The sequence below is a fragment of the Lithobates pipiens genome, unplaced genomic scaffold (genome assembly GCF_037356315.1).
Source record: "Lithobates pipiens isolate NorthernLeopardFrog02 unplaced genomic scaffold, aLitPip1_a1.2 Scaffold_13, whole genome shotgun sequence".
NCBI classification, from domain to species: domain Eukaryota; kingdom Metazoa; phylum Chordata; class Amphibia; order Anura; family Ranidae; genus Lithobates; species Lithobates pipiens.
Genome location: NW_027507718.1, coordinates 534,070,188 through 534,140,829, shown reverse-complemented (window position 1 = coordinate 534,140,829; position 70,642 = coordinate 534,070,188). Strand labels below are relative to the sequence as shown.

At 47.0% G+C, this 70,642-nt stretch overlaps 3 non-coding genes and 1 pseudogene across 3 annotated transcripts; 3 read left to right on the top strand and 1 right to left on the bottom strand.

Moving 5' to 3' along the window:
* Positions 1-17,334: 17,334 nt before the first annotated feature.
* Positions 17,335-27,132, bottom strand: LOC143975713 (proteinase-activated receptor 1 pseudogene; annotated as a pseudogene).
* A 1,939-nt stretch (positions 27,133-29,071) lies between these two features.
* TRNAP-UGG (transfer RNA proline (anticodon UGG)) lies at positions 29,072-29,143 on the top strand. The gene has a single exon. It is a non-coding gene; the product is annotated as a tRNA-Pro (tRNA).
* Positions 29,144-29,350: 207 nt separating this feature from the next.
* TRNAP-AGG (transfer RNA proline (anticodon AGG)) lies at positions 29,351-29,422 on the top strand. Its single transcript has one exon. It is a non-coding gene; the product is annotated as a tRNA-Pro (tRNA).
* Positions 29,423-29,596: 174 nt separating this feature from the next.
* TRNAP-UGG (transfer RNA proline (anticodon UGG)) lies at positions 29,597-29,668 on the top strand. The gene has a single exon. It is a non-coding gene; the product is annotated as a tRNA-Pro (tRNA).
* The last annotated feature ends 40,974 nt before the right edge of the window (positions 29,669-70,642 follow it).

Sequence of the window (70,642 nt, the reverse complement as noted above, 5' to 3'; positions counted from 1 at the left end):
ACTGTTCCTTTCATTTATATATATTTTTTTATCATTTTTATTGTTATCTCAGGGAATGTAAATATCCCCTATGATTGCAATAGGTAGTGACATGTACTCTTTTTTGAAAAAATTTGGGTCTATCAGACCCTAGATCTCTCCTCTGCCCTCAAAGCATCTGACCACACCAAGATCGGTGTGATAAAATTCTTTCTCAATTTCCCAATGGCGCTGTTTACATCCCCCAAAATCTAAGTCATGAAATGCTCGTAGCTTCCGGTTTCTTAGGCCATAGAGATGATTGGAGCCATTCTGGTCTCTGATCAGCTCTATGGTCAGCTGGTGGAACCACCGGCTGCATTCTCAGGTTCCCTGTTGGGACAGGAGAGCCTGAGAAAACCATGGAAGACGGTGGGGGGGGGGGGGACATTCCCTCCTACTGCTTGTAAAAGTAGTCTAGAGGCTAATTAGACACTAGGATTGCTTTTACATAAAAGCCGACCGCTGGCTGAAAATAATGATACCAAGATGATACCTAAACCTGCAGGCATCATTCTGGTATAAGCACTCAAAGTCCAGCAACATACCAGTATGTTGCTGGAACTGGTTGGGCATATATTGTAATTTATTTTTCATGCAGCCTGTGGGCTGCATGAAAAAAAAATATTGATTGGTGGGTATGCCCACCATTAGATACCTCCCTTCATCCACCCACTTTTAATAGTGGTCATACATGCACCATTTATATATGCCGAAGCATGGGGGCATCCTCCCGCAAAAGTTAGGAGCAAATCGCTCCTCCGCCCCTGCTGTCCCCATGCTTCAGCATATATGCTCTTTTTTTAACTGTGGTGGTGAAATCACCTCTGACAGCGCTGGAGTCACGGCTTTATGTATCGTGGGAGCAAACGCTGTTGCTGTCAAGATAAATAAATCCGTGCTGCAGCTGAATGGCGTACCTGCTAAGCAAATGATGGTTAACAATAGGGGTGAGCTTCGTGTTCGAGTCGAACATATGTTCGACTCGAACATCGGCTGTTTTGCCCGTTCGGCGAATTCCGAATGTTATGGGCCGCTCGTGCCAAATTCGTGTGGCGCTCACGGCCCACAATGCACTGCGATGGCGCAGTGCATTGCTGGCTCATGATTGGCCAAGCATTCACTGTGACCCCGCATGCTTGGCCAATCACAGCGCCGGCAGCGAGGAGAGCCATGATTGGCCACAGGCAGGATGCCTGTGGCCAATCATAGCTCAGGCCGTGTAGTACACGCCCCACACTATATAAGGCCGCCATCGCGGCGGCCTTGTGTAGTGTGTTAGCGTCTGTAGCAGTTAGTGGGTGTTCTGTGTACCTTCAACACAGTATACACCGATCGTTATCGGCCGATTTTTCGTTCTTGCTCTTCTGTAGTGGTTGTTGTCTGTGTGCCCTGACCGCAGTATACACCGCTATATTCACCTCACCTATATAGCTGTTTAACAGGGGCGTTTAACTACAATTTTTGATGCAATGCTTTGCAGCAGGGCTCATTCCTGCACCACAACTAGAGTATATGGAAGAGGTTGCAGTGTGATGGCACCAGTGCCTAAGGCCCAATTTTTCTGCTCCTGTTTAACAGGGACATGTAATTACAATTCTTGATATAATATTTCACAGGAGGGCCCCTTCCTGTGCCCACCCAGAGTAACGGTGAGGACTTATAGTGTTGTGGCACCAGCGCCACAACCACCAAAGGCCCAATTTTTCTACCACTGTTCAACAATGGCATGTAATTACAATTCTTGATATAATCGTTCACAGCAGGGCGCTCCAGCGCCCACCAAGAGTCACTTTGAGGGCTTACAATGTTGTGGCAACACCAACACCTTGTTCCGCCATTTCTGCAGAGCATATAGGGCAGGCCCCTACTTTCAAACATCCAACTTACAAACATCTCCTACTTGCAAACGGAAGGAGACAACAGCAAGTGAGATGAAAAAAGATGGACGACAAAACAAATTATACAGGGGTGATAACCCTTCCCTATGTTTTCCAAAAAGCTTAAAAATAGATTTTTTGACTGGAGATACACTTTAAAAATGTACCAGTTGAAAATTACAAACAGATTCAACTTAACACAACAAACCTACACAGTCCCTGTCTTGTTTGCACCGCCTGTATACTGCTGTTCTGAGTATATAGGGCCTGGGGGCCACACGCATTTCCTTTTTTTAATATGGGTACGGGGTTCCCCTTAATATCCGTACAAGACCCAAAGGGGCTGGTAATGGGCAGGGAGGGCTACCCATGCCATTTTTCTGAATGATTTTCAACCATATTGCAGGAACCAGATATAACATTAAAACCGCAAGCAGTTTTAAATTACGTTATTTCCGTTAAATGTCATTTTGTGCAGGGACTGTTCTAAACACGGGAAACATGTGGCACTTCACAGGCATACTACAGACACCCCCCAGGCACCATATTTAACCACTTGCTTACTGGGCACTTAAACACCCTTCCTGACCAGACCAATTTTCAGCTTTTGGTGCTCTCACACTTTGAATGACAATTACTCAGTCATGCAACTCTGTACCCAAATGAATTTTGTGTCCTTTTTTTCCCACAAATAGAGCTTTCTTTTGGTGGTATTTGATCACCTCTGGGGTTTTTATTTTTTGCGCTATAAATGAAAAAAGACCGAAAATTTTGAAAAAAAACGCATATTTCTTTGTTTCTGTGATAAAATTTTGCAAATTATAATTTTTTTTTCATAAATTTTGGCCACAATTTATACTGCTACATATCTTTGGTAAAAATAACCCAAATTAGTGGATATTATTTGGTCTTTGTGAAAGTTAGAGAGTCTACAAGGTGTGATGCGAATCGCACAAAATTGATCACATCTGATGTACTGGTGGCCGATCTCGCTTCTTGTGACCCGAACAAGTCAGGAAAGTACAAATACCCCCCAAATCACCCCTTTTTTGAAAGTAGACATTCCAAGGTATTTACTAAGATGCATGGTGAGGTTTTTGATGTTGTCATCTTTTTCCCACAATTCTTTTCAAAATGAAGATTTTTTTTTTTTTTTCCTCACAAAATTTTCAATGTAATAGGTTATTTCTCTCACATGGCATGTGTATACCACAAATGACACCCCAAAATACGTTCTGCTACTCCTTCTGAGTATTACGATACCAAATGTGTGAGACTTTTACACAGCCTGGCCACATACAGAGGCCCAATATTGAAGTAGCACCATCAGGCGTTCTAGGAGCATAAATTACACATTTCATTTCTCAACCACCTATTACAGTTTTGAAGGCCCTGGAGCAACAGAACAATGGAATTGCCCACAAAGTGACCCCATTTTGGAAAGCTAACACCCCAACGTATAATCTATGAGGCATAATGAGTCGGTTCATTTTTTTTCCAGAAGTTTTGGGAAAATGTGGAAAAAAATGAAAACGCATTTTTTTTACGCAAAGTTGTCCATTTATAAGATATTTCCAACACATAGCATGTACATAGCAAAAATGACACCCCAAAATACGTTCTACTACTCCTCCTGAGTATAACGATACCAAATGTGTGAGACTTTTACACAGCCTGACCACATACAGAGGCCCAATATTGAAATAGCACCATCAGGCGTTCTAGGAGCATAAATTACACATCTTATTTCTCAACCACCTATTACAGTTTTGAAGGCCCTGGAGCACCAGGACAATGAAAATGCCCACAAAGTGACCCCACGTGGCACTGATGACACGTGGCACTGACAGATGGCACTGGAGGCAGATGGCACTGGAGGCAGATGGCACTGGAGGCAGATGGGGCTGGCAGATGGGGCTGACAGATGGGGCTGGCAGATGGGGCTGGCAGATGGGGTTGGCAGATGTCGCTGGCAGATGGGGCTGGGGCTGGCACTGGGGCTGGCACTGGCAGATGGCACTGGCAGATGGTGCTGGCTATTTGCTCTGGCTAATTGCTCTGGCAAATGGGGCTGGCAGATGGCACTGCGGCTGGCAGATGGCACTGGCGCTGGCAGGTGGCGCTGGCAGGTGGCACTGGCAGGTGGCACTGGGGCTGGCGGCACTGGGGCTGACGGATGGCACTGGGGCTGACGGATGGCACTGGTGCTGGCAGGTGGCACTGGCGCTGGCAGGTGGCACTGGCAGGGGGCACTGGCGCTGGCAGGTGGCACTGGCAGGTGGCACTGGCGCTGGCAGGTGGCACTGGCAGGTGGCACTGGCAGGTGACACTGGCACTGGGGCTGGCGGCACTGGGGCTGACGGCACTGGGGCTGACGGATGGCACTGGCGCTGGCAGGTGGCACTGGCGCTGGCAGGTGGCACTGGCAGGTGGCACTAGCAAGTGGCCCTGGCGGCACTGGCACTGGCGGCACTGGTGGTGGCACTGGCAGGTGGCACTGGCGGCACTGGCGGCACTGGCACTGGGGCTGACGGATGGCACTGGCGCTGGCAGGTGGCACTGGCGCTGGCAGGTGGCACTGGCAGGTGGCACTGGCACTGGTGGCACTGACGGCACTGGGGCTGACGGCACTGGGGCTGACGGATGGCACTGGCAGGTGGCACTGGCAGGTGGCACTGGTGCTGGCAGGTGGCACTGGCAGGTGGCACTGGGGCTGACGGCACTGGCGGCACTGGGGCTGACGGCACTGGCGGCACTGGGGCTGACGGCACTGACGGACGACACTGGGGCTAACGGACGTTACTGGGGCTGACGGGCGGCACTGGGGCTGACGGCACGGGCTGACGGCACTGGGGCTGACGGCACTGGGGCTGACGGCAGGCGCTGGCAGGTGGCACTGGCGGCACTGGCGGCACTGGCACTACTGGCAGATGGCACTGGGCTGACAGATGGCACTGGTCTGACAGATGGCACTGGCACTGGGGCTGACAGATGGCACTGGGGCTGACACTGGCACTGGGGCTGACACAGGCACTGGGGCTGACACAGGCACTGGGCTGACACAGGCACTGGGGCTGAGACTGGCACTGGGGCTGAGACTGGCACTGGGGCTGAGACAGGCACTGGGGCTGACATAGATCGCTCTCCCTCCTCACACGCTGTCTCTGTGTGAGGAGGGAGAGACACGGCAATGGGAGATGATCTCATATGTTTACATATGAGATCATCTCCCATTGGCAGCTGCGATCGCGCCGTGAACGGCCGCTTTGATTGGCCGTTCACGGCGATCTGTATTTGCCTGTCTCCGGGAGACACGGCAAATACAATACTTCCGCGATGCGCGCCCCCGGCGGCGCGCATTGCGGAAGTAAACACCAGGCCGTCCAGGGACGGCCAGGCGAAGGAAGCCGCCCGCTCTAAGGCCGTCATTCGGCCATAGGGCGGGTGGGAAGCGGTTAAAGGAATATTTCACTTTTTTTTCACTTTAATCGTCATTAAAATCAGTGCTCCCGCCAAAACGGACGTTTTTAAAAACATTTTAGGCATTGACCCATGTCCCCTGGGGCAGGACCCGGGTCCCCAAACCCTTTTTAGGACAGTATCTTGCATATTAGCCATTAAAATTAGTACTTTTAATTTCGAACGTTCGAGTCCCATAGACTTCAATGGGGTTCTAAAGTTTGTACGAATTTTGGGTCCGTTCGAAAGTTCTGGTGCAAACCGAACCGAGGGGTGTTCGGCTCATCCCTACTCTGGATATGTATTTGCCATATTAGCAATAGACTTAATCACACTGTTGGGACACAAAGTGTTAGATGCTAATGTCATCAACTCCAGCCACCTGTCTGTAATGAAAATTAGTCTAGTCTGGCTTGAAACAGATTCTAAAGAGTATTTCACCTATTGTTGTTTTGTTGTTTGTGCTAATTAACCTGCAATTGAATTGTTAGTGAGCTAGGAGCCGAAAAGTCTTATCCCTCAGTCAACTAGTCTGAGTGTTGATATAGATAATTAGCTCATGCTAATTGGGTTAGGTTTTAGTCTTCTACTGTATTATAAATACTTGGCATTTTGGTTCTACTAAATCAGTCCATGTTAGCACTAAGCAAGTCTCATCTTGTTTTGTGCTTGTGAGCGGTTGGAATATCTGTTATCTATATTCAGACTCTAACTTTGGGAGTGATTTGGAGTGGCGGTTGGATGAAATCATGGATTACAGAAAAGAGATACTGAACGTCTCGGAAGTGCACTGGGCACTGGAAGATTTGGAGTTTCTGGCTGATCAGGAATGGGAGCTGGAGATCGCCTACAGACGGCTGCTAGACTCTGCTCAGTGCCAGGGCTGGGCTCCCTTTGCCTGGGACTATCAGGAAATACCAGTGGACAACTCTGAAATCCTGGCTGAAGAGTCAGCAATGTGGCAGAGTAACAGTGTGCTTTGCCAACCTACCCCCGCAGCTAAGGACACGGAGGTCTTATGGCAGATGCAGCAAGTGCTGACTGACCTTGATGATCCTCTTTCTGCATGGGATGATCTTGGATGGAGGAATGTGCCTGTCCAGCAGCATGCCTGAGAACCGGCATTGGAAAATCTGGAGATTTCCATCCTCAAAGCTGAAGTGCTGACAACAGGGCAGAGCTCTGCTCAGCACTGATAGCATCTTCTGGGTTCCACGGACAGGAGATGGTGAAACTATATCCCCAGACACCAGTTGCAGAGACAGGGGATTTGATAGACTTTTCTGCTGAGGAAGAAGAACCTGATGAGCCTCCAGCAGAAGAGCTGGTATTAGGGCCAAACTTCACTGTGCTCTGCCCAGCACCAACAGCAGTATCTCTGGAATTACAAGGAACTTCTCCAGCTGAAGCGCTGGTCACCGGACAGAGGGTCCAAGACCTCTGCCCCACGTCTGTGGCAGTTCCGGAGGTTCAGGGTGACAAGATGGTGGTCACTTCCCAGCAGCAGATCAGGATACAGGGGGAGAAGGGAGAGGATGTGTTCGTCGTCCCTCCCCAACAGTTGGCCAGGGTGGAGGAAGCAGTCTTTCCTCTCCAGCAAAGATCTGTGCACCTGGACGACAGTGATAGAGAAATGTCATCCCAGCAGCCAGATGAGGGAATGGAAAAGGAATCAGCCGGCTCACCTCCCCATGGCAGTTACACCATTTGGGAGTGGAGGAAGCCAGCCTCCTGCCACAACAGTTAACCGGAGCGGGGGATGTGGAGTCCCCAGCAGAAGTGCTGGCAACAGGTCAGCAAGCTACCAACCTCTGCCCAGCAATGGCAACTGTGGACTTACAAGAGACTCATCCAGCTGAAGTGCTGGCCACCGGACAGAGGGTCCAAGACCTCTGCCCCACACCTGCAGTAGTTCTAGGGGCTCATGGTGAGAAGGTGACGGTCACTCCCCAACTGTTAGCCAGAGTGGATGATGTGGGGCCCTCAGCTGAGCTGCTAACAGGGCAGAATGCTACTGGCCCAGCGGTATACTGACGGAAGCACTCAATCGGAGTGTGGGATTAGGGATGAGCCGAACACCCCCCCGGTTCGGTTTGCACCAGAACTTGCGAACGACCCCCGCGTTCGTTACGAACGGTCGAACCCCATTGAAGTCTATGGGACTCGAACGTTCGAAATGGAAAGTGCTAATTTTAACGGCTAATATGCAAGATACTGTCCTAAAAAGGGTTTGGGGACCTGGCTCCTGCCCCAGGGGACATGGGTCAATGCAAAAAAAAGTTTTAAAAACTGCAGTTTTGGCGGGAGCAGTGATTTTAATGACGATTAAAGTGAAAAAAAAGTGAAATATTCCTTTAAATATGGTGCCTGGGGGGTGTCTGTAGTATGCCTGTGAAGTGCCACGTGTTTCCCGTGTTTAGAACAGTCCCTGCACAAAATGACATTAAACGGAAATAACACCATTTAAAACTGCTTGCGGTTTTAATGTTATATCTGGTTCCTGCAATATGGATGAAAATCATTGAGAAAAATGGCATGGGTAGCCCTCCCTGCCCATTACCAGCCTATTTGGGTCTTGTACACATATTAAGGGGAACCCCGTACCCATATTAAAAAAAGGAAATGCGTGTGGCCCCCAGGCCCTATATACTCAGAACAGCAGTATACAGGTGGTGCAAACAAGACAGGGACTGTGTAGGTTTGTTGTGTTAAGTTGAATCTGTTTGTAATTTTCAACCGGTACATTTTTAAAGTGTAGCTCCAGTCAAAAAAATATTTTTAAGCTTTTTGGAAAACATAGGGAAGGGTTATCACCCCTGTATAATTTGTTTTGTCGTCCATCTTTTTTCATCTCACTTGCTGCTGTCTCCTTCCGTTTGCAAGTAGGAGATGTTTGTAAGTTGGATGTTTGAAAGTAGGGGCCTGCCCTATATTATAGCGGTATGTACTGGGTACAGAGCACGCAGACAGCACGCACTATCTCCTAACACTACTGACTGCAAGCTCTATTATTAACCACTTGACCACTGGGCACTTAAACACCCTTAATAACCAGACCAATTTTCAGCTTTCGGTGCCCTCACATTTTGAATGACAATTACTCAGTCATGCAACACTGGACCTATAGGAAATGTTTGTCCTTTTTTCACACAAATAGAGCTTTCTTTTGGTGGTATTTAATCACCTCTCAGTTTTTTATTTTTTGTGCTATAAAAGAAAAAAGACCGAAAATTCTGCGAAAAAATTAATTTTTCTTCGTTTCTGTTATAAATTTTAGCAGATTAGTAATTTTTTCTTCATAAATTTTGGCCAAAATTCATACTACTACATATCTTTGGTAAAAATAAGTACAAATTGGTGGATATTATTTGGTCTTTGTGAAAGTTATAGAGTCCACAAGCTGTGGTGCCAATATCTGAAAATTGATCACACCTGAAGTACTGACGGCCTATTTCCTTTTTTTTTTTTTTTCCACAAAATTGTCATATTATATGCATACCAAAAGACCCTGGAGAATACAATGGTGGTCGTTGCAAATTTTTATCTCACACGGTATTTGCACAACAATTTTTCAAACGTGTTTTTTGGGGGGAAAAAACAGTTTTGTGCTTAAAAAACAAACAAAAAAAACAGTAAAGTTAGCCCAATGTTTGCATAATGTGAAAGATGAAGTTATGCTGAGTAAATAGATATCAAACATGTCACTCTTCAAAATTGCACATGCCCGTGGAATGGCGCCAAACGTCGCTACTTAAAAAATCCCCATAGGCGACGCTTACAATTTTTTTTACTGGTTACATGTTTTGAGTTGCAGAGGAGGTCTAGGACTAGAATTATTGCTCTCGCTCTAATGTTCTCGGCGATATCTCACATGTGTGGTTTGAACACCGTTTTCATATGTGGGCGGGGCTTACGCATGCGTTCGCTTCTGCATGCGAGCACATGGGGACATGGACGCTTTAAAAAATTTTTTTTTTTATTGTTCATTTTACTTTATTTATTTTAGTTTGACATTTTTTTCCCCAAAAATATATTTTTGATCACTTTTATTCCTATTACAAGGAATGTAAACATCCCTTGTAATAGGAATATGGGGTGACAGGTCCTCTTTACAGTGAAATCTGGGGGTCAATATGACCCCACATCTCACCTCTAGGCTGGGAAGCCTGAAATAAAAAATAAAAAAATTCTGGCTTTGATCGTACTGGCGAGTTGGTAGAAGCACCGGAGGGCGGTGAGGGGTGGGGGCGTCTATGGCTGGGTATTTCAGGGTATCACCGAGTATGGCTGGGTATCTCCGAGTATGGCTGGGTATGGCAATTTATGGCAGGGTATTGCAGAGTATTGGCGGGGTATTGGCGGGGTACTACAGAGTAATAGCAAGGTACTGCAGAGTATTGGGGGGTACTCCAGAGTAATGGCAGGGTACTGCAGAGTATTGGGGGGTACTGCAGAGTAATGGCAGGGTACTGCACTGCAGAGTAATGGCGGGGTACTGCAGAGTAATGGCGGGTACTGCAGAGTATTGGGGGGTACTGCAGAGTATTGGGGGGTACTGCAGAGTAATGGGGGGTACTGCAGAGTAATGGCAGGGTACTGCAGAGTAATAGGGGGTACTGCAGAGTAATGGCAGGGTACTGCAGAGTAATGGCAGGGTACTGCACTGCAGAGTAATGGTGGGGTACTGCACTGCAGAGTAATGGTGGGGTACTGCAGAGTAATGGCGGGGTACTGCAGAGTAATGGCAGGGTACTGCACTGCAGAGTAATGGCGGGGTACTGCAGAGTAATGGCGGGGTACTGCAGAGTAATGGGGGGTACTGCAGAGTAATGGGGGGTACTGCAGAGTATGCACTGGTATTGCAGAGTATTGGCAGGGAATTGAGGGGTTAAATTCGGTGAGCAGCGATGTGGGCACTGCAGATGCAGCCCACATCGCTGCTGACACCGATCTCTTTCCCCTCCGCTTTACCAATCGGTACAGAGAGGGGAGGGAGGAACCGGCGTCATAACATGACGCCGGTTTGTTTACAAGTGATCACTCCGTCATTTGACGGAGCGATCACGTGGTAAACGGCCGCGACGAGCGGCCGTTTATCGTGATCCGTGATGCGCCGGGTCCTGTGGACCCGGCGGTCACGGATGCTCTCGAGTGCGCGCCCCAGGGGGCGCGCGAGAGCAGAATTCTGGGAGGCCGTTAATTAACGGCCTCTCAGAGTTAAACAACCGCCCTGAAGCCGTTAATCGCCAATGGGCAGTTGTTAAGTGGTTAAAGCTAGATCACTAGCTATATAGGTGAGGTGAATATAGTGGTGTATACTGCAGTCAGGGCACAGACAACAACCACTACACAGCAGCAAGATAGGAAATCAGCCAAAAACGATTGGTGTGTACTGTGTTGAAGGTACACAGAACACCCACTGCTTCAGATGCAAAGTAACACACTACACGAGGCCGCCTCAAAGGCGGCCTTATATAGTGTGGGGCGTGCACTACACAGCCTGAGCTATGATTGGCCACAGGCAGGATGCCTGTGGCCAATCATGGCTCTCCTCGCTGCTGGCGCTACGTTTGGCCAAGCATGCGGGGTCACAGTGCATGCTTGGCCAATCATGAGCCAGCAATGCAATGCACTGCGCATTGTGGTCCGCGCGCGCCACTCGAATTTTGACGCGAACGGCCTAAACGTTCGGAATTCGCTGAACGGCCGAACAGCCAATGTTCGAGTCGAACGTACGTTCGACTCGAACACGAAGCTCATCCCTATGTGGGATCGGTTCCATCACAGGGCTTATCTGAATCTGGAAGCCCCTTTTAAGATGAGGGGTTCCCAGATACCAGGCCCCATGTTAATTAGTAAGGGGTACATTGTACAAGCAGTAATTAATGATCCCACACTTTTTGAGTCCTTTATAAAAATAACTTCAAATAATGTCCCATGATGTACAGTACATCCATCATCATTCACATCATCCAGCAATTCATCAGTCACAATGAATGATCTGCTGATAGAAAACGATCCCGCCCACATTGACATGATCCTCTCCCATGGCTTACTCGCATGGAATGACATGCCGCAGAATCCCATTGCTAAACAAAGGGGCGGGGTCTCTTGAGTGATGTCATTGACCAAACACGACCATGTGGATATACTGGGTCAGTGATGTCAGCACCAGCCATGCTTTTTGTTTACACAGCCGGGGATACCCAGCTTACCTTGTATTTCATTATCCCCAGATACAGAATGTTGGGCCCCCAGAAGCTTCTTACCATAATGTGAAAGTATTCAAATGTGTCCATTATGGAGGACCTACCATCAGAGCAATCCCTTCTAGCACTGGGATGACCACGCTCTCCTCCATAGCCAGCAGGTTAATCTTCTACAGGCCTTCTTCCAGGTTTGGAGTCTTCGGCCATCTTGATTAGCCAGGTTGGGATGACCTCTCATGCGTGTGTATGAATGTACTTCTGCCCAGCACAGAACCGTACCGAGATTGTACACTGAGCCTGTATGATGGAAGAGACAGCCACAGTCTACAGTCATAAACAAGCCTCTGCCCATCAGGACTTTACAACAGACGTCACCTCCTCTTCAATAGTTGTATCTTGTCACTCCTCTATATATCTCTGTGTATAAATATAGGAGTTCCAGAACCATTTCTAGAAGGAATCTGAGGGGTCCCCATAGTTTACGGAAAGCCTTCACACATCCAAATCACTATGTATTATTTCACTCCTCCACCTATTTATTTTTTTGTTTCACTTTTAAGTTGCCCCACCCCCCCCAGCCATTTTTTACTTGGTTATGTATTATGTGCTCAGAGAACTCCTGGGATACGCATGTCATGTATCCCAAGATATTTCAGATTCCATTAATGTGGCTGGAAGTGGGTAGACCCAGCGCCAAGCCATCAGAGGGCTGGCCTGGCTGAACCTGGAGCGCTATGACTTCTTCATTTTAATGCCGGGTACACACAATCGGATTATCCGGTGGACTTGGTCCGCCGGACAATCCGCCCGTGGGTGGGCTCCGGCACACTTTTTCTTCCCAAAAGTCCGGCGGACTTAGAAAGAAGTTTTGACTCAAAATTGTCCGCCGGACTCAGCAGTCCAGTGGACAATCCGCCCATCTATGTGCTAGTCCACCGGACTTTTGAAATGAAAGGACTTGCCCACAAATGGAGAAAAGTCCATTCATTTTGAGCGTGGCTCCTGGTAGACGGAACTAGTGAAGGAAGTGAATGTCGCCGCCTCCATCGGCGATATTGACACCTCGCAAGCCCCGTCACCTGGTATGGATTTAAAGGGGAAGCCCTACGCCGAAAAAAAGGTGTGGGGGTCCCCCCAAAGTCCATAGCAGACCCTTATCTGAGCACGCAGTCCAGCCGGTCAGGAAAGGGGATGGGGACAAGCGAGCGCCCCCCTCCTGAGCCGTACAAGGCCGCATTCCCTCAACATGGAGGGGTGCTTTGTGCCCCCCCACCCTAAAGCACCTTGTCCCCATGTTGATGAGGACAAGGGCCTCTTCCCAATAACCCTGGCCATTGGTTGTCGGGGTCTGCGGGCGGGGGCTTAGCAGAATCCGGGAGCCCCCTTTAACCACTTGCTTACTGGGCACTTAAACCCCCCTCAGTCCCAGACCAATTTTCAGCTTTCAGCGCTGATGCACTTTGAATGACAATTGCGCGGGCATACAACACTGTACCCAAATGAAATTTCTATCATTTTTTTCCCACAAATAGAGCTTTCTTTTGGTGGTATTTAGTTACAGCTCGGAGTTTTATTTTTTGCTAAACAAACAAAAAAAGATGCAAAAAAAAAATCATGTTTTAATAGTTTGTTATAAAATTTTGCAAACGGGTCATTTTTCTCCTTCATTGAAGTGCGCTGATAAGGCGGCACTGATAGGCTGCATTGGTGGGCACTGATGGGCTGCATTGGTGGGCACTGATAGGCTGCATTGGTGGGCACTGATAGGCTGCACTTGTGGGCACTGATAGGCATAGTTAAGGCGGCACTAATAGGCACAGATAAGGCGGCACCGATGGGCACAGATAAGGCGGCACTGATGGGCAAAGATGGGCACAGATAAGATGGCACGGATGGGTGGCACGGATAAGTGGCACGGATGGGTGGCACGGATGGGCACTGATAGGTACCACAGATAGATGGGACTGATGGGCACTGATAGGTGGCACTGATAGGTGGCTCTGATAGGTGGCACTGCTGGGCACTGATGGGCGGCACTGCTGGGCACTGATGGGCGGCACTGCTGGGCACTGATGGGCGGCACTGGGGTGCAGCACCTTTGAGGCAGATTGGGTGGCACTGTGGGTGGCACTGTGGGTGGCACTGTGGGTGGCACTGTGGGGTGGCACTGTGGGGTGGCACTGTGGGTGGCACTGTGGGGTGGCACTGTGGGCATTATGGGCACAGACGGGGGGCACTTACTTTTACTTTGTTATATTTCAGGATGGCACTGCGGGAGGCAGGTGGGCACTGGCAGGTGGCATGTGGTGCCTTTCATTGCTGGCCGTGATCGGGACTGATGTCCCGATCACGGCCGCCGGTGATCGGCTTTTTTTTTTTCTCCTCGCGCTGTCAGCGCGAGGAGGAATAATAGCCGATTACCGGCTCCGTTCTATCACATGATCAGCTGTCATTGGCTGACAGCTGATCACGTGATAAGGGGTCGGGATCGACCCCTTACACGGATCGGTGATCAGGCGAGTCTCACGGACTCGCCGATCACAGAGCGCGCCGCGCGCGCCCCTCAGGGGGCGCGCAGGCCACTCGTAACCAGGACGACGTCAATAGACGTAGTCCTGGAAATCTAGGTCCGCGCTAATGCCGTCATTCGGCAATAGCGCGGTACCCAAGTGGTTAATAAGGGGGCTCCCAACGTGTTGTGCGGCGACTTATATAGAGACTTATATAGAGACAAGGGACGGGGTCACCGGGTGCTATCACATGGTGACCCCGCCCCTTATGATGTCCCAGTCCCAGCATCTGATGGGACTGTGACACCATAAGGGGGCGGGTCACCATGTGACATCACCCGGTGACCCTGCCCCTTGTCCCTGTATAAGTCGTCGCACAACATGTCCCTGCAATTAAGGCTGGAGAGAGCGTTGTGTCAATATCGTAAGAAGGCGGTGGTGGCGGCAACAACGGCGACACCGACAGAAGACCGGGCCAACGCTAGTAAAAGAGCTGTAAGAAGAAAGTGGAGGCCCGGCAAGAAGTACCGAAGAGCGGAACAAGACCCCCGAAGATCAGGACAAGACCCCCGAAGTCGAAAGAAGACCCCCGGATGGCAGTAGCGATGAAGGAGAAAGCCGGGCTCCTCCGCTAGTAATAGAGCTAGTAAAAGAGCAGAAGATAGCGGAGGAGTCCGGCGAGAAGACCCCCGAAGACGGAAGAAGACCCCCGGAGCTGTCTAATAAAATATTTTAAAAACCTGTGTTGTGTTTTTTTTTATGTACACTTTTTTCTCCAGGTGAATGTGTAGGGGTACATCGTACCCCATACTCATTCACATAGGGTAGGGAGCCAGGATCTGGGGGCCCCCTTATTAAAGGGGGCTCCCGGATTCTGATAAGCCCCCTGCCCGCAGACCCCAAAACCAACGGCCAGGGTTGTCGGGAAGAGGCCCTTGTCCTCATCAACAAGGGGACAAGGTGCTTTGGGGTGGGGGGCCGCAGGGCCCCCCTTCCGCAAAGCACCCCCCCATGTTGAAAGCACAGGGCCTGGTACGGCCTCGCTCGTCCCCACCCCCTTTCCTGACCGGCCTGACTGCAAGCTTGGATAAGGGTCTGCTATGGACTTTGGGGGTTCCCCCATGCCGTTTTTTGGCATAGGGCTTCCCCTTTAAATCCATACCAGGTGACAGGGCTCGTGAGGTGTCAATCTCGCTGATAGAGGTGACGAAATTCACTTCCTTCACTAGTTCCGTCTACCTGCAGCCACGTTCAAAATGAACAGACTTTTTCCTCCGTGTGTGGGCAAGTCCGTTTATTTCAAAAGTCCGGCGGACTCCCGCCATAGTCTGCTAGATTGTCCGCCGGAAAAGTCTGATCGTGTGTGGGCAGGTCATCCATTGCCCAGGACAAACATGCCAGATTTTGCCCCCCTTCATTATGTGTGAGCCTATGAGGAGGAGGGAAGAGAGAGCACAGCCTGAACCCCCTCCTGGCTCTCTCCTCTCCTTGCCACTTTTAGTGCTGGACTAACAGAAGTAATGATGCTGTCACTACTCCTCCTAACCTTATAATAGAAGGAACTTGCAGCGCCCCCATCATTACAATGCACACTGCGCCCAGGGCAGTCGTCCCTTCTACCCACTCCTTGTCCCCGCCCTGGGTCAGACATAGAAATATGCCAAGATTTTTAGCTAGCTAGCTGATCAATGTCCATCAGATATCGCTAGCTGATAAACGTCCATCAGATATCGGTAGCTGATCAATGTCCATCAGATATCGGTAGCTGATAAACGTCCATCAGATATCGGTAGCTGATCAATGTCCATCAGATATCGGTAGCTGATCAATGTCCATCAGATATCAGTAGCTGATCAATGTCCATCAGATATCGGTAGCTGATCAATATCCATCAGATATCGGTAGCTGATCAATATCGATTAGATATAGCTATCTGATCAATGTCCATCAGATATGGGTAGCTGATCAATGTCCATCAGATATGGGTAGCTGATCAATGTCCATCAGATATCGGTAGCTGATCAATGTCCATCAGATATCGCTATCTGATCAATGTCCATCAGATATCGCTAGCTGATCCATGTCCATCAGATATCGCTATCTGATCAATGTCCATCAGCTATCGGTAGCTGATCAATGTCCATCAGATATCGCTAGCTGATCAATGTCCATCAGATATCGCTAGCTGATCAATGTCCATCAAATATCACTATCTGACCAATGTCCATCAGATATAGCTAGCTGATCAATGTCCATCAGATATAGATAGCTGATCAATGTCCATCAGATATCGGTAGCTGATCAATGTCCGTCAGATATAGATAGCTGATCAATGTCCATCAGGTATCGCTATCTGATCAATGTCCATCAGATATCGGTAGCTGATTAATGTCCATCAGATATCAGTAACTGATCAATGTCCATCAGATATCGCTATCTGATCAATGTCCATCAGATATTGGTAGCTGATCAATGTCCATCAGATATCGGTAGCTGATCAATGTCCATCAGATATCGGTAGCTGATCAATGTCCATCAGATATCGGTAGCTGATCAATGTCCATCAGATATCGGTAGCTGATCAATGTTCTAAGGTGGGACTACAACCAACTTCCTGTTCAGAATTTCCGACAAGACGGGGAATCAGTTCATCTCCAAAGCAATTTTTTATTATTTTTGGCAATAAAATGACTTATCTCCCCAGAACATTATATATTTTCTGCAAGCAGAGACCCTGTAGAATAAAAAGATAATAGTTGCAAATTGTCACATCACATGATATTTCAGCAAGCGTTTATTAAATGCAGGAATATAATATAATAAAATAGATTTCAGAGCAAAAACACCCAATATAATACCTATTTTTGGTTAAAATATAAAAGAAGTAAATAGATAACAAACATTTCATGTCTTAAAATTGCGCCCGCCATATCGGCAAAAACGATGGTGCCCAAAAAATCACCATAGGGGGCGCTTTAAAAGCCTTACCTAGGAGCTCTGGTGCTAGAATTGTTCTTCTCACTCTGACGTTTGTGGTGACGTGTCACATGTATGGTGCGAACGAGGTTTACAAACGCGTGCCAAATCCCCGGCTTGTGTTTGCAGGTGTGAGGGGCAAAAAGTTACAGCAATTAAAAAAAAAAAAAAATATATATATATATATATATATATATATATATATACACACATATATATATATATATATATATATATATATATATATATTTTTTTTTTTGATTTTTTATTATAATCTTTTTTTTAACTTTTTTGCTTTATTTTTGTATTTCTTTTTACTTGATTACTACCACCGGCGGGTAATAAAGCCTATGTGATGGCATTGGGCAGGTGACAGGGACTCTCTATGGAGACATTTAGGCAGGGCTGCTGATAAGGCAGTAGAACCAGCCCTCCAGTACTGGGCCCAGACCCCCTCAGCTCAAAAGGGGGGCCCAGGCACTTGCTGAGCAGGAGGTCTGGCTGTACTGTCTTATTGCAGACAACAATCCTCTTCTGCCTCCCCCTGCAGCGCTGCTAGCTTCTCCTCTTCTTTCTGCCTCTGGCTGCACTGCAGGGGGATTGGTCCAAGCACATGTATTTTTCCATGTGCTGTCAAGACCCCCCCCACCCTCCCCCGTGTGCCCCTTCCCCCCACAGCACTGCTGGCTTCCCTCCTTTCTTTCCCCACCAGTAGCTGCTATTGGCACATGTGGGGATGTTTCACGGATGGAGAATGAGGGGAAGGGGTCAGTAAATATGTAATTTACTGACCCCTTCCTTTTATAAATAAATACAGTGAGCAATCGATACCAATTACTCCTGCGTCCATTTATCACTGAAGCATAGTACACTGTGTTGTGGGGGTCCAGTCAAGTAGGCTGTATGGGGCCCTGTGATTTCTAACAGCAGCCCTGCATTTAGGGGGTGTAATAGACCCCAATGTCTCTCCTGCCCTTCACACCATCTGACCAATCACATTTCGGCTTGGTTGGATGAGTCTCCTTGCTGTGCTGGCCAGGAAATGGTGCATCTGATCCTGGAAGTGACATGACTTCCGGTTTCATTGCCTGTGAGATGGAGGCATGGATTGGCCTCGGCCTCGCAGCGCTCTCCCTCCCCTAGCTGACAGTTGTGTTCTCGGACTCCGGTAAGAGCGGGAGAGCCTGGGAAGCACGGGAGGAGGACGGGGGGTGGGGGCACCGTTCTGCCAGATCTGTGAAGGTGATTGGCAGATATGGAGCCACCTCATCACTTTCAAGCCAGGAACCGGCTAAACAAAACCCGCTACGGCTGCCATCAGCTCGTGATTAAAGGTTCTCTCTTTGGAAGTACCAAATGTAGTCCATCCAAAGAGCTGAACTGGTTAATATAAGAGATGAAATGGAGGTTTGGGACACGGTGGGATGGTCCTCACAGCAACACATATAACAATGACAAGAGACATTCATTTCTGTTATTTTGGAAGACCCAGACTGTGAAATGCCTCTCTGTACAATATTAGGAGATAAACCGTCTCTCTACAGACTGCCCACCAACATGGTCCAAGGACATTGTAACAACACATTCTAAGGACTGTCATCATGGGCCTCCGCAGAAGTTTTTTCGGGAGGGGGGGCATCATTTTAAGGCCACCCATGCTCCGCCCCTATTTGTCAACATCATGGAGGGGAGGGGCTTGAGTGGGTGGTGCCGGTGCCGCGCCAGCTGGATCTAAATCTCTCTATCTCGCCCCGGTAGGTCATAATTTTAGAATTAAAATTATTGCCCTCATTGTGATGTGTGCAGTGGTATATGTGGAGGGCAAACAACATTTTCCTATCTAGGTGACCTAGCACTTGTGTTTTTGCTCTGCACCCACCCAGGATCAACCTGGCTCCTGAGTGTCCATGTGCGGACACCTTGCTCTGGGGGGGGGGGCACTAGCCCCCCCTTGCCCCTACCTGTGGATGCCCATGAATGTCATGCACTGTTACAATGGACATAGTCCTGTTGAGGACGGGGGTCCATCACAGTTGGGTTCCTCAACCCTCCATGCAGCCTGTGGTCAGAGAGCTCACCCATACAGGCTACAGATGACCTGGTACAAGAAAGCACAGAGACAAGGGTTTTGGAAAACATGGAATACAGGACTCACTGGGATGGAAAGAGTATAGTGTAGCACTGGGGTGCTGGTCTTACAGGCAGGCAGAACACAGAAGACACTTACAGCACTGTAGTGCAGGACTAGTGCAGGACTCACAGGGAGATTATAGCAACACAGAGGTAACAATGCATATGAGGAACACTGAGGTGCACAGGGGTCCCAGGGAATGCAGGTACACAGGATACAGATGAGGTACACAAGGAATCTAGGACAAGACAGATACCTATTGGAACTCAGAAGGGAGAAGCCAGTCTGCCCACATGAACAGCAAAGACGAGGGCCCCAGGAAGGGCTGAGGTGCCGAGTCTAAGGAACCACCTCTGGAGCTCCTTACGGTGGAGAAGTTTGGCCTGTAGATGATTCCTGGGTTTTGGCTTTCTGACTCCCCACAGCAGGCAGCTACTAGGAACCCTGGGCTGATAAGAAGATAAGAATCTCTTACTGCGCTGAGGCTCGGGGATCACAGGACATTAGGGAATAAAGACCAAGCTGGCAGGTGTTCATGGAAACCAAGGCACTGGGAACAGGTGAACAGAGACACACAGGACAGCTAGGAATGAGTAGTAATGCAAAGGGACAACAAGGCAACTTTAAGAGCCTGTAGACAGGTGCAGTTTGTTTTCTCCACTGCAGGGGGCAATGCAGAGAGAGAGGGGAAGCCAAGAGAAACATGGTTCCTCTAAAGTTTCCTGGGTCACTAGAATAGCGATCCGGTTGGATGATGGCCACCTATGTGACTCTTGTAGCCATCTTTGGAGTGGCAAATAGGGATGAGCTTGGTGTTCGAGTCGAACGCATGTTCGACTCAAACACCGGCTGTTCGCCTGTTCGGCAAAGCCAGAACTCTGTGGGCCGTTTGCGGCAAATTTGTGTGGAGCTCACGGCCCACAATGCACTGCGTCATCGCAGTGCATTGTTGGCTCATGATTGGCCAAACATTCACTGTGACCCCGCATGCTTGGCCAATCACAGCGCCGGCAGCGAGGAGAGCCATAATTGGCTACAGGCAGGATGCCTGTGCCCAATTATAGCTCAGGGGGTTTAGTACACGCCCCACACTATATAAGGCTGCCAGCATGGCGGCCTTGTGTAGTGTGTTCCGGCGTGCAGGGAAAGAGCTAGATAGGCAGGGACAATGTGTTCTTTTCTCAGGCATCTGCAGGAGTTAGTGGGTGTTGTGTGCCTCCAGCACAGTATACACCTGTATCTACCCTTTATTTCTGTTGTTCTCTAATACAGCCATCTGCAGGAGTTAGTGGATGTTGTATGCCTCCAGTGCAGTATACACCTGTATCTACCCTTTATTTCTTTTGTTCTCTAATACAGCCATCTGCAGGAGTTAGTGGGTGTTGTGTGCCTCCAGCACAGCACAGTATACACCTGTATCTACCCTTTATTGCTGGTGTTCTATAATAAAGGCATCTGCAGGAGTTAGTGGGTGTTGTGTGCCTCCAGCACAGCACAGTATACACCCGTATCTACCCTTAATTGCTGGTGTTCTCTAATATAGCCATCTGCAGGATTTGGTGGGTGTTGTGTGCCTCCAGCACAGTATACACCTGTATCTACCCTTTATTTCTGGTGTTCTCTAATACAGCCATCAGCAGGAGTTAGTGGGTGTTGTGTGCCTCCAGCACAGCACATTATACACGTGTATCTACCCTTTATTGCTGGTGTTCTATAATAAAGGCATCTGCAGGAGTTAGTGGGCGTTGTGTGCCTCCAGCACAATATACACTAACCAATTGCTAGTTTTCCCATCTCCCTGCAGGCCATTACTATGTCTGGAAGGCCATCAAGGAGATGCAGACAGTCATGAGCTGATAAAAGAGGCCAAACAGGCTCTGTGTCTAGAGACAACAGTGCCGTCATCAGCATGTGGCCATGGGACACGCTTGTCCTTATTTTCGGCAGCTGGACGTGTTGAGCCTCATCATGCCGAAGACTTGGTAGAGTGGATGACCAAGCCCTCTTCATCCTCCTCATCCTCTCTCACCCAGGCTCAGAGTACTAGCAAAGCAGCTGCCAACACATCCTCTTCCCAATGTCATCATCAGTCACTCCTTCCCTAGACCCACCACGTCCTCCTGAGGAGTCCCCCGAACTGTTTGAGCACAGTGTTGGGTACATGCTCCAGGAGGCTGTCCAGCGTTTTGAAGGCTCTGATGATGATACTCAGCTAGAGGAAGGCAGTAGCGTGAGCCCAGAGAGAGGGGATGCTCAAGAAGGACAGCAATCTGGCAGTGATATTCCACCAGCTGCAGCATACTGCCAGGTTTGCTCCAGTGATGAAGAGGGCGGGGATGATGAGGTCACTGACTCCATGTGGGTGCCTGATAGGAGTGAGGAGGCACATCTCCAATGAGGCAGGATGCCCTCCGGGGGGCAGCTTAGGGGCAGCACACCAACTGAATCACACCGCAGAGCTCCGCCTTCGCACCTCTGCTATTTGCAACATATGTCTCAAGCGTATCTCACGTGGCCAAAACATCAGCCACTTGGGCACCACATGCTTGACCAGACATATGTTGACCTGGCATGCAGCTCATTGGCAAGCGTACCTTAAAGACCCACACCAAAGAACAAAGCGGACCTCTCCTTGCTCCTCATCAGCTGAAATCTCCAACCCCACTAGACCGTGCATATTACGGCTGACTCATGGTCCAGCGGACAGGGACATTACCTATCTTTCACGGCCCATTGGGTCACTCTTCTGTCAGTTGAACAAGGTGCAGTAGTGTTGGAGGTTGTTCCACCACCACGCCTACAAAATGCTACTATTGGTTGTGACACACCTCTCTCCTCCACCCCCTCCTCTTCTTCTTCCTCCATGGCCTCTTCCAGTGCTCTGTCCTCGGGAACCAGCGGTGCTCCGTAGGCATTCAAGGGGCTATACAAGTATGCAGGCAAAAAGATGCCATGCTGTGCTTGCGCTGGTTTGTTTGGGGGACAGGAGCCACACTGGGGCAGATATTTTGTCAGCTCTGCAGGGGCAGGCCGAGAGGTGTTTGATGCCACACCAGCTTAAGCCAGGAATGGTGGTTTGCGACAATGGCACCAACCTCCTCTCCGCCCTCCGACAGGAACAACTGACCCATGTGCCCTGTGTGGCTCACGTCCTTAACCTGGTGGTGCATCGGTTCTTGGGCAGGTACCCGGGCTTACAGGATGTCCTGAGGCAAGCCAGGAAAGTCTGTGTGCATTTCCGCCGATCATTTAATGCCAGTGCTCGGCTGGCTGAGCTCCAAAAGGAGTTGAACCTGCCCAAGAACCGCCTTATATGTGACATGCCCACCAGGTGGAACTCAACATTGGCCATGCTGAGGCGGCTGCACATGCAGCAGAGGGCCATCAATGAGTACCTGTGCGACTACAGCACCAGGACAGGGTCAGGGAAGCTCGGTTTTTTCTCACCACGCCAGTGTGGCATGATCAGGGATGCATGCACTGTCCTGTCACTGTTTGAGGAGGCCACAAGGATGGTGAGCAGTGACAGTGCATACATCATTGACACTGTACCTCTTGTCCACCTGTTGGAGCACACACTGCGTGGAATAATGGACAGGGCACTTGAGGCAGAACAGAGGCAGGAAGAGGAGGACTTCCTTGCCTCTCAAGGCCCCCTTTATCCAGACAATGTTCCTGCTGTCCCACCCATCACACAGGAAGAGGAGGAGGAGGAGGATTGTGTCAGCATGGAGGTGAAGCCTGGCACTCAGCAGTAGCAGTTTTTTAGGGATGATTTACAGTCCCATGAAACCCGTGGACTTCTACGTGGCTGGGAGGAGGTGGCTGCGGATCATGTTGTCCTTAGTGACCCAGAAAACCTGCGGAAGGACCCTCGTATTCTTCGGGTCAAGGAGAAGGACCATTACTGGCTGGCCACTCTCCTTGATCCACGGTATAAGGCTAAGGTTGCGGACCTTATCTTGCCATCGCAGAGGGAGCAGAGGATGAGACATCTCCGGGAGGCCTTGCAGAAAGGTCTGTGCAATGCGTTCCCAGAGACTGTGAGGTTACAGACTCCTGGTCCTGGACAACGTGTTGCTGAGGCTTCGGTCAGTCACAGAAGGAGCAGCGGAGAAGGTGGCCGCCTGACCGATGCATTCAGACAATTTTTTAGTCCGCAGCCCCAAGGTATGATCGGTTCCAGCAACCATCGCCAATGTCTGATTTACATAGTGCAGGAATACCTAGGGTTAAGGTCAGACTTGGACACCTTTCCCACCGAAAATCCTCTGGTTTACTGGGTCTTGAGGATGGATCACTGGCCAGAGCTTGCACAGTATGCAATTGAGCTACTGGCCTATCCTGCATCCAGCGTTCTTTCAGAAAGCACCTTCAGTGTTGCTGGAGGCTTTGTAACCGATCACAGGTTGCATGTGTCCACCGACTCAGTTGATCGTCTGACCTTCATAAAGATGAATCAGTCTTGGATCACCACCAGTCACATCCCTTCAAGACTGCCTATGCTGATGCTGAGTGACTGTCCTGTTATGTTGACTGACTATCCTCTTCCTCCTCAATGATCCCGCTGATATCTTGAAAGAACATTTTTGATTTTTCAGCCCCAAATAGAGTATATGGGAGAGGTTGCAGTGCCTAAGGCCCAATTTTTCAGCTCCTGTTTAACAGGGGCGTGTAATTACAATTTTTGATGCAATGTTCTGCAGCAGGGCTCATTCCTGCACTCCAAATAGAGTATATGGTAGAGATTGCAGTGTCGTGGCACCAGCATCAGTACCTAAGGCCCAATTCTTCAGCCCCTGTTAAACAGGGGCGTGTAATTAAAATTTTTGATGCAATGCTTAGCAGCAGGACTCATTCCTGCACTCCAACTAGAGTATCTGGGAGAGGTTGCAGTGTTGTGGCACCAGCAAGCAGTGTCTAAGGCCCAATTTTCCAGTCCCTGTTGGGGGTCCCAGATAGCCCTTACCATCCTGCGGCACAGAGACTCAACCAGAAGATGATTACCCGCAACCTGACTCCTTGGAATACACCGTTGCTTGTCACCCTTTGCGGTCCAAACACAGAAAACTTCCTTCAAGATACTCTGATTAGGTTGCTTGAATTTCTTCCTGTTGTGGCTTTACCATGTTCAATGTGTTGCTCATGTTGTTCTTTATTATGTTATGATTCCAAGGACAGCATCTGTCAATGAGGGGGGTGTGTGGGCAGGTGCCATCTGTTTTCTTCACTGTAGGTGACACTGAAATGCAGCAGCAATGCAAAGGAAGAGGAAGCTGAGACGAGCATAGTTCCTCTATGGTTTTGAGTCACTGGGAAAGCAATCTTGGCACAAGATTGCTGCCCATGTGATGCTGCCAACCATCTACGGCAGGGATGTCAAACTTAATTTAATTGTGGGCCGCATCAGCATTATGATTGTCCTCAAAAGGGCCGGTTGTATCTGTAAGATTAGATGTCCAGTGCATCCCCTCCCCTTACATTAGATGTCAAGAGCCACCCCACCATCAGAAGTTGAGTCCCCTACTCTGCCTAACATCACAGTGCACCCCCTTACCTTATGTTGCTGCCGGGAAGAAGCTGGATGCATCACTTGAAAGAGAAAGTAGGGGTATGGAGGAGGACCAGAGGAGGGCTGAAGCTCTCCTGTAGCCGCAGGAGAGGTGTGAGGGCAAAATGAAATGGCCTGTAGGGCCGGATTCGTCCCACTGGCCTTGTGTTTGACACCTGTGATCTATGGCAGAATCTATTTAAGATCCTGGCTCCATGGTTTGGCACACATTCGCATGTGGGTAGTGTAAGTTCAGGTCAATCATCTGTTAGAGACAGTAGTAATAGCAGGGAGAGGATGAGTAGGGAGGGCTCTGCACTCTCCTCGGACACCTTTCAATGGCCAGGTCCCATTCTGCCCCTCCAGACAGATGCTGTCAGTTCATCTGAAACCTTCTCTGCTACACGCCGTTGGCACCATGAATGTTTCCCAGTTGGGCCTACTTCAACTGGAAGACACTGGGGACAATGGGGATACAGAGATCACATTGGGAGACATTGGGAACACTGGGGGTTTAGAGACCACACTGGGAGACATTGGGAACACTGGGGTACAGAAATCTCACTGGGAGACATTAAGAACACTGGGGGTACAGCGATCACACTGGGAGACATTGGGGTACAGAGATCACACTGGAAGACATTGGAGTACAAAGATCACACTGGGAGACATTGGGGTACAGAGATCACACTGGAAGACATTGAAGTACAAAGATCACACTGGGAGACATTGGGGTACAAAGATCACAGTGGGAGACATTGGGGGTACAGAGATCACACTGGGAGACATTGGGGGTACAGAGATCACACTGGGAGAAATTGGGGGTACAGAGATCACACTGGGAGACATTGTGGCAAAGAGATCACACTGGGAGACATTGGGGGTACAGAGATCACACTAGGAGACATTGGGGGTACAGAGATCACACTAGGAGACATTGGGGGTACAGAGATCACACTAGGAGACATTGGGGGTACAGAGATCACACTAGGAGACATTGGGGGTACAGAGATCACACTGGGAGACCTTACCAACACACAGTAGAAACAAGGTGGATCCGGCTACAGGAACACTAAGAATATTGGGGTTACTAGGAGTCTCTCGGAATGTAGTATGGTGGTGGTGACAAGGTGTTTCTAGCAACACGTCCCAACAACCTTCTAACATGACGATCCAACATCATTCTAACAATATTTTTCTGCAAAGTAATTTCTAGCAAGTGAGCCTATTATATAAAGGAACCCAACATCAGCATATACTGGAAGCGCTTAACACTCTCATACAACCATTAGTAAAGCAGATATGAATTATATTTCTTTATAAAGGGGATCACTTTCTGGAAATGTTTGGCCTCCTCCAGTTATATAATCTGGGAAGTTTCAGTAGAATTGTTGGGAGTTTTCTGTATCTGGTCTTTGTGGAGGAGGACCCGCTGATGGCCTACTGGTGGAGTCTGTCCTCTCTTACATCCCAGCAGGCTGTAGACGTGTCTCTGCCACTCCGAGGACGCATAGTAATAGATCAGAGGATCCAGACAACAACTGACACTGCTCACACTGACACTGATGACGTAGACGACGTACAGGAAGTTACTGGCTTGGTTATAGACCTGCAGGAAATGCATGAACCAAATAACATTGGCTGGGCCAAAGCAGAGGACAAACACACACAACACAACCACAGACAGGAGGACGGCTCGGGATCTCTTCTGGGCGCCCTTCATGGTCGGTGTTCTGAGACTGCGGATGATTCCAATGTAACAGAAGGTTGTAATAATTAAAGGTAAGAAATAGAAAAGTGCCATATAAATGGGGAAAATGTAGTAAATGTAAAACCTTTCAAACAATTTGGCATCCAGAACATCATAACAAGTTGTGATCTTCAGGTCGGGAAATGGTTGGGTTAGTTGTCTTATGAGAATCGGCACGGTGCTGACCATCGATATCACCCAGATGCCGCAACACACCAGCCAGGATCTTCTCACTGTGCGCCAGGGAAGGGACTGGACCGGGTAGACCAGAGCCAGGAACCGGTCCACACTGATACTCGTCATCAGCAGGATGGATCCACACATGTTACTTAAATACATGGCCGTGACTAATCGGCACATCCCTTCCCCCACCATCCAGTTATTTCCTGAGAATCTGTACACGATGTGGAAAGGAAGAATACTGACAAAGAGAACATCAGCAGTGGCTAGGTTCAGCAGGTACACCACTCCCGGCTTCTTCACCTTCACCTTCACCAGGAACACGATGATCGTCATTATATTGAGAGGAAGAGCCACGAGGAGAACCACGGTATAGATGGAGGGCACAAACTTCGTCACCAACCAACTGTTCATATATTCTTTAAATTCATGTAAAAACGATTTGTGCAGTATGTAGACCTTGGTTTGTTTGGTTGAGGTCACCGTAGTTTCATTATCTGAAAATTTCAAAAGATGAGCTGAAGTCTTTGTACGAGAAATATTTTGCAGCATCTTTCATATTACACCAAACAGGAGGACAGTTGGTGATCTCTTCTGTGCTCCCTTAAAGGCACAGGAGATCTCTGGGTATATGATTCAGCTCTAAGCCCTTGTACACACGGTCGGAGTTTCCGACAACCAAATCCGTCGGAGTAATTCCGACGGATTAATTCCGGAAGAGGTCCGGAAGTGATGTTGCATACACACGGTCGGACATAGTTGTCGGAAAATCCGATTGTACATAATGTGATGACGTTATTTCGTTACGATGGGACTACGTTCAGGCTAGTAGCCAATAGCTTTGGTCTAGGAATTTGATCTGAGCATGCGTGGCACTTTGTCCGTTGGAGTAGGCTACACATGATCTGAGTATGTCCGATTGGAGCATTTTGTCGGAAAATTTTACCGGCAAGTTGGAAAAGTTGGTCCGTCGGATATTCCAACTTTTCCAACTTGCCGGTAAAATTTTCCGGCAAAATGCTCCAATCGGACATATTCCGATCATGTGTAGCCTACTCCGACGGACAAAGTGCCACGCATGCTCAGATCAAATTCCTAGACCAAAGCTATTGGCTACTAGCCTGAACGTAGTCCTGTTGTAACGAAATAACGTCATCACGTTATGTACAATCGGATTTTCTGACAACTATGTCCGACCGTGTGTATGCAACATCACTTCCGGACCTCTTCCGGAATTAATCTGTCGGAATTCCTCAGACGGATTTGGTTGTCGGAGTCTCCGACCGTGTGTACAAGGGCTAAGGGGTTGGACATTGGGCCAAATTAAAATTCACAGCATATCTCTGTATACAGTGCCTTGAAAAAGTATTCATACTCTCTCGAAATTTTCCACATTTTCTCATGTTACAAACCAAAAATGTCAATGTATTTTATTGGGATTTTATGTGATGGACCAACACAAAGTGACACATAATTGTGAAGTGGAAGGAAAATGATAAATGGCTTTCAAAATTTGCTTACAAATAAATATGTAAAAAGTGTGGGGGAGGGGCATTTGTATGGCGCCCCCCTGAGTCAAATTTTTTGTAGAACCCCCTTTCTCTACAAGTCTTTTTGGGGGTGTCTCTACCAGCTTTGCACATCTAGAGAGGACATTTCTGCCCCATTCTTCTTCTTTGTAGAATATCTCAAGCTCTGTCAGATTGGATGGAGAGCGTCTGTGATCAGCAATTTTCTCGTTCAAAAGTTTTTATTTTATGTTAAAATAAATCACATGTACAGAATATAAGACAAATTATGTGATACCAGAAATAAAAAGTAGACATATTGAAGTACGAATGATACAAAGCAAAGAAGAATTTCAAGATATTCTCGTGGGAATGACAATAAATGGCCTTATATATTTTAGAATTTGAAAACATTCTTATAGCTGAGTTTTAAACATTTTAATCCCAAGAAAATATAAATATGTCTAAAAGAAAATATATGATTTTAAAGTTTTGACAATAACTTTTAAAGTATGTTTATAGTAAGTATTATATAGTAAGGGAAGAACATAAAAGGTATATAGGAGGGGAAGGGGAGGGAATGATTCTCCGGAGGAGGTTTTATATATCATCTAATGTTGTAATTCTATAAAAAAATCTTAATCACCATAACAATAAAACTCGGTTATCAATATTATCTGACATATAATATTTAATCCAAGTTTTCCATATGATATCAAATTTTGTCATCTGGTTTTTATCTATAGCGTCCATTTTTAGCATGGATGAAAGATTGATTCATTCTACGTTTGGTTTCTGCAATATTCACCATGTCTGTTTTCCACGCATTGGCTATAGTCTGCTTTGCGGCTATCAGGAGTGTAAGAACAAGGAATTATTCAAGGCTTGTTGGCATTCAAGGCTCGTTGGTCTAGGGGTATGATTCTCGCTTTGGGTGCGAGAGGTCCCGGGTTCAAATCCCGGACGAGCCCATGAGGAGTTCTTTTTCCCCCTCTGTGCAACCAACAGAGATGATTTTACCTCATCTGCAAGTCTCCCAGTCCCCTTGACCATAAAAAAGATTTTTTTTAGCAAAATTTGCAGATGCTGTTGTAGGAGGCACTTGGCTTTGGCTATCAAGAGGCACTTGCTGGACTTAAAAAAAAAACAAAAAAAAAAAAACGAGTATGTGCAACCAAGGCTCGTTGGTCTAGGGGTATGATTCTCCCTTAGGGTGCGAGAGGTCCCGGGTTCAAATCCCGGATGAGCCCATTGTTTAGCATTAGACTTGGCATTCTAACTTGAGGCTTTGTTTACATGGTGGATTAATCCAGGCCACTGTGCTCTCCAACGAGTGTGACATTCTTGGCTTGTTGGTCTTGCAGTGCCCTTGTCTACTGCTCAGCCTAGCCTGGGAAACCAGCCAACATAGGCAGGCAGCTTTCGGCTCGTTTGTCTAGGGGTATGATTCTTGCTTTGGGTGCGAGAGGTCCCGGGTTCAAATCCCGGACGAGTCCAAGAGGAGTTCTTTAGGGCAGCACAGTGGTGTAGTGGTTAGCACTCTCACCTAGCAGTAACAAGGGTCACTGGTTCAAATCCGCAACCAGGACACCACCTGCCTGGAGTTTGCATGTTCTCCCTGTGCCTGCGTGGGTTTCCTCCAGGTACCCCGGCTTCCTCCCACAATCCAAAGACATGCAGGGAGGTTAATTGGCTTCTGTCCAAAATTGGCCCTAGTATATGAATGGGGACCTTGGATTGTGGGCTCCTTGAAGGTAGGGACCGATGACTGTGTGCGATGTACAGGGATAGGGGCAATTGTAGACACTTACTCAGGTTGAACTGGATGGACTGGTGTCTTTATTCAACCTTACTAACTATGAAACTAATTTGAATTGTTTCTGATTCAGAAAGGCTGGTTTTAAATTAAGGAGAGCTATAATTGGGTCTGGAAAAATTGGACGATCAAAAAGTTTTGTAATTATCAGAAAGATCTTTTTCCAAAATGATTGTACAATTGGGCAATGCCAGCAGGTATGTATATAGGTACCCTTTTTCTGGACAGCCACGAAAGCAGAGGCCAGTGTTGTCTGTTGAGAATTTGGCGATTCTCGCAGGAACCAAATACCAGCGTGTGAGAACTTTATATGATGATTCAGATGCCAATATATTTATAGAGGAAGGTTTTGTGAAAGACCATATGTTGGACCAAGACCTAGAATCGATCGTACAATCCAAATCTTTTTTTCCCATTTGGCCACATATTTAGGTATAACAGTATTAGAATTAGATATCAATTGTGTATACAATGATGTAATACGACCTTTAGCATGTGGTTCCTTGAGACAAAATCTTTCAAATTGAGAAATATTATGTAAGTTTACATTTAAATTGAGAAGAGGAGTATAAAAATCTTTGATTTGGAGATATCTGAATATTTCTGATTGTGGAAGCTTATATAATTCACATAGATCTGCAAAATATTTTATTGATGTAGTTGAAGTTAAATTATATAGACAAGTGATACCAGCCTTAGACCAAGCTTTAAAGGTTTTGGGATATTTCTAGACATGAGCAAAAGGAAAAAAAATTGTTTAGTTTCGTTTCGTTTTAATTTGTTAATTCATTAATTTAGTTTAGTTATATTCGTTAACTTCCTTAAATTCGTTTTCGGATTTCGTTTAGTTTTCTACCGAATTCGAAAAATCGGCCAAATTCGAAAATATTTCAACCAAATTCGAAATGATTTCAACCGCATTCGAAAATATTTTGTGACCCAAATTTAGGGCCATGTATCTCGGGGTCACTTGGTGCTAGAAACTCCAAATTTGGATATGTGGTAGTGCTAGTACTATTGTGTTTGCATACCAAATTTGGGGTTTCTAGCTATAAGTGACCCCGAGATATATGGCCCCAATTCGGGTCGCAAAATGTCATTCTCTGCTGCAGAAAAGTGCTTGACATATTGCCTATATCTATTGGACTATAAGATTTAGTTTGAGCTGACCTTTTGTTTCATTAGATCTTTAAAGAATTACCGAATTCATTCGAATTCATTTGAATTCATTCGTTATATTTCTTTCGTATTCGTTGTTATTCATTATTTTTTTATTCGGACATTCGGATGCATCCAAATGTCCGAAAGATGCAAAATGCGGCCGAATTTCGATTCGTTACGAAACGAATTGCACAAGCCTAGATATTTCCAGGCTGGGTAAAAAGTCGGATTCTTGTGGAAAGATAATAGCGGATTTTGTGGAGATTGCAGACCATGTGAATTTCTATACCTATCCCATATAGATAGAGAGTGCTTAGAAATGGGCTTATTTCTAGACTTACGATCCGCAGGTTGTAACCATAATATATTGTTTATAGGAAGAGGATCACAGTCTACAGCTTCAATAAGGACCCACAAAGGAATCTCTGTAGAAGAGTGATATTTTGTTCATTGAGATAATTGAGCTGCCTTATAATATATGTTAAAGTCTGGAAATCCCAAACCACCCAAAGCTGTGGGGAGAACAAGTGTTTTTTTTGTGAAGTCTGGGTTTTATTTTCCCCCAAGTAAATTTCGTTACTTTTTTGTTGAATCAGCCTAAGAAAATATGCAGGAATATGAATCGGGAGAGTTCTGAATAAATATAAAAATTTCGGAAGAACAGACATTTTTTATGATATTGATTTTCCCAAACCATGATATCGGCATTGATGACCAATTAGATAACGACCTTGTAATATTTTTTAATAGAGCTGGGTAATTGGCTGCAAATAAATCGGAGGGGTTAGGAGTAAACTGCACACCCAGATATGGGAGGCTATGATCTACCCACTTAACCACTTACAGACCGGACATTTTTGCTGGTCAAAGACCAGACCACTTTTTGCGATTCGGCACTGCGTCGCTTTAACTGACAATTGCGCGGTCGTGCGACGTGGCTCCCAAACAAAATTGACGTCCTTTTTTTCCCACAAATAGAGCTTTCTTTTGGTGGTATTTGATCACCTCTGTGGTTTTTATTTTTTGCGCTATAAACAAAAATAGAGCGACAATTTTGAAAAAAACGCATCATTTTTTACTTTTTGTTATAATAAATATCCCCCAAAAATATATAAAAAAACATTTTTTTCCCTCAGTTTAGGCCGATACGTATTCTTCTACATATTTTTGGTAAAGAAAATCGCAATAAGCGATTATTGATTGGTTTGTGCAAAAGTTATAGCGTTTACAAAATAGGGGATAGTTTTATAGCATTTTTATTAATAATTTTTTATTATTTTGTTTTTTACTAGTAATGGCGGCAATCAGCGATTTTTATTGTGACTGCGACATTGTGGGGGACCCATCGGACATTTTTGACACATATTTGGGACCATTGTAATTTATACAGTAATCAGTGCTATATAAATGCAGTGATTCCTGTGTAAATGACACTGGCAGTGAAGGGGTTAACCAGTGGGTGGCAGTGTAGGGGTTAAGTGTTCCTAGGGATGAGTTACTAACTGTGGGGGGGGGGTTGGGCTTTCATTTAGTGAACACTGATCTCTGCTCCAATCACATGGAGCAGAGATCAGCGTCACTAGTTGCTAGGCAGAATGGAGAAATGTTGTTTACAACGGCACTTCTCCATTCGGCCGCTCCGTGAGACGATCGCGGGGATGCCCACAGCGATCGAGTCCGCGGGTCCCGCGACCGGACTTTACGGGGGTCCCGACCAGCGCTCCCGATGGCAGGGCGGCATTGAAGATTGGACGTACCTGTACGCCAATATGCCTGCCCGTGCCATTCTGTCGACGTACATCGGCGTGCGCTGGTCGGGAACTGGTTAAAGGGTAGTGAATTTTGTAAAGATTGTTTATCTTTCTCGACAAGTGAAATGGTTTAATGCTGAAGATTTTTGATTATTGACCTTAAGGCCCGAAATAAATGAGAATTCTTGTAGTACAACCATAAGATTTGGGGGCCGAAACATGTGGAGAAGATAGAAAAAGGAGAATATCGTCTGCGAATAAACAGAGCTTATGATGAAAGCCACTCATTTCAATACCTGTTATAGTGGGTTCCATCCTAATTCTTTGTGCTAAAGGTTCAATGAGTAAAGCAAATAATAATGGCGAAAGTGGACATCCTTGACGAGTTCCCCTCAGTATATTAAACTCCTCCGATTTGTACCCTGCATATCTGATATAAGCTTTGGGATCTTGATACAAATTAGAGATCCATCGTAAAAAAAAAATGAGGGCCGAATCCCCATTTGGAAAGGGTATAGTTCATAGATGACCAAGATACTGTGTCAAAAGCTTTCATAATATCTAAAGAAAGAAAACAAGTGGGAATACGTCTTTTTTTAGCGGCATGTGAGAGGAGTGTTGCACGTCTAATATTATCTCCTGCTTGACGTAATGGAATGAAGCCCACTTGATCACGATGTATAAGATTGCCTATAATAGTATTTAATCTGTTAGCTAGAATTTTGGCTAAAATTTTTATGTCCAAATTCAGGGCTGGACTGGGACAGAAATTTGGCCCTGGACTTCATCCAGACTGGCCCACTTACATTTTGAGTGTCCCATTAGCACTCCCTTACATCAGAATGTCCCATCACCAGCCCCCTTACAACAGAGTATCCCATCAGCAGCCCCCTTACATCAGAGTGTCCCATCAGCAGCCCCCTTACATCAGAGTGTCCCATCACCAGCCCCCTTACATCAGAGTGTCCCATCAGCAGCCCCCTTACATCAGAGTGTCCCATCACCAGCCCCCTTACATAAGAGTGTCCCATCACCAGTCCCCTTACATCAGAGTGTCCCATCACCAGCCCCCTTACATCAGAGTGTCCCATCACCAGCCCCCTTACATCAGAGTGTCCCATCACCAGCCCCCTTACATCAGAGTGTCCCATCACCAGCCCCCTTACATCAGAGTGTCCCATCACCAGCCCCCTTACATCAGAGTGTCCCATCACCAGCCCCCTTACATCAGAGTGTCCCATCACCAGCCCCCTGACATCAGAGTGTCCCATCACCAGCCCCCTTACATCAGAGTGTCCCATCACCAGCCCCCTTACCTCAGAGTGTCCCATCACCAGCCCCCTTACATCAGAGTGTCCCATCACCAGCCCCCTTACATCAGAGTGTCCCATCACCAGCCCCCTTACATCAGAGTGTCCCATCACCAGCCCCCTTACATCAGAGTGTCCCATCACCAGCCCCCTTACATCAGAGTGTCCCATCACCAGCCCCCTTACATCAGAGTGTCCCATCACCAGCCCCCTTACATCAGAGTGTCCCATCACCAGCCCCCTTACATCAGAGTGTCCCATCACCAGCCCCCTTACCTCAGAGTGTCCCATCACCAGCCCCCTTACATCAGAGTGTCCCATCACCAGCCCCCTTACATCAGAGTGTCCCATCACCAGCCCCCTTACCTCAGAGTGTCCCATCACCAGCCCCCTGACATCAGAGTGTCCCATCACCAGCCCCCTTACATCAGAGTGTCCCATCACCAGCCCCCTTACCTCAGAGTGTCCCATCACCAGCCCCCTTACATCAGAGTGTCCCATCACCAGCCCCCTTACATCAGAGTGTCCCATCACCAGCCCCCTTACATCAGAGTGTCCCATCACCAGCCCCCTTACATCAGAGTGTCCCATCACCAGCCCCCTTACATCAGAGTGTCCCATCACCAGCCCCCTTACATCAGAGTGTCCCATCACCAGCCCCCTTACATAAGAGTGTCCCATCACCAGCCCCCTTACATCAGAGTGTCCCATCACCAGCCCCCTTACATCAGAGTGTCCCATCACCAGCCCCCTTACATCAGAGTGTCCCATCAGCAGCCCCCTTACATCAGAGTGTCCCATCAGCAGCCCCCTTACATCAGAGTGGCCCACTGAGCCATCGGCCCACCGGGAAACTCCCGGTAGTCCCAATGGCCAGTACATGCTTGTCCAAATTTAGTAACGAAATAGGGCGATAATTAGACCATATTGAATCGTCTGTGTGAGGTTTAGGGAGCATACAGATAATTGCAGTTAGGGTTTCTCCTCTAAAAGAATGACCTTCCAAAAGGGAATTAAAAGTGTTTGTCAAGACTGGAGATAGGGTGTCTACAAACATTTTGTAATACAGCGCAGAAAAACCACCAGGACCTGGCCTTTTATTTAGTTTCAGATTTTTGATAACTTCAGATAACTCTATAATTGACACTGGTTCCTCCACCATTTCCATTTGTGTTTTAGATAGTGTCGGTAGAGATATATGAGAGAAAAAATCATTCGCTCTAGAAGGGTCCAACTCATTATTAAGCCCCATACACACTATCAGTTTTTCTGCTGAGTTTTTCCTTCATGTTTACCAAAACCATGTAGTAGAAGGGCCGGCCTGATTGCATACAAATTGAAACTCCTAAGGTTTGTCCTCATATTATATGGTTTTGGTAAATCTGAAGGAAAAACTCAGCAGAAAAAACTGATAGTGTGTACGGGGCTTAAGAAGAGTATACATTTTTTAATTGTGTTTTGAATTTTTGTAATATTTTGAAAGGATTATTTGTGTATACCCCCCCTAGAGATTTTCAGACGTATCGGTTTCGTTGGGTTCTGGTAGGATTTTAATGCCCTTGCTAATAGTGTGTGAGGTTTATCCGCATTGATATAGAAATTGTGTTGTGATCTCTTGATGGTTTTATCCGCTGCTTCAGTAAGGAATAGATCAAATTCCAATTTAGCTTTGTCAAGATTTATCTTAGATAAAGAAGAAGGGTTATTTTGGAATGCTGTGTGACATTTATTGAAATTTGTTTCTAAAGTCTGACAAAGGATTTTCCGCTCTCTGTTGAATATGTTTGCTTGCTGTAGACATATGCCACGGAGAACAGGTTTGTGTGCTTCCCATAATGTAGTCGGAGAGACGTCAGCTGTGGAGTTATATTTTATATAATCTTTGAGCGCAATTTCAATATTATTTTTATGAGCTGGATTTTTGAGTAGGAAATCTCTTAATATCCATGTTGGATCTTTTTTTTTTTTTTTGGAATTATAGAGGCAACAGTAATGTAAAGCGCACTATGATCGGACCATGGGATGGGAATAATTTTTGTAGATATTATTTCTGGAATTAGCCCTATGGACATAAATATATGGTCTATCCTAGAGAATGAGCGATGAGGGAACGAGTAATGTGTGTATTGTCTCTTGGTTGGATTCAATTCTCTCCAAGTATCTACTAGGTTATGTTTTGTAATTAGTTTTGATAAGAGTTGTTTGTCTGCTGTATAATGTGACTGTGGGATTGGTGATTTATCCAAAAATGGAAATATGGTCTGATTAGAATCTCCACATAGAATTGTAGTACCTATTTTGTGGTTTTCTATTGTTTTGAAATAAATGAGAAAGAAAAGAAATAGGATTTTTCTTAGGAGCGTAGTATGATGTATCAAGTAAGTGTCCTTTAAGAATCAAGTAACGACCTTCTGGATCCTTGATTTCCTTCATTAGTGAAAATGGCGTATTGCGATGGAAAGCTATAAGCATGCCTCGTTTTTTTAGAGGAGGCCGAAGCTGTGTATACTTGGGGGTAGTCTTTACTGAAAAATTTGGGAGTGGATTGTGAGGCAAAATGAGTGTCTTGGAGGCAAACTATATGTGCTTTCTTGGATGAAAATGTGCGGAAAGGCTTTAGTGCGTTTGTGTGGAACGTTTAGTCCCTGAGTATTTAATGATATGATGTTTAACCACTTGCAGACCGGACCATTTTGCTGGTCAAAGACCAGACCACTTTTTGCGATTCGGCACTGCGTCGCTTTAACTGACAATTGCGCGGTCGTGCGACGTGGCTCCCAAACAAAATTGACGTCCTTTTTTTCCCACAAATAGAGCTTTCTTTTGGTGGTATTTGATCACCTCTGCGGTTTTTATTTTTTGCGCTATAATCAAAAATAGAGCGACAATTTTGAAAAAAACGCATTATTTTTTACTTTTTGTTATAATAAATGTCCCCCAAAAATATATATAAAAACATTTTTTCCCTCAGTTTAGGCCGATACGTATTCTTCTACATATTTTTGGTAAAAAAAATCACAATAAGCGTTTATTGATTGGTTTGCGCAAAAGTTATAGTGTTTACAAATAGGGATAGTTTTATAGCATTTTTATTAATAATTTTTTATTATTTTTTTTTTTACTAGTAATGGCGGCGATCAGCGATTTTTATTGTGACTGCGACATTGCGGCGGACACATCGGACATTTTTGACACATTTTTGGGACCATTGTCATTTATACAGCAATCAGTGCTATATAAATGCAGTGATTCCTGTGTAAATGACACTGGCAGTGAAGGGGTTAACCAGTGGGTGGCAGTGTAGGGGTTAAGTGTTCCTAGGGGTGTGTTACTAACTGTGGGGGGGTTGGGCTTTCATTTAGTGTACACTGATCTCTGCTCCAATCACATGGAGCAGAGATCAGCGTCACTAGTTGCTAGGCAGAATGGAGAAATGCTGTTTACACAGCATTTCCTCCATTCAGCCGTCCCGTGAGACGATCGCGGGTATGCCCGCGGCGATCGAGTCCACGGGTCCCGCGACCGGACTCACGGGGGTCCCGACCAGCGCGGGAGCGTGCCGCCGCCGGCACGCTCCTGATGGCAGGGCGGCATTGAAGATTGGACGTACATGTACGCCAATATGCCTGCCCGTGCCATTCTGTCTACATACATCCGCGTACGCTGGACGGGAAGTGGTTAATGGGGCCATAGAGTTGGGAACAGTAAATATATGTTGGTTTTTATGTTAGAACGTGTGTCATATAAGAAATTATTTGTCTCCAGAGTATAGGGGTGGAGGGAGGGAGGGGAAAGGAGATAATGACTGGAAAAATAAAATACAATTAATATACAATATTGAATATAACTAAACATATCTATGTTCTTAATGTGTCCGTTGGGAGGAGAAAAACTCTCCCTCCAAGGGTACATGAGCCACTGTCAACTGCCCGGTGTACACCGAGCTGCTGAGGGTAGCAAGAGAGGGTGCAAGGAACTTCCCCGCAGAACACCAAGAGCCAATCATATCATTTCATTTTTCAAGCAAAAAATAAAAATGTAAGATTAAGGCAACCTCAGACACAAAGAAGAGAAGAGAGAGAAAAAAAACAGTTATAATAAGGTGCCTAAATTATTAGGAACATTTCTTAAATAAGATTATCATAAAAAATATTGATTGGAAGTCAGAGAAAAAACTCGGCAGTAGCCATTCTGTTGAAAAGGCAAGATAGTAGCCTCAGTACAAGTGTTTATCAGTCCATAGTGTCAGCCAGATCTGGATCCGGAGGTGGAGATTGTATGCGACTTCTTTTCTGTGGATTGTAGTCTTCTTCTCTTCTAGAAGCAGAGGAGGGATTATCATCATCCCAGCATCCTCAAACAAGGCATCGTCAAACCTCTACTCAAGAAACCAAACCTGGACCCTCAGGATCCAAACAACAGTAGGCCAATTACAAGCCTCAACACCATTTCTAAGATCATGGAGAAAGCAGTAGTACATCAGCTACAACTTCACCTGGATACTCACAAACTCCTGGACCCGCTGCAATCAGGCTTCCGCCCGGGTCATGGAACAGAAACAGCTCTCCTCAAGATTTGGGATGACGCCCTCGAAGCGGCAGATGACGGAGAGCCGTGTCTCCTCGTACTGCTAGACCTAAGTGCAGCGTTTGATACAGTAGATCACAATACTCTACTCGTCCGCCTCACAGAAGTAGCCGGAGTCCAAGACATAGATCTCCAATGGTTCGCGTCCTTCCTAGGAAATCGGTCACAGACAGTGAAACTAGGAAAATTCCTCTCCGAAACTCGGGCAGTCACCTGCGGAGTCCCTCAAGGCTCTCCGTTGTCACCCGTTCTCTTCAACATTTACATTCGCCCACTCCTTCAAATCATCAGATTCTCAGATCTCTGCTTCCACTCTTACGCTGACGACACGCAACTTTATTTCCGGATCAATGGAAAAAAAGATCACCAACAACAACTTGAAAACTGCCTCAAATCAATAGAGGACTGGATGACCACCAACTCCCTCCAGCTGAACCAATCAAAGACAGAGCTTCTTATCTTACACCCAAATCATAAGCCCGCAACCAAAACCTCCTGGTCTCCACCCACCGTCTTTGGGCAGACTATCTCCCCAAAGACCAAAGCGAAGAGTCTCGGGGTTATTTTAGATGCACAAATGTCAATGGATGCACAAATAGGATCTGTAGTCAGTGGATCTCACCATCTGCTGCGCATGCTTCGCAGACTCATCCCTTTTATCCCAAAGAATGACAAAGCAGTGGTAGTTGGAACAATCATTAATTCACGACTGGACTACGCAAACTCGCTTTACATAGGATTACCACAATATCAACTTGCGCGATTACAACTGATCCAAAACACGGCGGCAAGGCTGATAACAGGAAAAAAAACCCTGGGAATCCATTTCTCCTTCACTGAGGAGCTTACATTGGCTAACCGTAAAAAATCGGATCACGTTCAAGACCCTTTGCCTCACCCACAAATGCGTGCATAGAGAAGCTCCGCAATACCTAATGGAGAAAATAAATCATTACACACCAAACCGCAGTCTTCCATCAGCCAACAAAAACCTCCTCCTCGTGCCCAAAGCCCGGTATAAATCCAAGGGGGATCGGAGATTCGCTGTCCAAGGGCCTCGGCTATGGAATGCTCTACCAATCAACATCTGCCTGGAAGAAAATCACCTGGCTTTTAGGAAAAAACTCAAGACTTTCCTCTTTTAGCAGACGATCAAAGCTCGCCACAGCGCCTAGAGGCGATTCAGTTCACGCTGTGCGCTATACAAGTATTTCATTCATTCATTCATTCATTCATCATATGAGGATGATTTTTGGCGAGTGTCCACAGCATCTCTTGATGTGTTTATCATCCCAAGTTTCTGTAAAGTAGTTTGCAGGTCCTTAGCTGTTCGGCACATATATTTGCGACTTTGGAAAGTAAAACGCACTGAGAAAGGAAAGCCCCATTGGTAGATTATGTCATTTCGCTGTAATATTTGCAGTAGTGGTTTCAGGGTTCTTCTTTTGTTGATTAATTCCTTAATGCGGTAGAAATGCAATTTTGCGATAATGTCACGAGGAGGACCATCTATTTTCTTTGGTGCTAGGGCTCTATGAACCCGGTCCATTTCAAGACGCTCTAGTGGGATAGCTGGTTGTAATTCTTGAAAAAGTTCAGTAATAGCACAGTTTAAATCAGTCACGGATTCGGGTATTCCTCTAATACGTATATTGGAGCGTCTTGCACGATTTTCAAAATCCTCCAATTTGGATTGTAATATGTTATTTTCCTCTTTAAGAAAATCAATTTCTGAGGCAATGTTAGATGTATAATTTTCCAGATCGTCTGCTCTAATTTCCAGTGCTGATGTACTCTCTTTAGCTCTCTAAAGCCGCGTACACACGTAGCGGTATGTCTGACGTACTTAGTCTGGCGGACTTCCCGCCAGACTGTACGTCGGACTTTCCGAACGGGCTACTTGCCCACACACGGCACTTTATGTCACATGGGTTGGTCACATGGGTTGATGTCACATGGGGACTGTGACATCGTAAGGGGGCGGGGTCACCATGTGACACCAACCCATGTGACATAAAGCCATGTGACACCGCCCCTTGTCCCTATATAAGTGGCAGAGCAGCGCGTCCCTGGCATTGCGGCCGGAGAGATCGTCGAGTCAACATCTCCTGGAGAAGAAGAAGAAGAAGAAGAAGAAGAAGAACGGAAGGCGGCGGCGGCGGCGACAGAAGACCGGGCCACCGTCTGTAAAAGAGCTATAAGAAGGCGCGGTGGCCCGGCAGAAGAACCGAAGAGGGGGACAAGACCCCCGAAGTCAGAAGAAGAGGCCGGCGGCGGGGAGGAAGAAAGCCGGACACCTCCGCTAGCAAAAGAGCTACAAGAAGATAGCGGAGGAGTCCGGCGAGAAGACCCCCGAAGACGGAAGACCCCCCGGAGCTGTGCAATAAAGTATTTTATCTTGTGTGTTGTGTTTTTTTTGTACTTTTATTTTACAGGTGAATGGGTAGGGGTACATCGTACCCCATACTCATTCACATAGGGTGGGGGGGCGGTATCCGGGGCCCCCTTATTAAAGGGCGCTCCCGGATTCCGATAAGCCCCCCGCCCGCAGACCCCGACAACCAACGGCCAGGGTTTTTGGGAAGAAGCCCTTGTCCACATCAACATGGGGACAAGGTGCTTTGGGGTGGGGGGCCCCCCCTTCCCCAAGGCACTCCCCATGTTGAGGGCACGCGGCCTGGTACGGCTCAGGAGGGGGGGCGCTCACCCACCCCCCTTTCCTGGCCGGCCGGGTAGCGTGCTCGGACAAGGGTCTGTTGTGGACTTGGGGGGGACCCCCACGCCGATTTTTTGAAAAGTACGGCGGACTGGCATACACACGGCCGGATTGTCCGCCAAAATGCGAGTCCGGCAGGAAGATTGGTGTGCAACACGGCATTCTAAGTCCGCCGTTCTTTCGGGTCAAAAAAGTATGCCGGAGTCTACACACGGGGGGATTGTTTGGCGGACTTGAGTTTGCCGGACTTTTCCACCGGATTGTTTGATCATGTGTACGCGGCATAATTTCTTTAGTAAGTTTTGTGGTGATGGTATCTGCAGTGGATTTTAGTGATTTTTGAAGCAGATTTCCTATTTGTTTCAGGGTTACAGGAGCGGATAAGTCTTTTTGTGTGGAAAGTTCTAAATTCTCCAGAACTGACATATTTTCCTCAGGTATTTGGTTAGAGGGACTATGTGCCTTTAATGAGAGAACATCTTTATGTAAAGCAGCAGAAGGGGCTGTCTGTTTGTTCTCCTCACTGTGTCTCCCCTCAGAGGGGGAGGGTTTCAGTGCCATACTGCTGTGTGTGTGAGGCGGCGCTTTCTTGTTAATTTTCTGCCTCATGAGTCTCCTCTGACCCCCCCGAATGTCACCTATGTAAGGTAGGGATATTTATCTACCGTTTGGTATGATATATGTGCGGAGGGTCAAGTTACCTCCGCCGTTATATGGCTCCGTTGTCCTGCTGAGAATGGAGCTCTAAGCCAGCATTACCTCTCGGCTCAGCTCCGCCTTCTCCCTCCAAGTGATCAGCAATTTTCAAGTCTTGCCACAGATTCTCAATGGGATTTAGGTCTGGGCTGTGACTGGACCATTCTAACACATGGATATGCTTTGATGTAAACCATTCCATTGTAGCTCTGGCTGGATGTTTCGGGTCGTTGTCCTGCTGGAAGGGGAACCTCCTCCCCGGTCTCAAGTCGTTTGCCGACTCTAACAGGTTTTCTTCTAAGATTCTCCTGTATTTGTCTCCATCCATCTTCCCATCACCTCTGACCAGCTTCCCTGTCCCTGCTGAAGAAAACCATCCCCACCACATGATGCTGTTACCAACATGTCTCACGGTGGGGATGGTGTGTTCGGGGGATGGGCGGTGTTAGTTTCCCCCACACATAGCGTTTTGCTTTTAGGCCATAAAGTTGAATTTTGGTCTCCTCTGACCAGATCACCTTCTTCCACATGTTTGCTGCCCCCTCCCCCACATGGCTTCTCACAAACTACAAACAGGACTTCTTATGACTTTCTTCCTCCAATGTCTTTCTTCTTGTCACTCTTCCATAAAGGGCAGATTTGTGGAGAGACGACTAATAGTTGTCCTGTGGACAGATTCTCCCCCCTGAGCTGTGGATCTCTGCAGCTCCTCCAGAGTCACCATGGACCTCTTGGCTCTTCTCTGATGAATGCTCTTCTTGCCCGGCCCGGTCAGTTTAGGTGGACGGCCATGTCTTGGTAGGTTTGCGGTTGTGCCATACTCTATTTTCCGATGATGGATTGAACAGAGCTCCGTGAGATGTTCAAAGCTTGTTAGATTTATTTATAGCCTAACCCTGCTTTATACTTCTCCACAACTTTATCCCTGACCTGTCTGGTGTGTTCCTTGGCCTTCATGATGCTGTTTGTTCATTAAGGTTCTCTAACAAACCTCCGAGGGCTTCACAGAACAGCTGCATTTACACTGAGATTAAATGACACACAGATGGACTGTATTTACTAATTAGGTGACTTATGAAGGCAATTGGTTCCACTAGACTAGTTAGGGGTATCAGAGTAAAGAGGACTGACTACAAATCCCCCTCCCCCACACTTTTCACATATTTATTTGTATAATTTATCATTTCCCTTCCACTTCACAATTATGTGTCACTTTGTGTTGGTCCATCACATAAAATCCCAATAAAATACATTTACATTTTTGGTTGTAACATGGCAAAATCTGAAGGTAAGGAATAATATTAAGGTACTCGTTGGCTTCTGGCATTAATGTCCAAGGTAAGGAAGGGTCGGTATGATGCTAAAACTAACACAGAAAAGCGATGAAAACACTAAAAACGCTATTGCAAAACCGTTAAAAAAAAACATTGAAAAACTCATTGCAAAGCTACTGGCCTTTTTTATAACGTTATTTTAACGTCCGGTGTGCATGAGACCTTAAGGTCTGGAGAACTGATATGACATTAAGGTACATATTGGGTGGTGGAATGAAAATCTATATGTGGGATCCTGTATGATACTAAGCTACATAATGGGTGGTTGTGTGAATCTCCAGGATCAGAGGGTCCAGTATGAGACTAAGATGAATATTGGTTACTGGGGTGAATCCCCAGGGTTAGAAAGTCCCCTGAGGAGGTGTGCTCATTAGGTGGCTGAGGAGCACATAAACCACATCCTGTGCATGGAGGAGAGGGAGTGACAAGATGGTGGACTACTAACCAGAGCCAGGTGCTTTCATAGGAAGACTGAGCCAACTAGCTGGTGTGCTGGGGTATCTCACAGACACAAGAGTCTGTATTCTCCACTACAGGTGGTACTCGATAGCAGTGGCAATGCAGATGGGAGAGAGGGAAGCTGGGTTTCTCTGACTTCCTCGGTCACATGGGGCAATGTTCCATTTGGATACTCTTGCCCCATGTGACCCTGACAGCCATCTTGGGTCAGTGTCTATGAAGTCTGTAAGACTCTCTTTGGGCACTTTATGTGAGTGGCCAGTGTTAAGATGGGTTCCCCGTCGGGGACAGCATTGGCGATATGAAAAGGTTTAGGTGGAGTGGGGAGAGGGCAGGGACTCAGGGACTATATAGAGCTTCTCAGGAAACTTACCCTTTTGGGTTGGACCAACCAGGCCACACTCTGGTCCTCGTGGAAGATGCTGTCAGCAACTCTGAATCTGAAGACTGCTGTCTCTATACTGCACTGTTGTAAGTACTCCCTGTTGGGTACGCCTTCCTTCCGGGACAGGTTGTACTGTTGAACTACTTTTATAGTACATCGTTCTGCTTACTGCCCACCACACTGCACCTACCCAACACTTGGCATAGTCGGCAGGATATGTCCCTCTTTGCAGCAGATGAAGAAGGAGGAATGGGCACCATAATGGCACCTTTGAGTGAGAGGAGAGGCAGGAGAACTTGCCTGTAGGAGAGTTTCTCGCCTGTACCAGGTTCCCACACAGCTGATCTCATAGCTTTCTATTAACTCCCTGGATCATAATGCCCATTGAGCGGTGATGGGGCTACCGGAGGACTCCTGGACCAGCCTGGAACAAATTTTGAATGCCTGGAGGGCCTGTTTGAGGAGAATTTGACAGTCCCGGAGTTAAGGCAGAGGTTCTTTGTAGGCAAAAAGACAAAAAACCTCACCCACTTTGTGGTAGCTCTCCAAAATCTGTGGAAATGCCCAGAAAAGAAGGATGTAAGTGGATGCGTCCACCATCACCATCTCAGACAGATTACTTAGGGACCAGTTTGTGGTGGGAATTGAAGGCCAAATTTGTCAGAAGAGTCCTACCAAAATGAATAAAAATGTAACCTTCTTTCTTTCAACATTACTGTGGCAATAGTAGCAGTGACAAAGACCATGAACCACTACCCCTAAGGGAGGAGGCTTTGACCCTATCTCCCTTGTTGGCCATGCAGACAGCCATTAAGGGGGGTTACCCAGAATATGGCATCCATGAAGCAAGAGATGTCCACATTCAAAAAAAGGTGGCCCACCTCTCCGAGAGCAAGAATCTGCTTCCAGGTGAAGTTTGGAAGTGCTGGCATTGTGGCCGCTTTGGTCATGTAGAAAGGAATTGTGACATGCCTAAATCCAAAGACACCCATAGGCTGCTATTAAAATAGGGGTTCCTGGGGCTCCTGTGCCTGTCAACACAAGGTCCCTTCAGACCAGAGGTCCTGGCTGCACCAAGTCAGTGATCAACGTCCTAGTCAATGATCAAGAGGTCCCTTACTTGATTGACAGTTAGTTAGATGTTACTGTCCTGGAGTACAAGTTCTAGCAGTTCAGGACTTGAGACCAGTTGGGCCCCTCCTGGATGTCTCTAAAGGCAGCCAACAATCTGCCCATTCCGGTGGAAGGCATCACCTTGGTGAAAATACAGATGTGACCAGGTGGTGGAATGGGTGGAAGTTGTGGTGACTCAGCCCAGTGAGCTCAGCAGTGCTCATTATCCTGGGGTTGAATATTTTGAAGGACTTGGACTTACAGTACACTGCTTGCTGACCAAGTTTGAACATTCAGGCTAGCGTCATGGAGCTGTGATATGCAATCTGTCTGGCTCAACATGATCCAAGCCTTCAAGGCTTATCAGCGAGCAGATAGAAAACAGATGTTATGGGTGGGGTCATCCGTACAGACCCCCAAACAAACACTGCTTCTGCCACCCCTCCAAGAGGTCAAATGGTCCCTGCCTATCAGGTCTTACAACAAGGTGGAAAGGGGTGGAAGGGGCCATGGCAATTATAGAGCCCTGAAAGGACCTGGGGAACCGGGGAGCGGTTGACAGCCTGCACCTTGTTCAAGGTCCACAAAGGAAAGGTGCTAATCCATTTTATCAATTTGGGAACCTCCCTAATCCCACTCCCCAACCACATCACCATTGTAGACCTCTATGTGGTCACTGCATCTCTGGGGCCGAGCCAGGAGTGGAAGCCATCTGTGTCCCATTACCAGCTGCCATGACCGCCCTGAATGAGTTGGTCATTCTCATTCTGGGACTATCCCTTGCCTCATTAGTGGCTTCTTCATCAGCTACTGCTGGTCTTTACAACCAGCCCTAAAGATTACAGCTGCACCGAGACCCTAGACCACCCGATCCATATGGGGGATGCTCCACTCTATTTGGGAGCTGTACCACTATATTGCCCCGGACCTTTGCAGGGACCTGATTCATAACAAGATACAGAGTGGGGTCATCCAAGAGAGTCGCAGTCCACGGGCTGCACCTGTTGTCTTGGTGCAGAAAAAGATGGGAGGCTTTGGTTCTGAGTGGACTATCATAAACTAAATAAGGGAAAAGTATACGGGTAAATTGGTGCAGCTAATGCTGCGTACACACGATCAAACAATCGGGTGGAAAAGTCCGGCAAACTCAAGTCCGCCGGACAATCCCCCCGTGTGTAGCCTCGGCACTTGAGCACTTTATTAATTGTGTTTACACATATAACACATTTGCACTTTATATGATGTTGTTTTAAAGAGACAGCACATTTTATATAATTCTCGAAATATTTTCATTACGATTTTTTTACCACATGGATAACATTTAGCAGCGCCGATTCCCCCTTCTACTTTTCCCTTATCCCTTCACTGATCCCACACCTGTGGGGTACAGCTGGGGTGGGCTGCAGCTAACTTCATCTCCTGACGTGGAACACTAAATCTTTTTTTATATCACAAACTAAATGCCTGCACCCATCGGAATGCCTACCCATTACTCAGGGAGGAGGAATTGCTCATGGCACTGGGTAAAGCTAAATTCTTCTCTGTGCTCGGCCTGGCGAGCGGCTATACTGGCAAGTTCCAGTAAGGGAACAAGACCGAGAAAAGGCCAGCTTCATCACATTCCTGGGACTATTCAAACCAGGAAACCAAAACCTAGTAAGCGTTGCTTAATACATCAGAAAATCCAATACCTGGGGCACATTGTGGAGGCAGGGGGGTCTCCACAGATCCAGATAAGGTTCAGGTGGTACAGGACTAGGACCCCCAGAAACTATCACCGAGCTACACTCTTTACTAGAATTAGTAGGATATTACCAGTGGTTCATTCCCAAGTTTATGCAAATCGCTGCACCTCTCACTCAGCTGCTGAGCAGCCAGGCTATGCAGAACAAAGGGGTGGGCCTCACCTTCAATCCAGTCTTGGTGGTAAGAACCTCAACAAAAAGCCTTTGAAGCTCATAAACAAAACCTTATATCTGCCCCTCTACAGGCCTATGCCAACTACTTGCAACCCTTCTGAGTATACACGGATGGGAGCCTACAAGGCCTGGGGGCCATTCTGTCCCAAGAGCAGGAAGGTCACAAATGAGTAATTGCCTATGCCAGCTGCAGCCTGCGGCCCACTGAGTGAAGCCCCATAATAACATTTCCTTTAAGCTGGAATTGTTGGCCCTGGTGTGGGCGATCGGAAAGAAGTTTGCAGAGTTTCTCACAGGAGCAGAAATCGAGCCCTTCATGGACAACATCCTCCTTGACTGCCTAGAAATTGAAAAACTAGGGGCATTGGAACAGAGATGGGTCATCTGATTGGCTCGTTTTAACTACAAGATACATTACAAGCCAGGGAAATTTAACAGACATGCAGAGGCCCTCTCCTGCTATCTGGTAAAGCATCCAAGACAGGATGTGGACATGAACCAGGAGGAGGTGGAGGTGGCCCCTTATTTTGCCCATGGCCTCCTTCTCCTACTCTCTCAAGGGTAAACAAACAATGCCCCACCCAACTGGGACCCATTGAAATCCACACCCTGGAGGAGAGAGCTACGATCGAGCAAAGAGATCACAAGCTTATTCAAGTGCAATGTTTCTTGCCATGCCAACACAAGCTGTCCTCCCGAGAGTGCCGAAGACTGTCCGATACAGCAAGACCAATCTTTAAGCAGTGGGATTGGCTAAAGTCATATGTACTATATCGTCAGGCATGCACCCCCACCGAGCATCTGGACATACTACAGATTGTGGTCCCCCAGTCACACATTCTTCTGGTCTGCCGAGTGCTGCATGCCTCAAGTGGGCAATTCAGGGGCAACCAAATTGAAGCCCTGGTCCAGAGGTACTTCTTTTGCCCATGGCTGTCAGAGTGGGTACAATGGGCTTGATAGGAATGTGTGGTTTGTTCCGTGCCTAAAGCCTCTCCTGGAAAGTCTACTCTCATGACCATCCCTACCTCAGTGCCCTTGGAGCTGGTCACAATTGGGCTCTCTCCAGCTTCACCTTGGGGGTTCTGTTATGCCCTGGTCTTTGTTGATCATTTTACTAAGTTCACTAAGTTCTGTGGTAGCACTCACCAAAGATAAGACAGCATAGAGCATGACTGTTTTGGGAACATATGGTCCAGTCGTATGGCTGCCCCAGACACATACTCTCTGACCACAGGCAAAGTTTTTAGTCACAAATAATGTTTGAATTGTCATTTGAATGGTATCCGTAAGTCTCATACCACGCCTTAACACCCACAGGGCAATGGGGTCTGTGGTAATTTCTGGGCATCTTACGTACTCTTGAACAAGGTTATAATGATTATTGGCACCAGAATGTGGGGTCCGTGCTTTGGGCCTACAACAATATGGTGCACCAAGCTATGACTACACTCACATTTTTCCTGATGTTTGGACATTGTGGCCTTCTGCCTGTAGACTTCTTGCTGGACTCCCTGGAAAGTCCAACGCCTTACACATGCCCATCACTTAAAGGATCATTGGGATTGACTACAAAAAAAAAAGTGCCGGACAGACACAGAGACTTGCTGAGCCTAGAGGAACTGACATTGTGACGGAGGGACAGGGTGTTTGTAATTAACGCAAAAAAGTGAAAGAGACAGCAAGCTGGAGCCCAGGAGGGAATGAACCCCTATTGGGTGGAGAAGCAACCTTTCCCCCCCAAACCTAGTTTACAATGTGGTCTCTGAGGGCTCTGAACCCATTAAAGGCGGTTCCATGGAACTTACCGAGACCCTACATGCTGAGTGGGGATTGTTCTGCCAAGCCTACCAAGACAGACAGTGAGGACTCCCCCGCCCGGCTTCCTCATCACTGGCTTCTACTGACAGCAGGGGGATGCAATGGCTGCCGCTGCCTCGGCACAGCCTGTGTGACCAGGAGGTAAGGAAGAGAGTGCCGGATAGAATGAGGGCTCAGGTAAGGAGGGGGAGGGGAAATACTAACACCTAAACATTGTTTGCCTGAATGCAAGGAAATTTTTAGGCTTTATAACCATCTTAAGCTCCATATTGTCTGGTGGGACAAATCTCCATATCTGAGAGTCCAGTATGGCACCACCAGCAGCTGTTGATCGATAATCGTTGAGTAGTGTGAAGAAATGGTCAGTCTTGGTTTGTTGATACAGAAAATTTGGACAGACATGTCCAACCTCCTGAGGACATTGGGTTAAACTGGAATTACTCAGTATGTGCCGGGTTTTAGGCACCAGAACCAGCTGTGCCTTTGATTTTCCTACAGTCCATCCTCCGAGAGCAGAATGTACACCAGAGACCGGATGTTGTGTCCTCCAAAGTACAAAGGTTTATATAAGTCCAAGATCACATTATACACTGGTAAGCCCATGAGATGCCTCCACCTCCTTGTCCTGATATGTGAGGGGAGTTTAATGAAGGCGGATTGGATACATATTCTTCATAAAATAATATAATAAACAGATTAATAATGTCTCACCTGGTTGTAATACTGTTTGAATACAACAAATGGGCAGGAAATAAGCAGTGACATTTTGTATCTGGAGACTTTCAACTCATAGTGTGTATATTGTGTATAGTGTGTATAGTGTGTATAGTGTGTATATTGTGTATAGTGTGTATAGTGTGTATAGTGTGTATAGTGTGTATAGTGTGTATATTGTGTATATTGTGTATATTGTGTATAGTGTGTATAGTGTGTATATTGTGTATAGTGTGTATAGTGTGTATAGTGTGTATAGTGTGTATATTGTGTATAGTGTGTATATTGTGTATAGTGTGTATAGTGTGTATAGTGTGTATATTGTGTATAGTGTGTATATTGTGTATAGTGTGTATAGTGTGTATAGTGTGTATAGTGTGTATAGTGTGTATATTGTGTATAGTGTGTATAGTGTGTATAGTGTGTATATTGTGTATAGTGTGTATAGTGTGTATAGTGTGTATATTGTGTATAGTGTGTATAGTGTGTATAGTGTGTATAGTGTGTATATTGTGTATAGTGTGTATAGTGTGTATATTGTGTATAGTGTGTATAGTGTGTATAGTGTGTATAGTGTGTATATTGTGTATATTGTGTATAGTGTGTATATTGTGTATAGTGTGTATAGTGTGTATATTGTGTATAGTGTGTATATTGTGTATAGTGTGTATAGTGTGTATAGTGTGTATATTGTGTATATTGTGTATAGTGTGTATAGTGTGTATAGTGTGTATATTGTGTATAGTGTGTATATTGTGTATAGTGTGTATATTGTGTATATTGTGTATAGTGTGTATAGTGTGTATATTGTGTATAGTGTGTATAGTGTGTATAGTGTGTATAGTGTGTATATTGTGTATATTGTGTATAGTGTGTATAGTGTGTATAGTGTGTATATTGTGTATATTGTGTATAGTGTGTATATTGTGTATAGTGTGTATAGTGTGTATAGTGTGTATAGTGTGTATAGTGTGTATAGTGTGTATATTGTGTATATTGTGTATAGTGTGTATATTGTGTATAGTGTGTATATTGTGTATAGTGTGTATAGTGTGTATAGTGTGTATAATGTGTATATTGTGTATAGTGTGTATATTGTGTATAGTGTGTATAGTGTGTATAGTGTGTATATTGTGTATAGTGTGTATATTGTGTATAGTGTGTATAGTGTGTATAGTGTGTATAGTGTGTATATTGTGTATAGTGTGTATAGTGTGTATATTGTGTATAGTGTGTATAGTGTGTATATTGTGTATAGTGTGTATAGTGTGTATAGTGTGTATAGTGTGTATATTGTGTATAGTGTGTATAGTGTGTATATTGTGTATAGTGTGTATAGTGTGTATAGTGTGTATATTGTGTATATTGTGTATAGTGTGTATATTGTGTATAGTGTGTATAGTGTGTATATTGTGTATAGTGTGTATATTGTGTATAGTGTGTATAGTGTGTATAGTGTGTATATTGTGTATATTGTGTATAGTGTGTATAGTGTGTATAGTGTGTATATTGTGTATATTGTGTATAGTGTGTATAGTGTGTATATTGTGTATATTGTGTATAGTGTGTATGTTGTGTATATTGTGTATAGTGTGTATAGTGTGTATGTTGTGTATATTGTGTATAGTGTGTATGTTGTGTATATTGTGTATAGTGTGTATAGTGTGTATAGTGTGTATATTGTGTATCATGCTGTGCTGGATGTCGGTGAATGTGACAGTGAGGACCTCAGAGACTTGGTGGGTAGAACTTCTGCCCTCCAGCACTGGGGTCCTTGGCTCAAATCCCAACAAGGACACAACATGCGTGGAGTTTTCATTTTCTCCGAGGGCTTGTGGGGTTTTGCTTTGGGGACTCACAAAGTCACCCTAGAAGGTAACTGACTCCTTTTGGCCCAAGTAGGGCTTTAGAGAGAAAGTTTATAGACTGGAAAAAAACTTAGGAGTCTGATGTATTTACAGATCAGTTGTACATTCACATGTTATCAATACATAATGGAGGATGATAGAAGAGATCACAGAGCTGTACTGGAGGATGATGGAAGAGATATCACAGAGCTGTACTGGAGGATGATAGAAGAGAGATCACAGAGCTGTACTGGAGGATGATAGAAGAGAGATCACAGAGCTGTACTGGAGGATGATGGAAGAGATCCCAGAGCTGTACTGGAGGATGATGGAAGAGAGATCAAAGCGCTGTACTGGAGGATGATGGAAGAGAGATCACAGAGCTGTACTGGAGGATGATGGAAGAGAGATCACAGAGCTGTACTGGAGGATGATAGAAGAAATCACAGAGCTGTACTGGAGGATGATGGAAGAGAGATCACAGAGCTGTACTGGAGGATGATGGAAGAGAGATCACAGAATTGTACTGGAGGATGATAGACGAGAGATCACAGAGCTGTACTGGAGGATGATGGAAGAGAGATCACAGAGCTGTACTGGAGGATGATGGAAGAGAGATCACAGAATTGTACTGGAGGATGATAGAAGAGAGATCAAAGAGCTGTACTGGAGGATGATGGAAGAGAGATCACAGAGCTGTACTGGAGGATGATAGAAGAGAGATCACAGAGCTGTACTGGAGGATGATAGACGAGAGATCACAGAGCTGTACTGGAGGATGATAGAAGAGAGATCACAGAGCTGTACTGGAGGATGATAGAAGAGATCACAGAGCTGTACAGGAGGATGATGGAGGAGAGATCACAGAGCTGTACTGGAGGATGATGGAAGAGAGATCACAGAATTGTACTGGAGGATGATAGAAGAGAGATCACAGAGCTGTACTGGAGCATGAGGGAAGAGAGATCACAGAGCTGTACTGGAGGATGATAGACAAGAGATCACAGAGCTGTACTGGAGGATGATGGAGGAGAGATCACAGAGATGTACTGGAGGATGATGGAAGAGAGATCACAGAGATGTACTGGAGGATGATAGAAGAGATCACAGAGCTGTACTGGAGGATGATAGGAGAGAGATCACAGAGCTGTGCTGGAGGATGATAGAAGAGAGATCACAGAGCTGTACTGGAGGATGATGGAAGAGAGATCACAGAGCTGTACCGGAGGATGATAGAAGAGAGATCACAGAGCTGTACTGGAGGATGATGGAAGAGAGATCACAGAGCTGTACTGGAGGATGATGGAGGAGAGATCACAGAGCTGTACTGGAGGATGACGGAAGAGAGATCACAGAGCAGTACTGGAGGATGATAGAAGAGAGATCACAGAGCTGTACTGGAGGATGATGGAAGAGATCCCAGAGCTGTACTGGAGGATGATGGAAGAGAGATCAAAGCGCTGTACTGGAGGATGATGGAAGAGAGATCACAGAGCTGTACTGGAGGATGATGGAAGAGAGATCACAGAGCTGTACTGGAGGATGATAGACGAGAGATCACAGAGCTGTACTGGAGGATGATGGAAGAGAGATCACAGAGCTGTACTGGAGGATGATGGAAGAGAGATCACAGAATTGTACTGGAGGATGATAGAAGAGAGATCAAAGAGCTGTACTGGAGGATGATAGAAGAGATCACAGAGCTGTACTGGAGGATGATAGACGAGAGATCACAGAGCTGTACAGGAGGATGATGGAGGAGAGATCACAGAGCTGTACTGGAGGATGATGGAAGAGAGATCACAGAATTGTACTGGAGGATGATAGAAGAGAGATCACAGAGCTGTACTGGAGGATGAGGGAAGAGAGATCACAGAGCTGTACTGGAGGATGATAGACGAGAGATCACAGAGCTGTACTGGAGGATGATGGAGGAGAGATCACAGAGATGTACTGGAGGATGATAGAAGAGATCACAGAGCTGTACTGGAGGATGATAGACAAGAGATCACAGAGCTGTACTGGAGGATGATGGAGGAGAGATCACAGAGATGTACTGGAGGATGATGGAAGAGAGATCACAGAGATGTACTGGAGGATGATAGAAGAGATCACAGAGCTGTACTGGAGGATGATAGGAGAGAGATCACAGAGCTGTGCTGGAGGATGATAGAAGAGAGATCACAGAGCTGTACTGGAGGATGATGGAAGAGAGATCACAGAGCTGTACCGGAGGATGATAGAAGAGAGATCACAGAGCTGTACTGGAGGATGATGGAAGAGAGATCACAGAGCTGTACTGGAGGATGATGGAGGAGAGATCACAGAGCTGTACTGGAGGATGACGGAAGAGAGATCACAGAGCAGTACTGGAGGATGATAGAAGAGAGATCACAGAGCTGTACTGGAGGATGATGGAAGAGATCCCAGAGCTGTACTGGAGGATGATGGAAGAGAGATCAAAGCGCTGTACTGGAGGATGATGGAAGAGAGATCACAGAGCTGTACTGGAGGATGATGGAAGAGAGATCACAGAGCTGTACTGGAGGATGATAGACGAGAGATCACAGAGCTGTACTGGAGGATGATGGAAGAGAGATCACAGAGCTGTACTGGAGGATGATGGAAGAGAGATCACAGAATTGTACTGGAGGATGATAGAAGAGAGATCAAAGAGCTGTACTGGAGGATGATAGAAGAGATCACAGAGCTGTACTGGAGGATGATAGACGAGAGATCACAGAGCTGTACAGGAGGATGATGGAGGAGAGATCACAGAGCTGTACTGGAGGATGATGGAAGAGAGATCACAGAATTGTACTGGAGGATGATAGAAGAGAGATCACAGAGCTGTACTGGAGCATGAGGGAAGAGAGATCACAGAGCTGTACTGGAGGATGATAGACGAGAGATCACAGAGCTGTACTGGAGGATGATGGAGGAGAGATCACAGAGATGTACTGGAGGATGATAGAAGAGATCACAGAGCTGTACTGGAGGATGATAGACAAGAGATCACAGAGCTGTACTGGAGGATGATGGAGGAGAGATCACAGAGATGTACTGGAGGATGATAGAAGAGATCACAGAGCTGTACTGGAGGATGATAGGAGAGAGATCACAGAGCTGTACTGGAGGATGATGGAAGAGAGATCACAGAGCTGTACCGGAGGATGATAGACGAGAGATCACAGAGCTGTACTGGAGGATGATGGAGGAGAGATCACAGAGATGTACTGGAGGATGATAGAAGAGATCACAGAGATGTACTGGAGGATGATGGAAGAGAGATCACAGAGATGTACTGGAGGATGATAGACGAGAGATCACAGAGCTGTACTGGAGGATGATGGAGGAGAGATCACAGAGATGTACTGGAGGATGATAGAAGAGATCACAGAGATGTACTGGAGGATGATGGAAGAGAGATCACAGAGCTGTACTGGAGGATGATAGACGAGAGATCACAGAGCTGTACTGGAGGATGATGGAGGAGAGATCACAGAGATGTACTGGAGGATGATAGAAGAGATCACAGAGATGTACTGGAGGATGATGGAAGAGAGATCACAGAGATGTACTGGAGGATGATAGAAGAGATCACAGAGCTGTACTGGAGGATGATAGGAGAGAGATCACAGAGCTGTGCTGGAGGATGATAGAAGAGAGATCACAGAGCTGTACTGTTGGATGATGGAAGAGAGATCACAGAGCTGTACCGGAGGATGATAGAAGAGAGATCACAGAGCTGTACTGGAGGATGATGGAAGAGAGATCACAGAGCTGTACTGGAGGATGATGGAGGAGAGATCACAGAGCTGTACTGGAGGATGACGGAAGAGAGATCACAGAGCAGTACTGGAGGATGATAGAAGAGAGATCACAGAGCTGTACTGGAGGATGATGGAAGAGATCCCAGAGCTGTACTGGAGGATGATGGAAGAGAGATCAAAGCGCTGTACTGCAGGATGATGGAAGAGAGATCACAGAGCTGTACTGGAGGATGATGGAAGAGAGATCACAGAGCTGTACTGGAGGATGATAGACGAGAGATCACAGAGCTGTACTGGAGGATGATGGAAGAGAGATCACAGAGCTGTACTGGAGGATGATGGAAGAGAGATCACAGAATTGTACTGGAGGATGATAGAAGAGAGATCAAAGAGCTGTACTGGAGGATGATAGAAGAGATCACAGAGCTGTACTGGAGGATGATAGACGAGAGATCACAGAGCTGTACAGGAGGATGATGGAGGAGAGATCACAGAGCTGTACTGGAGGATGATGGAAGAGAGATCACAGAATTGTACTGGAGGATGATAGAAGAGAGATCACAGAGCTGTACTGGAGGATGAGGGAAGAGAGATCACAGAGCTGTACTGGAGGATGATAGACGAGAGATCACAGAGCTGTACTGGAGGATGATGGAGGAGAGATCACAGAGATGTACTGGAGGATGATAGAAGAGATCACAGAGCTGTACTGGAGGATGATAGACAAGAGATCACAGAGCTGTACTGGAGGATGATGGAGGAGAGATCACAGAGATGTACTGGAGGATGATGGAAGAGAGATCACAGAGATGTACTGGAGGATGATAGAAGAGATCACAGAGCTGTACTGGAGGATGATAGGAGAGAGATCACAGAGCTGTGCTGGAGGATGATAGAAGAGAGATCACAGAGCTGTACTGGAGGATGATGGAAGAGAGATCACAGAGCTGTACCGGAGGATGATAGAAGAGAGATCACAGAGCTGTACTGGAGGATGATGGAAGAGAGATCACAGAGCTGTACTGGAGGATGATGGAGGAGAGATCACAGAGCTGTACTGGAGGATGACGGAAGAGAGATCACAGAGCAGTACTGGAGGATGATAGAAGAGAGATCACAGAGCTGTACTGGAGGATGATGGAAGAGATCCCAGAGCTGTACTGGAGGATGATGGAAGAGAGATCAAAGCGCTGTACTGGAGGATGATGGAAGAGAGATCACAGAGCTGTACTGGAGGATGATGGAAGAGAGATCACAGAGCTGTACTGGAGGATGATAGACGAGAGATCACAGAGCTGTACTGGAGGATGATGGAAGAGAGATCCCAGAGCTGTACTGGAGGATGATGGAAGAGAGATCACAGAATTGTACTGGAGGATGATAGAAGAGAGATCAAAGAGCTGTACTGGAGGATGATAGAAGAGATCACAGAGCTGTACTGGAGGATGATAGACGAGAGATCACAGAGCTGTACAGGAGGATGATGGAGGAGAGATCACAGAGCTGTACTGGAGGATGATGGAAGAGAGATCACAGAATTGTACTGGAGGATGATAGAAGAGAGATCACAGAGCTGTACTGGAGGATGAGGGAAGAGAGATCACAGAGCTGTACTGGAGGATGATAGACGAGAGATCACAGAGCTGTACTGGAGGATGATGGAGGAGAGATCACAGAGATGTACTGGAGGATGATAGAAGAGATCACAGAGCTGTACTGGAGGATGATAGACAAGAGATCACAGAGCTGTACTGGAGGATGATGGAGGAGAGATCACAGAGATGTACTGGAGGATGATGGAAGAGAGATCACAGAGATGTACTGGAGGATGATAGAAGAGATCACAGAGCTGTACTGGAGGATGATAGGAGAGAGATCACAGAGCTGTGCTGGAGGATGATAGAAGAGAGATCACAGAGCTGTACTGGAGGATGATGGAAGAGAGATCACAGAGCTGTACCGGAGGATGATAGAAGAGAGATCACAGAGCTGTACTGGAGGATGATGGAAGAGAGATCACAGAGCTGTACTGGAGGATGATGGAAGAGAGATCACAGAGCTGTACTGGAGGATGATAGGAGAGAGATCACAGAGCTGTACTGGAGGATGATAGGAGAGAGATCACAGAGCTGTGCTGGAGGATGATGGAAGAGAGATCACAGAGCTGTACTGGAGGATGCTGGAAGAGAGATCACAGAGCTGTACTGGAGGATGATAGGAGAGAGATCACAGATCTGTACTGGAGGATGATAGAAGAGAGATCACAAAGCTGTACTGGAGGATGATAGAAGAGATCACAGAGCTGTACTGGAGGATGATGGAAGAGAGATCACAGAGCTGTACTGGAGGATGATAGGAGAGAGATCACAGAGCTGTACTGGAGGATGATAGAAGAGAGATCACAAAGCTGTACTGGAGGATGATAGAAGAGATCACAGAGCTGTACTGGAGGATGATGGAAGAGAGATCACAGAGCTGTACCGGAGGATGATAGAAGAGAGATCACAGAGCTGTACTGGAGGATGATGGAAGAGAGATCACAGAGCTGTACTGGAGGATGATGGAAGAGAGATCACAGAGCTGTACTGGAGGATGATAGAAGAGAGATCACAGAGCTGTACTGGAGGATAATGGAAGAGAGATCACAGAGATGTACTGGAGGATGATAGAAGAGAGATCACAAAGCTGTACTGGAGGATGATAGAAGAGATCACAGAGCTGTACTGGAGGATGATGGAAGAGAGATCACAGAGCTGTACTGGAGGATGATAGGAGAGAGATCACAGAGCTGTACTGGAGGATGATAGAAGAGAGATCACAAAGCTGTACTGGAGGATGATAAAAGAGATCACAGAGCTGTACTGGATGATGATAGAAGAGAGATCACAGAGCTGTACTGGAGGATGATAGGAGAGAGATCACAGAGCTGTACTGGAGGATGATAGAAGAGAGATCACAAAGCTGTACTGGAGGATGATAGAAGAGAGATCACAAAGCTGTACTGGAGGATGATAGAAGAGAGATCACAGAGCTGTATTGGAGGATGATGGAAGAGAAATCACAGAGCTGTACTGGAGGTTGATGGAAGAGAGATCACAGAGGTGTACTGGAGGATGATAGAAGAGAGATCACAGAGCTGTACTGGAGGATGATAGAAGAGAGATCACAGAGCTGTACTGGAGGATGACGGAAGAGAGATCACAGAGCAGTACTGGAGGATGATAGAAGAGAGATCACAGAGCTGTACTGGAGGATGATGGAAGAGATCCCAGAGCTGTACTGGAGGATGATGGAAGAGAGATCAAAGCGCTGTACTGGAGGATGATGGAAGAGAGATCACAGAGCTGTACTGGAGGATGATAGACGAGAGATCACAGAGCTGTACTGGAGGATGATGGAAGAGAGATCACAGAGCTGTACTGGAGGATGATGGAAGAGAGATCACAGAATTGTACTGGAGGATGATAGAAGAGAGATCAAAGAGCTGTACTGGAGGATGATAGAAGAGATCACAGAGCTGTACTGGAGGATGATAGACGAGAGATCACAGAGCTGTACAGGAGAATGATGGGAGAGAGGTCACAGAGCTGTACTGGAGGATGATGGAAGAGAGATCACAGAGCTGTACTGGAGGATGATGGAAGAGAGATCACAGAGCTGTACTGGAGAATGATGGAAGAGAGATCACAGAGCTGTACTGGAGGATGATAGAAGAGAGATCACAGAGCTGTACTGGAGGATGATGGAAGAGAGATCACAGAGCTGTACTGGAGGATGATAGAAGAGATCACAGAGCTGTACTGGAGAATGATGGAAGAGAGATCACAGAGCTGTAGTGGAGGATGATGGGAGAGAGATCACAGAGCTGTACTGGAGGATGATGGAAGAGATCACAGAGCTGTGTTGTGTATCAGGTGAGGGGCATGCACTTCTCTTCTGTCTCTGTCATGGCTGCCCCCCTACACACTGTTAATACCATCTCAATTTATTAAGCGATATGTTCACTTTTTAAAAACAAAATAAAATGTTTTTCACTAGGAGCCTTGGAATCATTGCACCCATGGTCAGCAGATTACGGGTGCCATGCTGTACTCCTGCAGACTTGTCAGTGTATTTGTCAGTTCGTTCCTCATACAGACGAGCTACCATAGGGATATACAGCCACCTGGTAGTTTATTGCACTTGTAGTTTCCCATTCACAGAGCTCTATGAAGGATGTGGTCAGGCAGGCTGCATCATTCTCTGCATGCGGTCACTGGGTGCAGCGGCTGCAGGAATGGGAACCTAAAAACAGGTGGAGCGTGTAACATGTTTCCAAAGGTGAACTTATCCTTTAACACCTATTTAAAGTGTAACTCCCGACATACTTTATGTGGGTGGAGTAGGAAAGGTTTTGTATTGCTGACTGTGTCCCTGCTGGGGGGTTTCTCCCTCACGTTCACTCCAGGTGACACCAAATTGGTCAGAGTCTGATATGGTGTCACAAGGACAGGAAGTAATGAGGAGAACACAGACACTTACCTTTCCACACTCCATCCAATAAACAAGAAAGCCTTGGCTGGAGTTGCACCCTAAGTTACAATTTTGTTACAGAATGATGGAAACATAAAAACGAGTTTTAATACTGAAGCTCCTTACCTGGGGGGGGCATGGGCGCTGAAAATAAGAGAAGAGAAGACACAGAGTTAGGTTTTTATCGTCCATTGATATAAAAGTTACTTTATACAGAGTAATGAGGGTGTACCATGTGACCTGAGCCCCAGCAACCAATCAGATCTCAGCTCACTGTGGTCACATGATAGAAGATATGATTTTTGTCAATGGGCCCTTATGGTGTTCATACCTCTGATTTGTTTGTAGCACCCTGATGTTTAGGCAGGGTTGCTATCAAATTTAGTTGCCAGGCGATAGTTGCCCTGGACAGTTGTTAGGAGCTCAATTGATTTCCCCTAATTCTGGAATTGCTGCACTTTTCTCTTCTATCACTGGGTGGCGTTGTAGCTGGTGACTTTAGATAAGAAACGGGCATAGCAAGGACAGACTAGAAATGAATGGGGTGTCTCAGCCAATGGGCAGGGATTTTCTTGGGTCCCTTGGCATGCTGGGAGAACCTATATATTTGGGTGGAGTCAGGTGATTGGAGATTCTGTGCCACCTGAATGGCTGTGTGGGAGGACGTGTGTTGTATTGCCCCGGGCTGCTAGGCCAGAAACCGAAGGCCTATCCCAGGGACATCTGGCTGCTAGGCCTATCCAGAAGCAGAGTAGGGTTGGGACTGTGGGCTTGTAGTCCAACCAGAATTAAGGGTTCTGCTGGCCAGGGAACCAGTTGTGGTTGGAGGTAGAGGGGAAACTGTCGCCATGAAGGGACCATCTACCTTTCTACCGGAGACCATTGTGAGTAAGCTGAGGCCAGTACCAGAGCAGACTTCTCGCCAGCCGGGGACGGTGAAGAAGTGGGAAAACTTCAGAAAGTGCCGAGTCAGGGACCCAGTGGGACAGCAGAGGTGGTACTTGTGGAGCATCAGTGAGTGTCAAACCAGGAACCTAATGTGTCAGCGGGGGTGAAGCTTAAGGAGCATCTGTGATTGACAAGCCAGGGACCCAGCAGGGAAGCGGGGGTGACGCTTGAAGAAAGTACTGAGTGCTAAAGTAAAAGAGCTCAAGGAATCCGGTGGCTAGTGGATCTGAATTCTAGTGAAAAAGACTGGGAGCTCGTTGAGTGAAGACCCTCAGTGAGTGAGTGCGGGGTAAAGAGAACTCTTGTGTTGCAAATAGTTTAATACAATTGCCGTTAGTAACAGCTACACAATTGTTGCCATAGAAGACAGTAGCCCTACCTATGCAGAAGTGGTGTCTGGCTGGAGGCTTTCACTTGTATAGCTGTCTACATATAGAAGTCTCGAAGTCTGCTAATTATCTTTGCATCTAAGGGTGTCCTGGCCCTAACCCTACATGCTGAGTGGGGATTGTTCTGCCAAGCCTACCAGCACAGACAGCGAGGCTTGCCCCCCCCCCCCCCCCCACCTCCTCAACACTGGCTTCTATTGACAGCAGGGGGATGCAATGGCTGCCGCTGCCTCGGCACAGCCTGTGTGACCAGGAAGTAAGGAAGAGAGTGCCGGATAGAATGAGGGCTCAGGTAAGGAGGGGGAGGGGAGATACTAACATCTAAACATTGTTTACCTGAATGCAAGGAAATGTTTAGGCTTTATAACCATTTAGGCTCCATATTGTCTGGTGGGACAAATCTCCATATCTGAGAGTCCAGTATGGCACCACCAGCAGCTGTCGATCGATAATCGTTGAGGAATGTGAAGAAATGGTCAGTTTTGGTTTGTTGATACAGAAAATTTGGACAGACATGTCCAACCTCCTGAGGACATTGGGTTAAACTGGAATTACTCAGTATGTGTCGGGTTTTAGGCACCAGGACCAGCTGTGCCTTTGATTTCCCTACAGTCCATCCTCCGAGAGCAGAATGTACACCAGAGAACAGACGTTGTGTCCTCCAATGTACAAAGGTTTATACAAATGCCTCCACCTCCTTGTCCTGATATGTGAGGGGAGTTTAATGAAGGCTGATTGGATACATATTCTTCATAAAATAATATAATAAACAGATTAATAATGTCCCACCTGGTTGTAAAACTGAATACAATACACAACAAATAGGCAGAAGATAAGCAGGAACATTGTATAACAGATGTACTACACTTCCCAAACTGCCTGACCAACACTTGCTACAGCCCCCATACCATGTCCCATTAATACAGACCACACCAAGTTGGAGTAAATTTTGGCCATAGCAGCCCCTTTATTAATCAATAAATTTTAATGAACATCACCATAAACATCTGATATTCACATTGGTCTTTGCAGGCACTCCACATACCATCTGTTTAATAATAATGCACTGCGGTAGCGATGGCCTTGCGGTTCGCCCAACTGTCGGTTCGCTGCGAATTATGCTAGTTCGCGATTCGCCAAACCGGCGGACTTCTGTCGCTGTTCACACGGCGGACACATGCGTTTACATTGTGAAGAACTTTGACCCATGACACATCCATCATGGGGTACAGGACAGCCAATTGAGACATTTCAGCACATGGACAATTGGACATTCCCCCTACCTTATAAATAGACCTGATCTGGCGGCCATTTTACATTCTGTCTTTTGTCAGTGTAGGAAAAGGAGGCTGTGTGGAGCAGGGACAGTCAGTTTAACCACGAGCTAATAGCTATTACTATTAGGTCCACAAAAGTTCTTTTAAGGACTGGTATAGGTGTACAGTATATAGGGTTGTACACGTATAATATACTTTCTTTCAAATATACAAAGTATATTATGGTGCACTGCAGTGCTATGCTGCTGAGTGCTGACCGATTCTGCAGCTGTCTTTTATCCGTGTAGGGACTGAGGAACAGTTTGGAGCAGGGACAGTCTGCAAATCACTAGCTACTAGGTCCACAAAGGTCATTTTAAGGACTGGTATAGGTGTACTATTTGGTGTGCAGTATATAGTGGTGTAATACACGTATAAAATACTTGCACATATAGAAAGCATAGTATAGTGCATTTCCACTGTGCAGCATTGTGACTGCTGAGCGGTTCTGCAGCGATACTACAAAGAGTGACAAACGCAATTAGAAAAAAGTATTATAACTGGTGTGATAGATCAGTGGGCCCCAAAACGACAGATTGAAGCGGGGTGTTATATACCTTCTTCCACATATACTGCACTTCTTTAGAGACTTTTGTCACAGGGTCATTTAAAAAATGACAGGCAGAGGAAGAGGCAGGCCCTTCCACAGGGGTGGTAGGGGTAGGGCAGGAGCAACAGGCTTGAGCCAAAGTGGCAAATTGCAGAAGGTGCGTGCGATTACGTCAACGCACGCACCAGACTTGGTTGAGTGTCTCACTCAGCCTTACTCTTCTGCACCCTCCTCATCCTCTCGATCTGCACCCTCTTCTTCACTCTCTGCTATGTGCACCCCCAAAGACACTACCACCACCACCACATACCTTCCGCTTGAGTCACAGGAATTATTTTCCGATCCATCACAAGACATTTCCGATGCGCAGTCATTCTTGGCATTGGATCAGGAAGAGGAGGTAGCAACAACCGCCACTCAGCAGTCTGACGACAGTACCCAGATCAGCCCAAGGAGGAGGTTGGTCCCCGGTGTTGCTGCCTACTCCGAGATCTCTACTTATAGCGGTGGGGAAGGTGATGTCGATGATGACGTGTCTAGTGATGTCACGTGGGTGCCCACAGGAGAGGAAGAGGAGGGGAGTTCAGAGGGAGATATGGACTAGCAGATAGGGAGGAGAAGCAGGCTGAACTTAGATTTCACAGGAGGGACAAAACAGACTGCAAATGTATCAGGAGCTAGATATCAACCATGTCCGGTCACATCTGGCACTCCCCGGACACCGGCACATGGCTCCGCAGTGTGGGCTTTTTTTAACGTGTTCACTGCTGACAATAGTGTTGCCATCTGCAATCTTTGCAGTCAACGCATAAGTTGCGGTAAGCCCAACACTCACCTAGGGATGACCGCCTTAAGAAGGCACATAAGCTGCCATCACCGAGCCCAGTGGGAGCAACGGAACACACAAAGCCACACTCCAGGCTCTCACCGTCCAGCCTCGTCTTCTACTTCTCCTTCTCCTCTCTCCTCACAATTGTCCTCCACTCCACCTTCCATCATGCCATCCTCACATTTTTCTGGAAAAAGGCAGGCTTCCGTGGGCCAAATGTTCGAGCGTAAAAAAATGATGACGCCGGATAACCCTCTTGCCCAATGGTTGACGGCTGGCTTGTCAGAACTGATAGCCTGCCAACTACTTTCATATAAACTGGTGGACTTGGAGGCCTTTCGAAAATTTGTGGCCATTGGAACACCACAATGGAAGGTCCCAGGAAGGAAGTATTTCTCACAGAAGGGCATCCCACCGCTGTCAAGCATGTAACCCGTGGCACCCGTGTAGATTTGGTTTTACCACCGCGGATTGCATGCAGGCCTGGCTCTTCTTCTCCTCCTCCTACTCTATCCTCCTCCCTCTCCTCCTCGACTGACTCCTCCTTTTCCACTGCTAGCATCTCTTCTGCTGCGCCGCCCAAGATCCCCAGAACTATTCGACATGCCAGGTGAGACGTTGCCATGCCGTGCTGCGTCTGTTGTGCCTGGAAGCCAAGAACCACACTGGCCCTGCACTCCTTTCAGCTTTGCATTCACAGGCAGATCAGTGGCTAACACCGCTCAATTTGACAGTTGGTAAAGTGGTGTGTGACAATGGTGCCAATCTACTTAGCGCATTGAAACAGGGAAAAATCACGCACGTGCCATGCATGGCACACGTCTTAAACTTGGTCGTGCAGCGATTCGTTGTCCAATACCCTGGGGTCCAGGATATTTTGCGGCAGGCAAGAAAAATCTCGGCCCATTTCAGAAGATCTTACACGGCGATGGCTCGCCTTGCTGACATTCAGCGGCGACACAATCTGCCGGTCAGACGTCTTATTTGCGATTGCCCGACGTGATGGAACTCAACCTTCTATATGCTTGATAGGCTGCTCCAGCAGAAATATGCAGTTAACGACTATCTGTATGAACTCTGCAGCAGAACAGGTTATGGGGAGCTTGGAGCTGGGGTTTTTTTCACCGCGCCAGTGGCTGCTCATGCGCGACGCATCCATACTTCTGCTGCCATTTGATGAGATCACCAAACTGGTCAGTCGCAGCCATGGCGCCATCAGTGACATCGTGCCTTATGCCTTCTTTATGGAGTGTGCATTGCGTCGTATCATTGATCAAGCCATGGAAGAGCAGGAGCGGAAAGATGAGGAAGTCGCAATGCTGGATGAATTCTCAGGGGGGCTACTCTATCTGAGACAAGTCAACAACAGGAGTCTGAAGAGGAGTCAGAGGAGGATGGTGCCGGGGCGGATGAGGAGGAGCAAGAAGAGCATGCTTTAAACCTTTCTGGGATCCCTGTTGTTGTGCGTGGATGGGGAGAGGAGAGCGAGGAGGACGACATTATCCTGGATGATGAGCCGGAGCCAGGCCACCACACCGCTTCCAGTTTAGTGCAAATGGGGGCCTTCATGCTCCAGTATTTTAACAGGAATCCCCGTATAAAAAGCATAAGGGTCAAGGACCAGTACTGGATGGCAACGTACTTAGACCCCGGGTACAAACACAAAATGGCGGAAATGTTACCGCCGTCACAGAGGGCTGTCAAAATGGAGCACTTCCAGGCCTTGCTTCGAGAAATGCTGCATTCTGCTTTTGCGTGCGCTGGCAGAGGAACAATTCCCACTCCCAGAGAAAGAGTTGCGGGTACCAATCCAACAGCGCCTGCAAGAAGAGGCCGGTTTGAAGATGTGTTGGTCACTTCTGATATGAGGTCATTCTTTCAGCCGACCCATCGACAGGTGTCATCCGGATCCAGCATCAGGGAACGCCTAGACCGTCAGGTGTCCGACTACATCGGGTTAATGGGCGATGTGGACGCTCTGAGGAGTGATGAACCCCTGGACTACTGGGTGGGCAGGCTTGACCTCTGGCCAGAGCTTGCCCAATTTGCAATGGAACTGTTGGCTTGCCCCTCGTCCAGTGTCCTGTCCGAAAGGACGTTCAGAGCAGCAGGGGGGATCGTGACCGATAAGCACACTCGCCTAGCTCACGACAGTGTTAACTACCTCACATTTCTAAAAATGAATGAGGCATGGATCTCGGAGGAATTCAACACATGTGACCAGTAGACCATGTATATGCATAACTCTATAAACGATTTATATAATCTAGCACACGGACCTTTTTTCTACCTTTGGCTCACTTCCTTGTACAAAAAAAGCACACAGTACTATATGCCCGTACACTCCTGTTTGAAGAGGTTGAGCGGTGTCATATTTTTGGGTCCCGAAGCGAGTTGCTGGTATCAGTGCTGGTGTCAGTGCTCTCTATTTTGGTGCTGGTGTCAGTGCTCTCTATCTCAGTGCTGGTGTCAGTGCTCTCTATCACGGTGCCGGTGTCAGTGCTCTCTATCTCGGTGCTGGTGTCAGTGCTCTCATGGTGCTGGTATCAGTGCTCTCTATCTTGGTGCTGGTGTCAGTGCTCTCTATCACGGTGCTGGTGTCAGTGCTCTCATGGTGCTGGTGTCAGTGCTCTCTATCATGGTGCTGGTGTCAGTGCTTTCTAACACGGTGCTGGTGTCAGTTCTCTCTATCACGGTGCTGGTGTCAGTGCTCTCTATCACGGTGCTGGTGTCAGTGCTCAGTCTCTATCCCAGTGCTGGTTTCAGGCAGTGAGAGAGATAGCAGTGGAGAAGCCAATCAGCAGGCAGTGCCAGCACCAGTGCTGGCGTCAGTGCTCTCTATCTTGGCGCTGGTGTCAGGGCTCTCTATCACGGTGCTGGTGTCAGTGCTCTCTATCACGGTGCTGGTGTCAGTGCTCTCTATAAAGGTGCTGGTGTCAGTGCTCTCTATCACGGTGCTGGTGTCAGTGCTCTCTATCACGGTGCTGGTGTCAGTGCTCTCACGGTGATGGTGTCAGTGCTGTCTATCACGGTGCTGGTGTCAGTGCTCTCTAACACGGTGCTGGTGTCAGTTCTCTCTATCACGGTGCTGGTGTCAGTGCTCTCTATCTCGGTGCTGGTGTCAGTGCTCTCTATCACGGTGCTGGTGTCAGTGCTCTCTATCACGGTGCTGGTGTCAGTGCTCTCTATCACGGTGCTGGTGTCAGTGCTCTCTATCTCGGTGCTGGTGTCAGTGCTCTCTATCACGGTGCTGGTGTCAGTGCTCTCTATCACAGTGCTGGTGTCAGTGCTCTCTCTCTATCACAGTGCTGGTGTCAGTGCTCTCTATCATGGTGCTGGTGTCAGTGCTCTCTCTCTATCTCGGTGCTGGTGTCAGTGCTCTCTATCACGGTGCTGGTGTCAGTACTCAGTCTCTATTGCGGTGCTGGTTTCAGACAGTGAGAGAGATAGCAGTGGAGAAGCCAATCAGCAGGCAGTGCCAGCACCATGGCTTAGGATCAGCACTGGACTGGCACCTCCGGACCACTGCAGTGGAGCCCTGCATAGGTTGGGGTAAGGGCCGAGCAGAGGGAGGGTCTCAAGCACAGGTTGGCACACTGGGACACTGGCACAGGCCTGCACTGCCCTGACTGTGGCACTGATCATCTCCTGCACCTGCTTCATAGCCTGCCCTGATCTCGCCTCTCCTCCATGGCCTTCATGCTCTCCTGAATTGTCAAAATTTCACAGATAAAAAAAGAATGCTTGTAGTTGTCGATCCCAGATTCACTTCATACATGTGTTATGTCAGTGTCCATGTGGTGGGACTATGTGTGCACAGCTAGTAAGTATTTTGTGGCTGGAAATATGACCTCGAGGTTTTTAAGGTTCGCCTGCCATTAAAGTCAATGGGGTCTGCCACGAACCTTGCGGTACGCAAAATTTGGCCGCGTTCGCGGCACCCGTTAACCAAATTCCAGCTAAACCACTTTTACCTGGAATACCACCATCGAGACCCATAGTACCGAAGGGTCTCAAACTCTCCTTATCCGAGGTTTCTTCATTCACCCGCAAAGACCAACACCCGCCACAGTGCCCAAGGAAAAAAACCTTACCTTTGGGTGCCCCTCCAACCCTAACGCTCTCTAGATGCCACCGGAAAACCCATAGCCCACATATTAACCCCCCAGCATAGAGGTCAACTCCGTCACACCGAAAACACCTCCCAGTATCCACTTCCATCTCTAAATGCCTGCTGACCAGCCTCACCATTCCAAAACCAACATCAGCTGACATCCCCATTAACTTTGTTGATGGCTATTTCCATCCCCTCTACCGAGCTCCAAATCAAATCCGAGCAATGATGTTGGACACCCACTATCAGTATCCCCCAGGAAAGCCCTGCAAAAGTGCCTAAATTTACCTTCACAACCCTCTTTATGACCCATATGGACTTTTGAGCCCCCATGATTACCACCGACATGTGAATAACGATGTCCGGCAGTCCCCGACCAGTCGTGCCATGCTATGCCCTCCCGCTACCAGCCAGCTCCCTTACACGCCCTGCACTCTCACCTACCGAGAACAGGCTTCTCATCTAGCAATGCCTAATCATATCCCCTTATACCCTCTGTCTGCATCACTTGTCCCCCTCAATCAATATGTGGGCCGTATCTTCCGCTCAGGCCATGTGTTCCCCTGGAAATAGAAGAAAAACCCCACTGACCATAACCACAGGCCTGCTAACCAAACAGGCATACCCCCCCAACAAGAACCTTTGCCAGTATCCCCGCTCATGAAATCACAGGTGGAGAACATAATACTGGAACCTACTCGGTTCCCCCTGAAAATGCACTTAACCAACTCTGAATCCGACCTACTCCTGGTCGCCTACATATTGACAACATAGTACTAACTTTTTATTTCCCTTACCCACGCCCTTAAACCTTTCAGCCAAAATGCCTTAAAAACTGGATGTGGAGACCAGTCCTAATGTCACCACAGCGACCCCCCACCTTCGGGCTCACTGTTAAAAGTTAAAAAAACAGTATTGCCCCTCCTGACTCTGAGCCTTACCTCCCCCTTTTTACCTCTAGGTGGGGGGGGGGGTAACCCGCTCGCCAATCCTACCAGTCCCAACAGAAACTTTGTGCAGAAAGCCATCGTGAACAACGAAACTTCCTCAAGCGATAACACAGAAAGACCCAATGAGCAAAAAACATTCCGCCGAATCTACAACAACACAGTGCGCCCCATGTCCCGGCACAGCGAGAGAGCAGATACCCTTACAGTGCTTGTCCTAAAACTTGTAATGGAGTGCCTGTAATCCTGAGATTTAAAGAAAAAATGCCCAACCCACTAAATCAGGTTCTGCGAAACTCAGTACCGAACCATCAACCCTCCCCCGGGCGCTCCTGTTCCACTCGCTTGATGCACCGGCATTACTGTCAAACCCCAAAGGAAGAAGCCCAAGTCCCATGCCTTACTGCCATTCCGGGCCCTCCAGAACCAACCTTTCTACCAGGCAATCACCCACAGCATAAGGGACAATGAACCTCCTTGTAGCATCGGCACCAAAAGCCCACTCCCGGGATCCTTCCCCCACCATAAGCTGGCCCAATCTTTTCTAACCCCCGAGGGGTGGACAGCACCACTAAACCAATGACTGCAGATCTATAAACCCCAAATGACAGAGCACACTAACCCCAGGCTGAGACAAGGCTGCAGCCATTTGGTGACCCGTATAACCCTTATGATGGTCCCATGTAATCGCCCGACAGCACCCCAACATACTCACCCCTCCCTACACGGACAGCACCACCGGAAACAATACCCTTGGCTTACATTATATATTCCACCGGCGTATTTCACGAAATGCAGAAGGGAACCCTACTCCTCCGGCCTAGGAAGGAAGCCACACAGCCTGTCGAGCCGGTTGCATTACCCGTAAAATGCTTTATCGCCATCACCAACCTGCCCGAACACTCCCAAATGAGCCTTTTGTTACAAACCCCTAAATCCTAAAATCACAATAAAACAAGTTTAATGCAGCTAATACAGTCAATGCATAACAACCCAACCCACCTCAGCTTGTGCCCTATCTAACATCTATGCTGGCCTATATACCCGAGATTGTGTAATTAAAGGGGTTGTAAAGGTAAATTTTATTTGCTACATAGGTTCATTTAAGCTAGTGCATTGTTGGTTCACTTACCTTTTCCTTCGATTTCCCTTATAAATGTTTTTTTGCTTTGTCTGAATATCTCACTTCCTGTTTCTCCTCAGTAAACTTCTCACCATCATCCGAGTGGTGGTTAGTCAGCCAGAACAGCTTACTGAACAGCTTACTGGGGTGGAACAGGAAGTGAGAAATTCAGACAAAGAAAACAAAGAAAAAAAACATTTAGAAGGGAAATCGAAGGAAAAGATAAGTGAACCAACAATGCACTAGCTTAAACGAACCTATGTAGAAAATAAAAAAATTACCTTTACAACCCCTTTAAGTACTTACCAGATACTTACTTGATATCCCGATGTTACCACTG